At 46.0% G+C, this 72,089-nt stretch overlaps 2 protein-coding genes across 2 annotated transcripts; both read right to left on the bottom strand.

Moving 5' to 3' along the window:
• Positions 1-29,356: 29,356 nt before the first annotated feature.
• LOC141021016 (uncharacterized) lies at positions 29,357-31,379 on the bottom strand. Its single transcript, XM_073495947.1, has 5 exons — positions 31,294-31,379; positions 31,048-31,201; positions 30,926-31,010; positions 30,594-30,724; positions 29,357-29,844 (listed from the first exon to the last, which is right to left on the bottom strand). Exons 2-5 carry the CDS (start codon positions 31,165-31,167, stop codon positions 29,671-29,673), a joined length of 510 nt encoding a protein of 169 aa, XP_073352048.1. The 5' UTR covers positions 31,168-31,201; positions 31,294-31,379; the 3' UTR covers positions 29,357-29,670.
• A 6,184-nt stretch (positions 31,380-37,563) lies between these two features.
• On the bottom strand, positions 37,564-48,761 carry LOC141043024 (small ribosomal subunit protein eS26x-like). Its single transcript, XM_073511940.1, has 7 exons — positions 48,697-48,761; positions 47,674-47,788; positions 47,489-47,581; positions 47,360-47,389; positions 39,520-39,574; positions 39,179-39,315; positions 37,564-38,090 (listed from the first exon to the last, which is right to left on the bottom strand). The coding sequence occupies exons 1-7, from the start codon at positions 48,759-48,761 to the stop codon at positions 37,908-37,910; spliced, it is 678 nt and encodes a 225-aa protein (XP_073368041.1). The 3' UTR covers positions 37,564-37,907.
• Between the last annotated feature and the right edge of the window lie 23,328 nt (positions 48,762-72,089).

Genomic DNA, 72,089 nt, shown 5'->3' with positions numbered 1-72,089 from the left:
ATACCCAGCGTCGCACAGAAACGTGTCAGTGCTCCTTTGGCAAAGTTTGTGCCGTTGTCGGTGATGATACTGTGCGGCACGCCGTACCGAGTAGTGATGTCGGCAACGAACGTCACGACAGTCGGCCCGTTCAGCTTCTTGATCGGCTTTGCTTCGATCCACTTGGTAAATTTGTCCACGGCTGGATAGTACTTCGCTTAGATAATATACCGGCCTCTGGAGTAGCTGGGCTCGGCCTTCTTCCGGGCGCTGGACCACGACAACTGTACTGACCACTCGGCTAGTCGCGGCAATGTAGAGGAGCATGGGCTCCTTCTTAGTCGGCGCCGCCAGGACAGGTGGAGTAGTCAGCATCCTCTTCAACTCATGGAAGGCTTGGTTTGCTTGGTCATTCCACTCGAAATGAGTGGATTTCTTCATGATTCGTTACAGGGGGAGAGCCTTCTCTCCTAGCTGGCTGATAAAGCGGTTTAAGGAGGCCAGGCGCCTAGTGAACTTCTGCACGTCCCGCAACTTGGTGGGAATCTCCATTCTCTCAATGGCCTTAACCTTCACAGGGTTGCACTCAATGCCGCGTTCAGAGACCAGGAAGCCTAGAAGCTGGCCGGCTGGTACTCCGAACACGCATTTCTCGGGGTTGAGCTTGATCTGGAATCGGCGCAAGTTGGTAAATGTTTCTTTGAGGTCCTCCAGCAGGGTGCCGCACTTCTCTGTCTTCACCACAATATCGTCTATATAGACGTGGGCATTTCTGCCGAGTTGCTTGAGGAGGCATTTCTGCATGCAACGTTGAAAAGTGGCACCGGCATTTCTCAAACCGAATGTCATAGTCAGGTAACAGAAAGCTCCGAATGGCGTGATGAAGGCAGTCTTCAGGCGGTCTGCTGGGTCCAACTTGATCTGGTGGTATCCTGAGTAGGCATCCAAAAAACTCAACAGCTCGCATCTGGCCGTGGAGTCTATCACTTGATCAATCCGTGGCAAAGCAAACGGATCTTTGGGGCAGGCCTTGTTGAGGCTAGTGTAGTCTATACACATACACCACTTGTTGTTTTTCTTCAACACCAAGACTGGGTTGGCAAGCCACTCTCGGAAAAACACTTCCATAATAAATCCGGCGGCAAGGAGCCGGGCTATCTCTTCTCCTACGATTCTTCTCTTCTCTTCTGACAGTCTGCGGAGGGGCTGCTTGACCGGCTTCGCGTCGGCTCGGACGTGCAATTTGTGCTCGGCGAAATCCTTCGGAACACCCGGCATGTCCTTCGGGGACCATGCAAAGATGTCTCGATTCTCACGGAGGAAGTCGACGAGCTCGCCTTCCTATTTACTGTCCAGATTTGCACCAATGACTGCAAACCTTTCTGGGTTCTCCGGGTCCAGAGGTATCTTCTTCGTCTCCTTGGCCGGCTGGAAGGAGCCCTGCGCATCATAATCCTTGGGATTGAGGGACAAGGCCGGCTGCTTGCCGGCCATGGCCACAACTCGCTCCAGCATCTTCTTCTCTTCTGCCACTACGAGGGACTCGGCCAGCCGACTGCTGGCTGCAGCGCACTCGATGGACTTCTTGTAGTCGCCGGCTACAGTGATGATCCCCTTCGAGCTCGGCATCTTCATCTTCAGGTAGGCGTAGTGGGGCACAGCCATGAACTTGGCCAGAGCAGGTCGGCCAAGCAAGGCGTGGTAAGGGCTCTCCAGATCTACTACCTCGAACCAGATTGCTTCTCGGCGAAAGTGATCCTTGTCTTCGAAGAGAACATCGATCTTGATCTTGCTGATCGGGGAACAGGACAGGCCGGGTACGATGCCATGGAACACGGTCCGGCTTGGCATGAGCTGCTTTGCCTTGAGGTTCAACTTCTCCATGGTATCGCGGTACAGTATGTTGATACTGCTTCCGCCATCAATCAGAACGCGGGAGAACCGGGCAGCTCGCCTCTCCGTTGCGAGGGTGACATCCAATACTAATGCGTAGGAGCCAGGGGACGGCATCACCTCTGGGTGATCGGCCCGGCTCCAGTTGATAGGCTTCTCGGACCAATGCATGAACTCGGGGTTGCTGGAGGCGACTGCGTTGACCTCTTGGTGCTATCGGCGCCGGCTGCGTTTGTCTTCAACCTGGCTCGTGAAGACGACGTAGGCGGCGTGCTCTTCAGGGAACTCATCTTGAATGGCTCCGACTGTTGGTCGAGCAGCCGGCTGCTGGGGGATGGAGGCGGCGGGCCGGGAGGCGGAGGCGACACCAGCCCCTCGCCCTTGGAGATCCGTGTGAGCCAGTGGCACTTTCAGGTCTGCTCGTAGGAGAAGGCCGGCTGCCAAGCCGGTCTGCTGCCCTTCTTCTTGGGAGCGGGCCGTTCTTCGGGCTGCTCATCTTCGACTGTGGCCACCTGCCGACTGGTGGAAGGCGGCATAGGGGCCTTGCGCTTGTGGTCGATCTGGTAGGGGCGCCGATTGGAGTCGCCAGCCGGCGTCTTGGGAGCCGGAGCGAGCACCTTCCCAGAGGCGTCCACTCGGAGCTCGGTCTTCATCGAGGAGTTGGTCGTGGCGTACTTGTCCACAATGATCAGCAGCTCGTCGAGGGTAGCCGGCTCGTCGCAGAGGAGTCGGTGCTTGAGGAGGGTGCCCTCTCGGCACCTGGCGGTGAAGTATTCGACGGCCTGAACCTCGTGCAACCCCTCGCAGGAGTTGCGGAGCTCGGCCCACCGCGTGAGGTAGTCGTGGGTCAACTCGTTGGGCCCTTGGATGCATAGGGAGAGCTGGCGGGGCTTGGGAGGCCGCTTGTACGTGCTGGTGAAGTTGCGGACGAAGACTTCCGTGAAGTCCAGCCAGCTGTTGACGCTGCAGGGCTTGAGGCTGTTGAGCCAGGTGCGTGCCGTGCCTTGCAGCATGAGAGGGACATACTTCACGGCTACGCGCCTGTTGCCGTTCGCTATGCTGACAGCAGTAGAGTAGTCGATGAGCCAATCTTCCGGCTTCACAGAGCCGTTGTACTTGGGCGTGTCTCTGGGGAGCGAGAACCCTTTGGGGAAGGGCTCGTCGCGGATGCGGGGGCCGAAGCATCGCGGGCCGACATCGTCTTCTTCTTCTAGCGTCAGGGATCTAGCTAGGCGGTCGATCCGGTGGCGGGCGTCGTTCTCACCGACTCCTTCGCGGTGGCCTAGTCGGCCAGTAAGAGTCGGATGCGTGACAAGCGGCGGGGTGGGATATCTCTCCCCTCGAGGCGGGGGGGGAGGCGGATTTCCTTGGCGCTCCACTGCTCGAGGGCGGCCTTCCACGTCGCGCTCGATGGTGATCCGAGTCCGGCTGCGGCTAGCAGCCGGCTCCTTGTCTTTCCTGGCGCGGGTGCCGCTCGCAGTCGGCGACCGGGATGTCGCGGTGTGCTCTCGGCGTGGGGGAGGACTCTCAGCGCGGGCGCCGGCTTCATGCCGTTCTGCGGCCGCGTCAATCAGCTGCTGGATTCGCCTTGTCATGTAGGGGAGTTCATTAGCCCCCTGCCCATTTAGCTCTTGAGCGGCCGCCTGAGCGGCTCGCAGATTCTCGAGCGGGGTGGCGTAGACGGGGCGGTCTGCCCCCAGCATGCTGGCGATGGCCGCGCCGCGCTTCTTAACGAGGCTGGCTCGGCTCGGCCCGCCATGAGGCGGCGTGCCAAAGGCGGCGCGGTCGACTTCACGCTGGTGAGCCTCGGTGAGGCGTCTCATGGAGGCTATCTTCTGGCCTTCCGCGATGAGGGCGAGGCGGCGTGCCTCCAGGGTCTCGGCGTCGGCGTCGGCCGGGATGGGGACGGACAAGTCATGCATCGCCGCTTGCAGGGCGTCGTGGGCATTCTCGCCCGAGTCGGCGATGTGCCTGATGACCAGCACCTCAGTGACAGCGCTGCTGCCGCTGTCTGCTCGGGGGAGAGGGTCGTTGAAGACTACCACGTCGGAGGGGTAGGCGTCGAGCGATGCTGTGTCGGAGTCGACAAGCATTGGGTCGGTGGAGCCGACCGACTCCAAGTCTACAGCAAGCTCGCTAGAGACGTGAAGTTGGTCGAGGAGGCTGACGAGGCGACTCTCGGGGTAGTCCGTGCCTGCGTCAGACGCGGGCTCGTCGGAGATGTGAGCCTCGCCAAGAAGATCGGCGAGGCAGCTCGCTGCGCAGGCGTCGTCAACGCCTTGCAGCGCGTCGAGGCAAGCGCCATCGGGTGCAGCGGGCTGGCTGCACTCGCGGGGGAGGAAAAGGGTTCCCGTCCGGAACAGGTCTCCGGACGACGGTGCACCTGGCCCCATGGTGGGCGCCAAATGTCGAGCGGTAGGTGCGACATATGCCAGCGGGTGGCTTATCATTGTGGGAGCCAGTAAGACGTCGCCGGTGCCTGGAAATGGGATGAGGCGAAGACATGCACGCCGGCGAATCTTACCCAGGTTCGGGGCTCTGCGTGGAGATAACACCCCTAGTCCTGCTCTGCGGGGTCTCCGCATGATCACTAGATCAAGACAAGTAGCTACAAGTGCTCCTTGAGCTGTCGGGTTAGAGGGAGAAGAAGGGCAAGGCTAGCTCTCCTTTTCTCTCTATGTGGTGTGTGTAATTCTATGAGACCAACCCTTTGCATGGGTGTCCCGGGGGGTTTATATAGGCCTACCCCCCAGGGGTACAATGGTAATCCGGCTGGGCGCGGGTCCCAGCCATCAGTGTCTATGCTCGCCGGCTTCTCCGCCGGTCATTGGGGCCCGCCGACAGGTGGGTCCTGCCGGCTGCCGGCTTCTTGGTCGGCACGCCGGCCCCACCGCATGGGGGCTTTGTCGGCGGCTGGTTACTGTTGCCTCGCCTCTGGTGACGAGGGCTTTGTCGAGGTAAGCATGGCTACAGTGTCGCCGCCTTGCGAGCTCTCACTGTAGCCTTACCTCGTCTTGTCTCCTTAATAGGGCGCATGCTTCGAGGGAGGGAGGTAGCCGGCTGTTGGGAGCCGGCCACATCCTTGGCCGACTAGAGGAGGCCGGGCCGTCTCCAGATGCCTCCCTGGCAAAGGGGCCCGCCGCCCGTGGGCCGTTCTGGCACCTGTCGTGGGCGATGTCGGGGTCAACATGGCTACAGTGCCGCGCCGGACGGGGGATGGCTGGCCCGTACGGCGCCCTGTGGCCATGCCTGTTCCGGGATGCGGGCGTAGTGGGTTGTACTGCGGCCACGCCCCATCCCATCACCGTTATGTGGGTACAGTCTTAGTGGGTGCAGTCTTGGCCGGCTTCTGGGAGTCGGTCCTCTTGGGGCCGGCTTCCTGGAGTCGGCTATCTCGTATCTTTCTTGGGGGAGGTTTTCTCAGACTGGGTCGCCTTCTGGGAGTCGGCCCTGGGGATAGCCGGCCGGGGGAAGGCGGCCCTATGCTTTGTATGCTTGAAGGCTCGAATGGCCTGATAATTTTTCGAAGAGCCAGGGGGAGTCGGTTAGGCTACCCGTGGCCATTTACTCCGACAACGGGAGCATGTGCTTGTAGTTCAAATTTGAATTATTTAACAGGGCACTCATGTAGTTCTATGTTGCCTTCGTAAATAAACTCAAGGGGGACAACGTATATAGTTTCGCACTCAAAGGTGGCACGTTCCCTCTCAGAACCACGAGTCTTCTTGAGAGAAGCTTCGGTTTGCAAGAAGCTTATACCAAAATCTGTTCCTATTCGGCCAATTTTTTTACCACAACATGGTAGTACCATGACATGACATCCATGCCAAGTTTCATCATTTCCAGACGTGTTTTGGATTTACAAGAATTTTAAAACCAAGTTTCTCAATGTTCTCGGCCGAGCCACGATGCCTAGATGTTTTAATTTTATTCTCATTTCTTGCATGGGACCTAGAAATTCACCCGAGGACACAAATGTGATTTTTCAACCAACTTTGGTGCACGAGAGCATGTGCTTGTAGTTCAAATTTGACTTATGCACATTAAATGACCAGAAACTCAATTAATGTATAAAAAATGACAAACGAACCCGGAATAATTCCAAAATTTAACAGGGCACTAATGTAGTTCTATGTTGCCTTTGTTAAGAAACTCAAGGGGGGGCAGCATATATCGTTTCACACTCAAAGGTGGCACGTTCCCTCTTAGAACCATGAGCTTCCAAATCGGCCCAATTTTTTACCACAACATGTTAGTGCCATGACATGACACCATGCCAAGTTTCATGATTTCCAGGGGAGTTTTGAATTTACATGAATTTAAAATCAAAGTTTCTTGATGTTCTCGGCTGAGTCATGACGCCCAGATGTTTGAATTTCATTCTCATTTCTTCCATGGGACCTAGAAATTCAACCAAGGACACACATGTGATTTTTCAACCCACTTTGGTGCACCGGAGCATGTGCATGCAATTCATATTTATATTATGCACATTAAAAGTCCAGAAACTCAATTAATGTATAAAAGGCCAAATGAACCCGAAATAATTCCAAAATTTAACAGGGCACTCATATAGTTCTATGTTGCCTCTGTAAATAAAATCAGGGGGGAGGCAGCGTATATCATTTCGCGCACAAAGGTGACACGTTCCCTCTCGGAACCACGAGGCTTGTTGAGAGAATCTCCGGTTTTGCAAGAGGCTTATGCTAAAACTTGTCCCAATTCAGCCAAAAATTATACGTATGAAAACAGGGTTTTGATTATCCCAAACATCTCGCTACCTAGACCAATAATGTACTATGATTTGAATTCAACATAAAATGGATACAAATATTTGAATTGGAGAGCGTATGGTACATGTAGTTCATAGTGAAATATGATTACTGCTATATGTATGTTTTTTGTTATCAAGATAATATTTAAATTATTGTATAACTTGACAACAATCGTATTCAAATAAGGAAAATTGATTCAAATTTAGTCCATATGGTAGACGACCATATATATGTTCACATGGTGGAGTCAAATGTTCATATATGATGGAAGATCAAAATGTACGACTACATCAATTATAAACTGCAAGGTCACCTAACGATATATTCGAATTCAACATAACATGGATTCAAAAATTGAAATTCGAGATCATGGCATCTGTAATCATATAAAAAGGGACATTACTCTTTCTTTGGTGGGAATTGATTTGTTTTTTGTTGTTGTTGAGGGAAGTGCGAATCGATTTGGTACTGTGCAGGGTAATCTTGTTCGCCCGATTTTTTTACATTTTTCTTGTAGTTTTTTCAATGGCATCTATAGCAATATAGTAAAAGGGGACATGACTCTCTTGTGTCTTGTATGAATTGTTTTTTTACACGTTAAGTTTGTTCTGCCGAACAAGGAATCCGCACCTTGTTATCCCGAAATTTTCAAGCTCGAGTATCTTTTGTCTCACCTGCTTTGAAACTCCTGCTTCTTCAACCCGCGCCGCGCCTTGTTATCCCGAAATTTGGACGCGCGCGAGAACTCCCTCCTCATCCGAAATCGCTCCCGCAGCCCAGACACGCGAAATCCCCCTTCTACCCCTCAGCCGGAAATGAAGCTCCACGTCGCGGTGTCAAAACCGGTGGGGGTACGCTGGTAACTTACCCTACATTTCGGACAAGCGCGTCCCAAAGCTTGGCTCCCCCCTCCCCCTTCGCCCCCCCATTCGTACACCGAGGCCGCCAAAACCCGCGAAACCCCACGCTCCTCCGTCGGCCTCCTGACCGCCGCCCAGCCGGAGACTCTTCCCCGACTATGTCGTCCACCGCAACAGCTCGCCATCCCTCATCCACCGCACCGGATGAGGATCCGTTGTCGATCTCGTCGTCCCGCCGGATTAGCCGCCCCGTCCTCCACCTCCAAGGAGCTTCCCCAACGTTCACCTCGTCTATTGCGCCACCTCAATCCCCACAGCGCCATCTTGACCTGCCCCACCAGAACCGCAGCACCCTCGCCAATTCCTCCGATGAAGCCGAGGCCAACTCGGCGCCACCAAGGAGGTTCTGCACTCACCGCTGCATTTTATCTTTTATTCGATCTCACGGGGCTGCCGGTGCTTGATACCGAGCAGACATGGCGTGTCTCCATCGACGGCGCCGTCGCCGGCCACATCATCCACGGCGTCTCCCCCCCATGTCGTTGCTTCCTCGGCGGTGACTTCCCCAACGGCACTAGTTGCAGCTGCTCCGGCTCTCGCTCGCGTTGCGGCTCTGTTCTTGCTGTCGGTCGCGCTGCTGCACTGCTCCTGCTTTCGTTCGTGCTGCTGCTCTGCTCTTACTCTCGCTTGCGCTGCTGCTGCTGATGCACGACCTCTGGCAGCTACAGGAGTTGCTGCTTTAGCACTCGCTCGCGGTGCTACTGCACTACTTGCTCTCTGCTAGTGCGTTCCCTGCTCGAGCGTCTGCTGATTTAGATCACTGCTTCTCTGCTACTAGTGCTCGAATGCCCTAAACATCTATTGCAATGCTCTGTTACTAGTTCAATCAGTTTCGACAGTAAAATTCAGTTTCGACTGTGAAGTTCATTTTCTTCAGTTAAGTTCAGAGTGAACAGTACTTACAGCATCTGTCGGAGCGGCCGTGGCGCGGCTGATGCGTTTTACATCTAGCACTTTTTGGTGATGTATTTTACATCATCTATTGCAGATGATATTAGGGTCCCACTTCAGATTAACATTGTCTGTCTTGTCATGCTTCAACCTCGTCGCCGTACACCTTAGCGGAGCTGCTCCAACGATGGAACCGTCCATCACAGCGGAGCAGTACCCTCGGCGTCGTTTCAAGAGGCCTCGGATCTTCTTCCCCGCCTCCGACAGTCACACCAGCATCATCACCATCCTCCACGTCCAACCCAATGATGCTGAGGTCCACAAGGCTATGCCAAAGAGGTTGTACACTCGTCGCATCAGTTTGTTTCTCCATTCCTCTGTTCTTCCAATTCATGTGAGCCAAACACCCAGGTTGACTGAAATCCTATGTTTCCAAATGCTCTGTTTTGCACGTGCATTCCTATCCTATTCCTGTGTTTTTCCTGTCCCTGCGTTTATAGAATCCTCCAATTCTAAGGAGCCCTTACAGATTTACTTCATTTTCAGATAGGCGTCAAAGAAAACTCTGTGTGTTATGTCCTGCTCCTGCCGTGCTGTCATCCACCCCACCTGAGGTGCACCATCGACAGAAGCGTTCACTGCAGCAGAGATCCCCCTGCAGACTTCCATTCTCCGCCTTAGATCATCTTCCCCGTTGCCGGCAGCCACGCCAACTGCATTACCATCATCGACTGAGCAGATGAACCTAAGGACTACACAGTTCCGAAAGAGAGGTCGCAGTCTTTTGTGTTTGCTTACGTTATACATCGGTTATTATTACCTACTACTTTATCGTTCAATCTTGAGTTTTGAATTGCCCATGGGTCTCATATCGAGCCAGCAACGAATAGTATCTATCTACTATCTGGTTCATCTGGGGTCTTCTATGTGGTTCATGTTGGGTGGGCAACAAACAATAGATGATCCATTGTCTATCTTTTTAAACTGAAGCTATAATCTACCTGCTATCATTAGTTTTGGATCCATCCACTCGTTTGCTACCATCAGTCTTGATTTTTGCATGCACCCCTTAGGCCTTACAAAATCTAACTATTTTTTTTATTATGCATGTCAGATATTGTACACAATCGTACTGAACATGTAGAGAAAAAGAGAAGACCGTTGCGTGCGAATATAATGTCATGCAGACACCGCTCCATGGTGGGCGAAGTGCCCCCCCTCCTGCATTTCCAGATTGTATTCCAGAGGAAGATAACTGTTCAGATGGAGATTCAGAAGGAGCTGACCACGCCTGTTTACCACCAGAGGTGTTTGCTCTAACCTAGCATGCTGATGTTGGTCATATCATGCATATGGCGCCTTGCATTGCTTACATTATAGATCTTATATGTCATCAGCTTAGTTTAGATTTGCTTTGTGTGAATGCCACTTGTTTGGTTTCTATATCATACTCCCACCATTCCTAAATATTTGTCTTTTTAGAGATTTCAACAAGAGACTACATACGGAACAAAATGAGTGAATCTACACTCTAAAATATGTCTATATACATCTGTATGTGGTAGTCCATTTGAAATCTCTAAAAAGACAAATATTTAGGAACGGAGGGAGTATATGGGAATTATGCAATGCCATCCTCTTTAGCCAGGCATCATATACGTGAATCATGCAATGCCATCCTGTTTAGCCAGTCATCGTATATGTGAATTTTATTGTGCCATATTTTTTCCATCATGTATTCCATTTCTCAAGAATGTTTATACATTCATCTACTCTTCCTGTGCATCAGCCATTTGAGTCGGTCATGGGAAAATCTGGAGTGAAAACAAGGTCTTCTGAGTAGTCAGTGCTACCTATCGATGCAGATTTCTTGCTGGTTACAAATAGCTCCTCAGAGGAGGATTCAGAGAGAGATGATCAGTCGTATCCCCCCCCCCCGAGGTGCATGCTCTAACTTGGCTGGGTTCTATTGCTCATATCATGCATATGGTGTCTTGCATTGCCATGCCATCTGCTTAGATTAGTCATGCTTTGTGTGAATGCCTCCTGTTTGCTTTCTATATCAGATATGTGAATTATGCAATGCCATGTTTTTCAGCCAGTTATCATATATGTGAATTATCTCATGCCATCTTTTTTTTCATTACGTATTCCATTTGTCGACAATCTGTGTATATTGAACTACTCTTCATGTGTATCAGCCATTTGAGCCGGTTATGGAAAAATCTGGAGTGAAAACAAGGTCTTCAGAGCAGGCAATGGTACCTGTTGAAGCATATATCTCGATGGTTACAGGGAGCTCCTCAGAGGAGGATTCAGAGACAGATGACCAGTCCTATATCCCACCTGAGGTGTATGCTCTAAGTTGCAATGTTTATATTTCTCATATGATGCATATGGTGTCTTGCATTGCTTAGTTTAGACATCATATGCACAATATTGAATTCTATCTGCTTAGTTTAGAGATCATACATGCGAGTGCCAGCTGCTTAGTATATGAATCAATTATGTCAATTATATCATGCCATCCTGTATACTTAGACAACATGTATGTGAATTATTTCATCCCAACCTATTTTAGAAAGACATCATATAGTTTTGTCATGTCATCCTGTTTAGGTACTCATCATATGTTGAATTATGCCATTATATCCTGTTAAGTTATCCACCATATATCTGAAACTGTGTCATGCTATCCTGTTTAGTTAGGCATCATATATGTGAAATTGTGTCATGCTGTCCTGTTTGGTTAGACAACATATATGTGAATTACCACATCTGTCTATCATACAATGTCTGTACGTTCAATTTCTTTTCTTGTTTATCAGCCATTTGAATTGGAGGGGGTGATGGCAGTATCTAAGGGAGCAAAAACCCGTTCTTCACAAAAGACAGTGCTACCCGTCGATGCAGATAGAACCATGGTTGTACTGGCCCACAAACTAGCCCCACCACATATAATCGAGACTCTTCCAGATTGCACACTTACACCGTTGGGCAGAGAACCAGCTACAACCCATCTAACCGCAACCCCAGCGGATAGTAACCCACTTATAGTTGACAAAGCACCATGTCCACCACAGAGTACCCCCACACGAGCAGTTTGTAAATCTACTGCAGTGCCCAAAGCACAAAGACCACCACTGCTAACCCAAACTCCATGTTTAAAGCAGAAGAGCAGCTATTCTCAGGTCAGATTCCGTAGCTATGGTCCATACTCCTTTGCTGTTGCATCACTGTATTTACTCATACCAACTACTTTCGAATTTGAAGGATCCAATTGAAACTCCAATGGCGCAATAGGTATGTTTTAAACCTATTTCTTTAACTGGATTGCTGTTCTAACTTGTTGCTCTATGTTGATTTCAGTTTAAGTTGTATAAACAGTTATGTTCTCATGTGATGCACATTACAAGTGCTGCCAATGCTGTGTAGTTTCTCACACTTATATTCTGTCTATGCTGCTGTGTCTTAAAAATATATGAGTGGAACTGTGTCTCTATCTTGTAGGGAACATAAACTAGAATGATATGGACAATACAGTGACCATAGTACATAGATATATGTTTGTTTCATGTTGTTATCCTGTCCACCTTACTACTGAACCGGTTTACCAAAATGAGTTTCGTATACTACAAGCTAAACTTGTGATGTGTCTGCTTGTTTCTCTTGTAGTATGCAAACAGGATATTGGAGAAGAGCACCCCACTATGCAATGGTAGAGAAAGTAATGCAGATAAGGTTCAAGATAGTGAGACAACCCTGTTGGTCTCCAAGAAAGGTGATAAAAACGATCTTGTAGACAGTGAGAAAACCCCACAGTCCTGCGTTGATGTAGTGTTCGAGTTACTGGCCAGTACCGCTGGCACAAGCTCTTCAAACTCGCTGCCTGAATCACTTCGGCTTCTTCAGTCTCAGCTACAAGCTGAAAGGCATCAGTCGGCTGTGTTGCGGCAAGAAGCCGAAGGACTGAGGAAGTCCCTGCAAAATTCAGATGCGTACTTTCTTGTGCAACAGCAAGCGCTGGAGGATTTAAGCGTCAAACAAGAGAAAGTTAATAAGCTTGCTAAGCATCTTGCCAGCATTATGGGTACCCAGGATATTGTTTCTTGAACTCTTCTGAAGTGGTTTCAGTTTTGGACTTGTTTTGCTATGGCGTTTATATGCTGCTTTGTTCCCTATATTTGCACTGGTGGCGAACTTTGATGCCCAGTGGATGTAATATGTGTAATAGCCGTGATAGCCTAGCATAAGTTGCTTGCTTATTTATTTCCTTGTTGTCTTGTTTATTTGTTTGCTTGTAGTCAGTGCAGTTCTTTTTCCGCGGTTTGCTAGTGGCTGCAATAACCTATTTTTTAAAACTAGGCCACAATAACCATGGGCTAATATTTACTATAGTGACACTGGGCCTCCTACGGGCCGTAGAAACAGTGGGCCTTCTACGGGCCGTAGAAACAGTAGGCCTTCTACGGGCCGTAGAAACAATGGGCCTTCTACGGGCCGTAGAAACCATGGGCCTTCTACGGGCCGTATCATCAATGGGCCTTATATGGGCCGTATGATCGATTAGCCAAACATGGGCCAATAACAGGCCGCATTATGGCCGTAAACGGGCTAGAGTTGGAATTGTCCGTTCATGGGCCGACCATAACGGGCCATCGTTAATAGGCCGTGTTTGATGCGCTATGAAAACGGCCCAATGTATTAACGGACCACAAACGGGCCGACTGTAACCACGGGCTGAATTTGGCCCACAAGCAGAAAATGACAGTAACGGGCCGTAAGTAAACGAATGCTAGAAATGAGCCCAAGAATAAATGGGCTCTGAGAAGGCCGAAAGATAACATGGGTTGGAAACGGCCCAACGGAATAACGGGCCGTTAATGGGTATAAAGTGATACACTGTTCATTACGGGCCGTTAATGGGTATAAAGTGATACACTGTTCATTACGGGCCAGTTTCACCACGGGCCGTTAATGGGTGTAAAGTGATACATTGTTCATTACGGGCCAGTTTCACCACGGGCCGTTAATAGGCCAAGAGTTACATAGGGCCTCATATGGGCCGAAAGACGTCATGGTCCATACATGGGCCAGAAGTGAAAACGGGCTGGAATCATATTGGATGGCCCAGATGACGCTACTGGGCCTAATTCAGATAGGGCGTAACGGGCCTTGGGTTAGCGGGCTGTAAATGGGCTATATGCGAACAGGTCGTTAACAGGCTTTCCATGGGCCGGCCCGCCACCTTTAGACCAAGTCAAACGGGCCGGCATTTTCACAGGAATGGGCCTCTGTTGGGCCATGCCACGTGTCGACGTATCATAGGCGCCTTCCGTCCAATGAGTGGATGACATCTGTCCCAACGATGAGCCGACACGTGTTTCCTCCAGCCAATGATGATTTTACACGTGGAAAATCCCCATTGGTCAGGCCTGTTAACGGGTTATCGGATCCAAAACCCGACCCGATAGCTTAATGGCGTTCCGTTACGGTGGATGCCACGTGTCGGTCACCCTTGATGAAAGCACTTCTGTGACGCGCGATTTATCGTCATGGAAGTGGACACTTCCGTGATGATAATTTTGGCAATGTCATGGAACACTTCTACGACAGCACAGGTATGACTATCTTGATTCTGTCACAAATTTGTCATGGATGTACATGCATGACAGAAAACGCGACCTACTGTGACAAACACGTATCATCACGGAAGTGTATTTTTTTGTAGTGATTATCACTAGGTTCATGTTCATTACCAGTTTGTGTTTCAGCATCAGAAATAGAAATATCATTGGGATTCTTAGGTGTGTCAACAACAAGTTCACTAGGAGCATGCAAAGTTTTATCATTTTTCTTTTTCTTCTTCTTAGAAGAACTAGGTGCATCAACATTAGTTCTCTAAGAGTCTTGCTCAACTGTCTTAGGGTGACCCTCATGATACAAAGGTTCCTGAGTCATTCTACCCCCTCTAGTCACAACTCTAACAGCATTATCATTTTTCCTATTATTTAATTCATTGAGCAAATCATCTTGTGCTTTAAGCACTTGTTCTACTTGAGTGGTAACCATAGAAGCATGTTTACTAATGAGTTTAAGGTCACCTTTAACTCTTGACATATAATCACTCAAGTGTTCGATCATATAAGCATTAAGTTTCAATTGTCTATCAACATAAGCATTGAAGTTTTCTTGTTTAACAATAAAATTATCAAACTCATCTAAGCATTGGCTAGCAAACTTAGTAGTTGGGATTTCACCCTTATCAAATCTATAGAGAGAATTTACCTTTACTACCTGTGTCGGGTTATCAAGACCTTGTATTTCTTCAATAGGTGGTAAATTCTTAACATCTTCAGCTTTAATACCCTTTTCCTTCATAGATTTCTTTGACTCTTCCATATCTTCAGGACTGAGAAATAGAATACCCCTTTTCTTCGGAGTTGGCTTAGGAGTTGGTTCAGGAAGTGTCCAATCATTATCATTACTCAATATATTATTCAATAGCAATTCAGCTTGCTCAGCCGTTCTTTCCATGAAAACACAACCAACACAACTATCCAGGTGGTCTCTGGAAGCATCGGTTAGTCCATTATAAAAGATATCAAGTATTTCATTTTTCTTGAGAGGATGATCAGGCAAAGCATTAAGTAACCGGAGAAGCCTCCCCCAAGCTTGTGGGAGACTCTCTTCTTCAATTTGCACAAAATTACATATTTCCATTAAGGCAGCTTGTTTCTTATGAGCGGGGAAATATTTAGCAGAGAAGTAATAGATCATATCCTGGGGACTACGCACACAACCAGTAGCAAGAGAATTAAACCATGTTTTAGCATCACCCTTTAATGATAACGGAAATAACTTAAGGATATAGTAGTAACGAATTTTTTCCTCATTAGTGAATAGAGTGGCTATATCATTTAATTTAGTAAGATGTGCCACAACAGTCTCAGATTCATAGCCATAAAAAGGATCAGATTCAACCAAAGTAATTAACTCAGGATCGACAGAGAAATCATAATCCTTATCAGAAATACAGATAGGTGAAGTAGAAAAGGCAGGGTCATATTTCATTCTAGCAGTCAAAGACTTTTCTTTCAGCTTAACTAACAGTTTCTTAAGATCATATCTATCTTTGCAAGCAAAAAAGTCTCTAGCAGTTTCTTCATCCATAACATAACCCTCAGGCACATCAGGCAATTCATATCTAGGGGGAGAATCTTCATCATCACTTTCATCAATATTATCAGTTTCAATAATTTCATTCTCTCTAACCCTAGCAAGTTGTTCATCAAGAAATTCACCTAGTGGCACAGTATTATCAAGCATAGAAGTAGTTTCATCATAAGCATCATGTATAGCAGAAGTGGCATCATCAATAACATGCGACATATCAGAATCAATAGCAAGTGTAGGTGTCGCAAATTTACTCATAACAGAAGGTGAATCAAGTGCAGAGCTAGATGGCAGTTCCTTACCTCCCCTCGTAGTTGAGGGATAAATCTTGGTTTTTTTGTCTTTCAAGTTCCTCATAGTGATCAACAGATATAAATCCCAAGTGACTCAAAGAATAGAGCTATGCTCCCCGGCAACGGCGCCAGAAAATAGTCTTGATAACCCACAAGTATAGGGGATCGCAATAGTTTTCGAGGGTAGAGTATTCAACCCAAATTTATTGATTCGACACAAGGGGAGCCAAAGAATATTCTCAAGTATTAGCAGCTGAGTTGTCAATTCAACCACACCTGGAAGACTTAATATCTGCATCAAAATATTTAGTAGCAAAGTAGTATGGAAGTAACGGTAACGGTAGCAAAAGTAACAGTAATAGTTTTGTAGTAATTGTAACAGTGGCAACAGAAAAGTAACTAAGCAAAGACCAATATGTGAAAAGCTCGTAGGCATTGGATCAATGATGGATGATTATGTCGGATGCTATTCCGCATGGAACAGTTATAACATAGGGTGACACAGAACTAGCTCTAGTTCATCAATGTGATGTAGGCATGTATTCCGAATATAGTCATACGTGCTTATGGAAAAGAACTTGCATGGCATCTTTTGTCCTACCCTCCCGTGGCAGCGGGGTACTATTGGAAACTAAGGGATATTAAGGCCTCCTTATAATAGAGTACCGGACCAAAGCATTAACACTTAGTGAATACATGAACTCCTCAAACTACGATCATCATCGGGAGTGGTCCCGATTATTGTCACTTCGGGATTACCGGATCATAACACATAGTAGGTGACTATTTACTTGCAAGATAGGATCAAGAACTCACATATATTCATGAAAACATAATAGGTTCAGATCTGAAATCATGGCACTCGGGCCCTAGTGAAAAGCATTAAGCATAGCAAAGTCATAGCAACATCAATCTCAGAACATAATGGATACTAGGGATCAAACCCTAACAAAACTAACTCGATTACATGGTAAATCTCATCCAACCCATCACCGTCCAACAAGCCTATGATGGAATTACTCACGCACGGTGGTGAGCATCATGAAATTGGTGATGGAGGAAGGTTGATGATGATGATGGCGACGGATTCCCCTCTCCGGAGCCCCGAACGGACTCCATATCAGCCCTCCCGAGAGATATTAGGGCTTGGCGGCGGCTCCGTATTGTAAAACACGATGAATCCTTCTCTCTCATTTTTTTCTCCCCGAACGTGAATATATAGAGTTGGAGTTGAGGCCGGTGGAGCCTCAGGGGGCCCACGAGGCAGGGGCGCGGGCGCGCCCTCCACCCTCGTGGACAGGGTGTGGGTCCCCTGGTGTTGATTCTTTTGCTAGTATTTTTATTAATTCCAAAAATATTCTCCGTGAGGTTGCAGGTCATTCCAAGAACTTTTGTTTCTGCACAAAAATAACACCATGGCAATTCTGCTGAAAACAGCGTCAGTCCGGGTTAGTTCATTCAAATCATGCAAGTTAGAGTCCAAAACAAGGGCAAAAGTGTTTGGAAAAGTAGATACGTTGGAGACGTATCAGGTAGTACCGCTTACTGACCATCAGTAGTAGTACCACACTCCACCAGCGGTAGTACCGCTCAGCCACACACTCATGGCCTAGACACAAAAGGGCTTAGCTCAGAAAATAAAAAGAACCGACGAGAAGAGAGAGCAAACACAAAGGCAGAAAGACACCAGTGAGAGAACAAGAAACACAAACCTCTCCAAGAGAGGGCGGTGGCCGAGGCCACCTATGTTTGAGTCCAGAGGTATGGCACCGCGAAGATTTTAACCTTGGGCCCATGACCAAAATACATCTTAATTTGAAGCACAAGTACCATCAAAAATGGCTACTATGAAAGACTTGATCAATTTATGCATAATGGGGGGAGGGAGAGTTCATTCAGAGAACAACACTCCCCCTATGTCCATGTCTACACGTAAACAAGACATCACGATGAGTATGGTGGGGTGTGCAGAGATTCAGGCCACATTGCTCGAATCAATGATATTTAGCTCATGCCTTAACTCGCGAAATGTTGCTTCATCCAAGGGCTTCATGAAGATATCTGCAAGGTTATCATGAGTGTTGACATAGTTGATCTCGATCTCCCCTCGCCTAATGTGATCCCGGATGAAATGATACCGAATCTCAATATGCTTCGTCTTGAAGTGTTGCACCGGGTTGAGACAAATCTTGATGGCACTTTCATTGTCACACCAAAGAGGCACTTCGTCACAAATGACACCGTAATCCTTTAAAGTATGCCTCATCCATAGGAGTTGTGCACAACAACTACCGGCGGCCACATACTCCGCTTCGGTGGACGATAGAGACACACAACTTTGCTTCTTAGAAGACCAACTCACCAAAGAGAAACCACGAAATTGGCACCCTCCGGAAGTTTACTTCCTATCCACTTTGTCTCCCGCCCAATCCGAGTCCGAAAAGCCCACAAGGTTGAAGTTTGCTCCTCTTGGGTACATAAGCCAAAGTTTGGGGTATGAGCCAAATATCGAAAGATTTGCTTGACCGCCACAAAGTGGCTTTCCTTAGGTGCGGCTTGAAACCATGCACAAATTCCCACACTCAACATAATATCTGGTCTAGATGCACAAAGGTAAAGCAAGGAGCCAATCATGGAGCGATATACCTTTAGATCCACCGCTTTACCATTGGGATCTATGTCAAGTTGGCATTTGACGGGCATTGGAGTGGAAGCCGGCTTGACATCACTTAGCTTGAATCTTTTGAGCATGTCTTGAGTATGTTTGGCTTGATTGATGAAGGTTCCTTCTCTTCTTTGCTTGATTTCGAACCCGAGAAAGAACTTCAACTCTCCCATCATGGACATCTTGAATTTCGAGGTCATGAGAGCGGCAAATTCCTCATTGAAAGCTTTGTTAGGGGAACCAAAGATAATATCATCAACATATAGTTGGCATAAAAACAACTCCCCTTTGACCTTCTTAGTAAAAAGAGTGGGGTCGATTTTCCCAATTTCAAACGCATGATCTTGCAAAAAACTCGGTAAGGTGCTCATACCACGCACGTGGGGCTTGTTTAAGGGCATATAGTGCCTTATCGAGTTTTTACACATGATCGGGGAAATAGGGATCCTCGAACCCCGGGGGTTGTTTGACATACACCAACTCATTAATAGGACCATTAAGAAAAGCACTCTTCACATCCATTTGTTGCAACTTGAAGTTATGATGAGAGGCATAAGCAATCAACAAACGAATAGATTCAAGGCGGGCAATGGGAGCAATGGTTTCACCGTAGTCGATAACCTCGACTTGGGAGTAGCCTTGTGCTACCAACCGAGCCTTGTTGTGAACAATAATTCCATGAGCATCTTGCTTGTTCTTGAATATCCACTTGGTTCCAATGACATTATGGTTCCCCGTTGGCCTTGGCACCAATCTCCACACCTTGTTGTGTTCGAAGTTGTTGAGTTCTTCATGCATGGCATTAAGCCAATCCGGATCCTCGAGCGCCTCATAGACCTTCTGGGGTTCAACACAAGAAACAAACGCATGATGTTCACAATAGTTTGCTAATTTTCTACGAGTGCTTACCCCCTTTCTTAAGCTTCCAAGCACATTCGTCATAGGATGACCCTTGGTAGTGAGCTTGGATGCAATCTTGGCGGCACGACGCTCCAATTCCTCCTCAGGAGTGAGTTGAGGAGCGGTAACTTGATCATCTTGAGCGTCGTCTTGAGCTTGTTCTTGATCTTGAGCTTGCTCTTGATCTTGAACTTGCTCGGAGGTGAGAACTTGACCTTGGGCATCACTTGGCTGTTCACCACCAACTTGAGGTTGATCTTGCCCTTGATCTTGTTCATTTGGTTGAGGGCCTTCACTTTGTTCTTCGGAAGCGTGCGGGTCTTGGGTTGGTTATGGTTCCACTTGAGTGGAACATTGTCCTTCTCCTTCGGCCACAAGGGGTTCCTCAATGGGTAGGATAAGACCAACACCCATTCTTCTTATGGCCTGGGGAGGAATTTCCTCACCTACATCACAAGTACCACTTTGCTCCACTTGGGAGCCGTTATTCTCATCAAACTCCACGTTACGCGTCTCCTCAATAAGTCCCGTTGACTTACTGAGGACACGGTAAGTATGAGAGTTTGTAGCATAACCAACAAATATGCGCTCATGAGCTCTACCTTGAATTTATATAAATGAACACCTTTCTTGAGAATGAAACACTTACACCCGAACACCCAGAATTACTTGAGGTTGGGCTTGTTACTGGTAAGTATCACATATGGAGTCTTGTTCAAGACTTTGCGGAGATAGAGACGATTGGATGCATGATAAGCAGTGTCGATGGCTTCGGCCCAAAAGTTGTATGGAGACTTGAACTCCGCCATCATGGTTCTTGCCGCATCCATCAACGTCCTGTTCTTCCTCTCCGCTACACCATTTTGTTGAGGGGTGTATAGTGTGGAATATTGATGCTTGATCCCCTCATCACTAAGAAACTCATCCAAGGTGTAGTTCTTGAACTCGGTGCCGTTGTCACTTCTTATCGTCAAGATCTTTGCATTGTGTTGGTGTTGAGATTCATTTGCAAAGTCGATGAAGGTTTGTTGGGTCTCACTCTTCCTCTTGAAGAAATATACCCAAGTGTATCTTGAATAATCATCCACAATCACCAAGCAATACTTTCTACCCCCAAGACTATCAAAAGATGGAGGTCCAAAGAGATCCAAGTGAAGGAGCTCAAAGGGCCTCTTCGAGTAGATGATAGTCGTGGGAGGGTGCGCCTTCTCATGTAGCTTTCCTTCAATACAAGCACTGCAAGCACGATCTTTGGCAAAACTAACATTTGTTAGTCCACGTACATGATCCCCCTTGAGAAGACTTTGCAAAGATCTCATATTGACATGGGCTAAATGGCGATGCCAAAGCCATCCCACGTCAACTTTAGCCATTAGGCATGCCGCAGTCTTAGTGGGTCGCTCCGAAAAGTTGATCACATAGAGACCGTTCTCGACATGCCCAACAAAGGCCACTTTAAGAGTCTTGCTCCATAAGAGGGCCACGGTATCAATATCAAAGAAAGTGGCAAAACCCATGAGTGCAAGTTGACGAACGGAAAGTAAATTGTATGTAAGGGACTCAACAAGCATGACTTTCTCGATCGTGAGATCATGAGAGATGACAACCTTGCCAAGTCCCAATACCTTAGAAGATGAGGCATCACCCCACTCGACATTGGTGGGCATAGATGAAATCTTGTGCACGTCCACCACCAAGTCCTTGCTTCCGGTCATATGATTTGTGGCTCCACTATCGAGCAACCATGATCCCCCACCGGAAGCAAACACCTACAAGGGATCAATGCTTGGTTTTAGGTACCCATCTTGTAATGGGTCCTTTGAGGTTAGTAACAAGGGTCTTAGGAACCCAAATAGACCATTCAATGTACTCAAAAGGAGAACCAACAAATTTAGCATAAACATGCCCATCACTAGCACGACATAACACATAAGAAGGGTTAAAGTCGCCGGCTTTGTTGGAAGGGGTGGCATTGCCCTTCTTGGCACCACCACCCTTCACATTGTTCTTCTTCTCCTTAGAAGTACCCTCTCCCTCCTTCACAAAAGTTTGGTTGAGAGGAGGAGGTCGTTCGGCCTTGTCATTCTTCTTCTTGTTCTTGGACTTAGGTGCAAACCCAATTCCCTCCTTGGCCACAATTTCCATTTGATTGCTCAAAAGGTCATTGAGGTTCTTCTCCCCTTGTATACAAGACACAAGGCCTTTCTCAAGTTGCTCCTTCAACTTCGCATTCTCCTCCACAAGATGCACATGCTCACAACATGGGTTAGTAGCATTTGCGTTATCAATTAAAACCATATGAGGAAAGGTGGCTTTATCCTTGGTTAGCTTCACTTGGAGTTGATCATGAGACTCTTTAAGGTGGCTTTCTCCTTGTGAGTCTTGTCAAGTATGTCAAACTCCTCCTTGAGTCTAGAAAGATCAACCCCAAGTTTGGCCTTCTCGGAATTTAGCACACGAGATACAACAAGAGCATGATCAAGATCTTTCTTAATTTTAGCATGGTCATCATTGTGTGACTCCTCAAGAGCCACACGACGACCACACTCCTCCTCTAGCGCATTAGATAGATCCGATATCTCATCGGCATAGTCACGACTATGCCCCTCCATCTTAGAGATGGTTTCTTCGTGAGCCTCGATCATGTCATTGGCTTCACCAAGTTGTTCCAAAAGAGCAACAAAGTACTTCTTGGACTTACCCTTGAGCTTACTCATAAAAGACTCAAAATCATTTTCCTCCTCATTAGACCCCTCACTTTCATCAATGCAATCTGTCAAAGAAGGATTAGTAATGATGGTAGTTTTGATGTTGGAGGTTACCTTGTTGGTGGCTTTAGCCATGAGGCACTTGGCGGTGATGTTCTCATTGGGTGAGTCGAAGAGGGACATCTGTGGAGTCGTCGCAATGGCAACGGAGGCCATGGCAACGGACTCACCATCTTCTTCTTCATCATCATCCTCATTGTACTCTTCTTGTGCCACCAACCCCTTGGGAGGAGTCTTCTTGGTGAAGTTGTTCTTGTTGGGGAAGGACTTGGCCTTGTCTTCTCGGATGAGCTTGCCACCATTGTCTTCCCTCTTCTCATATGGGCACTCCGCAACAAAGTGGCTCACATTTCCACAATTATAGCAAGTTCTCACATGTTGCTTGCCCTTGGCGCCACTTGAGTTGTTCTTGTTGAAGTTGGGCCTTGAGTTCTTCTTGCTCCAAAATTGCCTTGAAGCGAGAGCCATGTGCTCATGATAAGCATATTTTGTATCTTCGGGGTTAATCTCCTCTCCTTCCTCTTCTTCCTCTTCTTCCACACTAGCCTTGGCCTTCAAGGCAAGGTTGGGCTTCTTTGCTCTTTGAGAACGCAACACCGCATTGTCGGCGGTCTTGTCTAAGATCCTCATTGCCACAAACTCATCCAACACTTCACTTGAGGACAAGGTGTGGAAGTCCGGCCTTTGACTGATGACGGAGGACATGGCCTTATGGTAAGGCATCATGGCCTTGAGAAACTTGCGCTTGATCCAATTGTCATCCATATCCTTGCTCCCATGATCTCGGAGTGAGACCGCAAGAGTGGTTAATCTGCGGTAAAGCTCACGAGGTTCTTCATCTTCATTCATTCCAAATTCATCGGCTTCATCTTGCACCATTTCATAGTTGGAGCATTCAATGCTTGCGCTCCTTGTAAATGGAAACAACATGGTGCCATGCTTCCTTTGCCACGGTGAAAGGTCGGAGATGCACAATATCTTCGGATGGAATTGCATATTGGATGATGAAGAGAGCATTCTCGTTGAATTGATGATCCACGGCTTCTCTAGGGGTGAAGTTGCTTGGGTCATGCGGATAGAAACCTTGCTCAATGATTCTCCAAAGATTAGTATTAACATGATTTAAATGACGTTTAAAGCGATAGACCCAAGAGTCAAAATCCTCATTTTTCACAATCTTAGGAGGAGGACCAACATGATTCAAATGAGTGGAGGGAACCGGTCCTCCATAAGTAAGTGGAGGTTCAACATGGGCAAAGATGCCACTTCCATTTCTACCACTAGAAAAGGGAACTTCGTCACTAGAAGCTTCCCCCTTGTCGGAGTTAGCATCCGTCACCTTGTTCGCGGAATCACCCACTTTCATTGGTGCGGTGGATAGTTTAAGGCCTTCTAAGAACTTGTTAAACATGTTTTCAACCTCGGTCGTCATGGAGGTTTTCAATGTGTCCAAAGCCACATTGAACTCCTCACGAGAGACCGCGGTTCCCCCATCGGCCGTAGCCGAGAACGGATTCACACCGGAGTGCTCCTCCCCACCGTCTACGGTGTCAACCATACTCTTCGTACGACAAAGTCCTTAATAAAGAGATGAGGCTCTGATACCAATTGAAAGGATCGATATAGTTGACTAGAGGGGGGGTGAATAGGCAACTAACATTTTTTAGCTTTTCTTTACCAATTTAAACTTTGCATCAAAATAGGTTGTCTAGATATGCAACTAGGTGAGCAACCTATATGATGCAACAACAACAAGCACACAAGATAGCAAGGGATACAACACAATATAAGCTTGCACACGTAAAGGTAAGAGATAACCAAGAGTGGAACCGGCGGAGACGAGGATGTGTTACCGAAGTTCCTTCCCTTTGAGAGGAAGTACGTCTCTGTTGGAGCGGTGTGGAGGCACAATGCTCCCCAAGAAGCCACTAGGGCCACCGTATTCTCCTCACGCCCTCACACAACGTGAGATGTCGTGATTCCACTATTGGTACCCTTGAAGGCGGCGACCGAACCTTTACAAACAAGGTTGGGGCTATCTCCACATCTCAATTGGAGGCTCCCAACGATACCACTAAGCTTCACCGCAATGGATGCTCAACCGTCTAGGATGCTCAAACACCCAAGAGTAACAAGACCCGCAAGGGATTAGTGGGGGGAATCAAATTTCTCTTGGTGGAAGTGTAGATCCAGGCCTTCTCAACCAATCCCTAAAGAATCAACAAGTTTGATTGGCTAGGGAGAGAGATCGGGTGAAAATGAGCTTTGGAGCAACAATGGAGCTTGGGGGAAAAGAGGTGAGTCAACTTGGAGAAGAAGACCTCCTTTTATAGAGGGGGAAATAATCCAACCGTTACCCCCCATTCAGCCCGCACAAAGCGGTACTATCGCTGGGGGCAGCGGTACTACTGCTGGGTGTCGCGGTACTACCGCTCCCCCACGCGGTACTACCGTGTAGACTGAGGGAGAGCAGAGGCGGAGCAAGAACCGAACCCAGGGCGGTACTAGCAGCGGTGGTAGGGGCGGTACTACCGCCTCTACTGCCGCTGCCAGTGCCGCAAAACCCGACACGAGAGATGACATTCTCGAGTCGATGCGGTAGAAGCTTAGCACAACAGTGGTACTACGGCTGAGAGCACCAGGCGGTACTACCGCTGGGGAGCGGTACTGCCGCTTGTGGCTCTCGAGCGGTACTACCGTTGGGGTCTGCGGTACTACCGCTGGGACGATAGCTCACACAGGAAGCAACGGAAGATCCTCCATCGAAGCGGGAAGGCTCAGTGGGTGCAAAGGAGATGTGTACGTGTTGATTCCACCCTAGCCTTTCCAATGCGGACCCCCTCGTGATAGTACGGTGACTCCTACGAAACAAGTCCAGCAAAACTGAAACAAAAGAGCTACACCGTCTTCGCTTAAAACTCCGAGGGGAAGGAATTGTCTGGTGCCAAAGAATGAATCTCTAAAATACTCAACGCACATGATTAGTCCGCAAAAGCATTGTCATCAATCACCAAAACTACTTAGAGAGAGACATGCCTTAACAGTTTGGTCGCCTGCATATACCTCAACTCGCATCCTCCCTGCAGTATAAATTGCACTAGCGTGAGCCTACATTTGAAAAAACGGTAAAACCAGGCGTTCCTGGTGGGTCTGGTTGAGGTGCGCTTTAAGTTCATGTGGTGCGGCTTATCGGTGCGAGCTAGCCAACCAAATAGTCCAAACGTATCCTGCCAGAGTCTGTTGAGCTTAATGCAGGTAGCCAAACATGTCATACGTGTTCTCAACATGAACAAATCCGCACCTCTCCCACCATAGGTACCAAGGCCCAATAGGCATCATCTTGTGGTAGTTCCTCTGGACAAGGAGAGAAGTCACCTGTTCCGGGAGGGAGCGCAAGTACTTTAGAACACGTCCAGTCAATATTGCATGCTCACCTTGCACGAAACTGTAAAAGAGAGAGAAAGAGAAAGGGAGCAACACTACTATTCCCTTTTAATATACACTAGTGCTTCAAAGTAGCAGTCACTAGTGCATAGATGCTTAAATGCAATTTTAATTAGTGGTACACTAGTTTAATTCGGAAATAGCGGTAACGTGGACATATTTCATACACCAAAAGTAATAGGTTACTGGTGGTGTGCTTGCATTCTCACATGCCACAAGTGTGTTGGACCAAGTATCTTGATCAAACATAAGTTAGTGGTGGCTTGTGAGATATGTGGCACGCCATTAATATTGTCCCTAGTGCCGGCGTGACATCTAACCGACATGCCATCGATAACTTCTGCCTTCTCTGCACACCACTGGTATGGTGCACCAATAATTGTGTTGGCATCCACTCTCTTGTTCCTCATGTAACTTCACTTCTTTCTCCCTTTTCTGTTCTTCTCTCCTTTTCACTTTTCCCAAGCTAGCTTCTCTCTTAGTTTTTTGTTCTTCATCTCCTAGCTTTGTGGCCGGTAATGAACCCATCGGAGCTTGGAGAATCGGCACGAGCCCCACACGCGAGCCCACATTGGCCGATAGTGTCAAAAGATTAGGCCTACACCGCCTTGGCCAGGCTCCCCTCCGCCCCTTTTGGCTTGGCCATGAGCTTCCCACCGTCGCCTATGTAGTCGGCCATGTCAGGTGAATCATCCCACTACAACAACGCATTTGTCCTATCCGGCGGTAAATTCTGCACCACCGACGTAAATGACACCCGAATCCGGTGAGGCCGCCCGTGCTCCTTTGCGGCTACCAATGCCCTCCTGATAGGAGAATTTCCTACACACCAAGGAGCCTACAATGAGGGTTCTTCATCTTCCCTGGACGTGGAAAGGTATGACGTCAGCAATTTGGCATAAAAATAAATCTCACGCTGCTCACATCATTATATATACACATGTGCAGAAAGAAGTCTCTTGCCACACCGGTCGCCCGGATGCCGACACACGTCGTAGGCTACCCCTTGTGCGCCCGTGCTATTATGTTGACATTTGTTACCTCGTGGGGTGCCTCCTCATATATAAGAGGCCAAGGGTACAACGTGTCCAACTCCGACACTATATGTATCCTACCCACTCTACAACACCAAGTCCAACTGTAACCTACCTTGTACACAATATTCGACACAACTCTAACAATTACATCAACAATAGTAAGATGTTGAGTAAGTAGATTCACCCCCCACCTTTTTGCATATACTCGTATGATTTAAGTTTAGTCACTAAGTGGGCCCTATGTTGTATATGATGCATGCATGACCCCCTCTCATCTTTCTCAGGTACATGAAGGCATGGAGAGAACAAATATGTGCCTTTTATTTTCTCTTTGACAATTTCAATTATTCATAGCTTTTAAACTATGATTTTGTTTTTGAATTTTGTATATATTGATAATCCTGGCGCGAAGACCTTTAGAACAAGATCAATCTTGAATAATTTTCAAGCATGTTTAGATTTCAATGTTTCAGTCCACTTATTTCACCCAAACTATTTTAGTGTGTGAAATCAATTTTTAAAATCTCAAACTTCAATCAGCACCTTCTTCAGTGAAATATGTTATGTGAAATCGGTGAATTCAAATTTCTGAAATTAGTGAAATTAGTTTTTTAATGAGTGAAATTATTTTTTCAAATGAGCAAAATTTATGTTTCAAAATAATTGAAATTGATTAATTAAAGAAGTGGAATTCTTTTTTCGAAGGAATGAAATCATTGTTTTGAAATGAATGAAATCATTGTTTTGAAATGAATGAAATCATTTTTTAAATAGTGATATCCATTTTTCAATTGGGTGTTTTTTATACGAGTGAAACCGTAAACATGTGTTTTGTTACTCATTTAGAAAAAAGGTGATTTCATTCATTCAAAAAAATGATTTTTTAAAAATATGTCGAACGGTTTATTTCAAATGTGTGAAACTGATTGTGTTAAAGTGTGAAATTGGTTAACTCAAACATATAAAATTGATATTTCTCATTTATACGAAGTAGATTCAGTGTGTTTGTGAAGCCGATTTGTGTTTCACTTTAACGCAATTTCTGAAATGCGTATTCTTAAATTGAACGATTATTACGATATCATTTTCTAGATAATTCATATACCTCTTTTGGAATGAAATGAAATTTGGTTTTTGGAAATGAGTGAAATTATTATTTGTTCACGAGTTAATTATTTTTCTGAAATATTTTTAAAAATTGAAATGAGTGGAATTTGGTTTTTTAATTTTGGAATAAGTGAAATAGTTTTTGCAGTCGAGTGAAATAATTTAAATCAAATTTTGAAATATGTGAAACTTGTTATTTCAATTATGTGAACTTGATTGTTTCAATGTGTGAAACTAGTTTCGTGAAATATAACTTGAATTTTACTATGAAAACTCTAAAATTTAAACTATTCAAAATATATCTAGGGTCGTTCTGGTTTTATAGGTCTTATCACTCCTAATTCAAATATATGAATAGTTTCTAATTTGGAAATTTGGTTCAAAAGTGATCAATCATTTAAAATGAGTGAAATCCGTTTTTTATGAGTAAATTCGGTTTTGAAAAATGAGTGTAATTTATTTATTGTAAACGCATCAAATCTATTATTTTGAATGATGATTTATTTAAATGAGTGAAATATTTGTTTGAAGTTAGTTAATTATTATTTTGAATTGAGTGAAATCATCTTTTTTAGATGCTTGAAATCTGTTATGAAATCGGTAAAATAAAATTTAGTGAAATGTATCCAATATTGGTATCTTTACTCCTATAAAAGACTTGGTTGGTGATGATGGTGTGTCTGTCATCTGTCATTTCTGACCATTAGATCTGCATCTAACGACTGTGATGTAAGTTGTGGCATTTTTGCAGCAATATCCCACTTCTCTATTCCAATGTACAGAAAATCCCTTAGTATCTTGAAACCAATTGCATTCCTCCCTTACCTCATCAAAATAGCCCAAGAATTATATTTTGAGTGAAACATAGTATATTTTTAGTGATATATGTATATCAAAACTTGACTGTTTTTTTTTCAAATTTGTGAATATGCATTATTCTACTTTGGTTCCATGGCAACGCACGGGCACATTGCTAATTATTGGTGCGAGTAATTCAAATATATAAAAATAGCACCGATCGGATTTATCGTTTAAAAGATATCAATCTCCAAAATTTTGGCTATGAAATTTAATAGTAGCTTTTTTTTGTGGGAGAGAAACTTGTGGAGCTTTTAATGCCACGGACTCCACCCATACAAATTGCAACAAAAGATACTTGACTAGATTTGGATTGGATGGGTAAGAGTCAGAGTAAAATGCACAACACCTTGACAATAGTACAACAAAAACAGTACAGGGCAGACAAGCTCCCACAGTATTTGCACCTGGTGATGAGCAGACAGGCTGCCCTACTAGGTGTATAACAATTTTGATGCCAAAAAAAAAGGTGGACAACAATTTGGATTGCATGAATAACTTAGATCACCAAAAACTAGAATCTGGCCAAATATTGCAGTGCATGGTAACTGAAACAGAAGTTGGGAAAAACAATGTAAGGAACACAAGCGATGAGGAAAATAGATAAAACCCAACAAGAGCAAACGGTGAGCGACGAATGAAAACACATATTTATAGATAGTGGATAGCCATGTTCAAATCCGATGCTCAAAATAGGTAGATCTCCTACATAAAGATCAACATTTGGTCTCTTAACAGAATCTTCTACGTAGTAGACTGAACAAAAGTAGAGAACTCATCCAGTACCTGGACTCTCATGAGTGTTTACCAGGAAAATGCCCAAAGAGAAACACATGGTTTACTCTAGGCGGTCAAAGTGCAACGAGTAAGAAACCATACGGCCATGTAAGCCTAGACAGAACAACATACTGGCAGCATGCTAGATATTACAATAGACTGATGAAAAGCAGAGCACTCTAGGAAGCTAATTCTGGGGCCAGTCGCCAGCGACGTTGGGAGCCGGAGCACCGGCACCGAAGCCACCGCCAGCACCACCGGCGCCGAAAGCACCGCCGGTACCACCAGAACCCCCGCCGACACCACCAGGACCCCCGCCGACGCCACCAGGACGAGGAGCTTGGCCCACAGGTCTTGGCCCCTGCAAAATGAAACTAAAGTATCAGCCACATGACACAAGAGCATTAGGCCAGATGGTAGAAATCACACAAATAATAATCCACACAAAGGTAGAGTATGTGGTATGGATCACACAACCATGTCTTCTTACAAGAATGAATTATTTGACTGTACATACCAAGCACATAGTTCGGCCATTCTAGTACCAGAGAGATCAAGATTGCATATATAGTATGATAGCTAAAGGATCATCGAAGCTCGTGTGTTTCAGACATCAATGCAACAGCGAGAGTACTAATTCAAATACAAGGAATAGCTAGACAACCAACCATTGACAGAAAACAACCTATACTTCAGCCTTCAAGTACAACATTGGTAGAAAAAAATTCACAAAAATTCAGACCCCTGTGAGGGAACACCAGTACACCACTAGCATGAAGAATTCACTGCATACAAACCCCTTATACAAGGGAGATATTACACGGCAAACACATGAAAAGTAAATACAACACTAACACTATCTTCACATAAACATTTCAATCCACACAGGAACATGTCCAGGCATGTCAGTTACTTCTCACCAAAATAAAACAACATGCTTGGCAAGTAATATTCAGCAGTTCACATTTCATGAAGAAGTAGATGGGTGATTGCCAAAAGGTTGGACCCTAAGCACATCCATGCGGATGTTTGCAAGGAAGATACAACTAACTACCAATTGAACATGGAAAACGAGAAAACTCGAACGAGTCAAAGACGAGGAGCACGTACCCGGCGGCGGACCTCTTCCGGAGGTGCGCGGTTCTTGCGGTCCTTACGGGAGCGGATACCGATCTTCTTCTTATGGATGGCGCAGCCTATGCACCAGCGCTCCTTGAGGTAAATCTTGGGCAGATGGTAGCCTGCAACGAAACACTTGTCAATTATGCCACAAACGCACCAAGAGTTCACGCATTTCTAACTCACAAGAGGATCAGAGAAGAGGTGCGGTACTGAAATTTCCATGTCGCAGCCTTGCAAGGCAGCAGTTTGATCCGCGACCACTGCTCCAACAGTCAAGAACAGAAAAGAAGAAGAAATCAAAGGAGGAACCAAAGCCGCACCGTCAAGGACGGACGCCTTCGTGAAGTAGCTGATGCCTTCCGGTGCCACGATGTTCTGCACCTTGTACCTCTTGATCGCCTTGTCCTGAACCACCACAAGAAACCCCGACATAATCAACGACCGGCGCGGCAGTTCGTGTATGAGGAGAGAGTTTTGGACGACAGCGGCATGATCCAACGTACCTTGGGGACGGTCTTGGCGCAGTTGTCGCAGCGGATGAACCTGACGTGGCCGCGGCCATGCTTGTTGCGGCCGCCGTTCCGGCGCTTGAAGGTCTGTGACAATCACACGCAGCGAGGGAAAGGGTTAGACCTGCATTGGGTCGCAAGCCGGAGTTGAGGTGAAAGCAGAGGCGACGGGCTCTTACCATGGCGGCGACGACGATGGCGCTCGGGCGAAATGTACGGCGCGTGGTCGGCGGCGGCGTCTCCGAGCTCCGAAGTCTCCGGGTCCTTGTAGGGTTCGATCTGCCCCAGCCAGCCGTCCTCGAGTATTTATATAGTGAGTGGCGGGACCAAATGGCATCCCAGCTGTTCGTTCCTGGATCGACGGTCGACGTTGCCAGCGGGCAGCAGATGGGTCTAGTTGAAGGCGTATTCACTGCCTTTCCGCTTTGGCACTCGTCAACCGCTTCCAAGTGCTTCACCTTCACGTAATGGCATGTGCTGCTGCCTGCTGGCACCTGAATTTTTTTTCTGCTGTCACTGGTTTCTCTGCGTTGGCACACATGGGCCTGAGAAATCAGCACACTTGGGCCTAAGGAGAGGCCGCAACCTCATTCCGGTTCGCCAGTGGGTTGAACTGTCGAATTTTCTCTAATATTTGTTCATGTGACAATGAAATATGATGCTCCAATCGTGTGCCAGAACTTAGTTTTGTGTTAGGAACTTCAAACATAATTTATTTTGTAAAGTAATCTACTTCAATCAAAATAATTAATGAAGTTGCACTATATGCTTGTTATTGCATATTACCAATGCAAGTTCTACTCAATATGTTGTAAATGTTGTCACCAGCTTGAGTTTTCTCCTTATTTTCTTTCTTTTTTTAGCATAATATCAACTAGAAGGTTGGGCGCACTTTGTTGCACCTTTGGTGTTGTTAGGTTTCTTAAAAATTAATATTCACTCTATTTTAAAACATAAGGTGTATTACTTTTCTGAAAAGTCAAACCTTTTAAGTTTGATTAAATTTATAGAAAAATATACGAGAATCCATAATATCAAATTGGTATGATTAGATTCATCATGAAGTAAATTTCCATACTCTTTTTATTTAATATTATGGATGTCAATATTTTTTACTCTAAACTTGGTCAAAGTTAAAAAAATTGACTTTCCAAAAAACTAATACCCCTTATATTTTTGAACTGATGGAATATTTTGTTTGGCGGGGTGGAGGAGATGATGGAGTGTGTTTTATTTTTATTTATAATGAGGTCATCTGATGGGCATTTCATTGTGTGGTTCTGTGTTATCCGCTAGCCAACATATATTAATTGTTAGGTTCTACGGTAGGGTACGTTGACTGCAAATTAAAATTTCCTAAACCAAGAACATGCTACGAGAGATAGGTGACGGATCGTTACCACTAGACGCGCAGTGCCGTGCAATGAAAGAAGAGTTGGGGCAACACGTCCGCGTGGTTCGTCTCCTCCTCGTCTGATCTCCCTCGAACAGCCGGTCGTCGGAACCCGCGTACTGGTTCGCCGGAGCGGCGCAAGTGCACCGCCTCTAACGGTATCCGCGCGTGGAGGAGGAACACTGTGCGGCGGACTGCTAGGTCCGATCACACAGTCGGCGACGAGTGGAAGTGGATACTTGCAACACATGCAAAGCCCTAGTGACGGCGCCGAAGCGATCAACCGCATGAGTGTGCCGCACCTCCACTATATCTAGGAGTTCGTCGCAGGCTCAACACTTGGGCCTCGCACGGACCCTAAAGCCTAAAATCTGTTCGGCCAGGATCCGAGTCTGAGTAGGATCACATCTGACTCGTGGAGTCAGATCGGGCCTCACAGGTTCCTTCCTTTAAGAGCGCGACCCCTTAGGTTCAAGTCGGCTTGGTCGCAGGTCGGATCACCTCCAACCTGCTCGGCTGGTAGCGGCCTCTTGCAAGGCATGCCGACCACCTAGTAGATAATGAAGCCGGTTAGCGAATCTGTACAACATGTCAAACTTCTGTTCACTTTGCCACACGATATAGGTTGTCGAGCTCAAGGCGAGTTTGTCATCCTTGTGCTAGCCCAACCTCTTTCTTGTTCTTGTGATGTCGATCACAAACCAGATTATCTCATAGTCGTTGTCGCATGGCCATGCTTATCTTGGTTGGATCACACGAGGGGCCCATAGTATATCTCTCCTGATTGGAGGGGCACATCCCATCTTGCTCGACCATGTCTCGCAGCATGGGTCTGGACAGGTCTGAAACCTACCTTTATAACTACATAGTCACGGATTAGCGTTTGGTTGGCCCAAAGCAAGTCTGTCACCATCCCGAGTACATGCGCCAGCTCAGGTCTTAGGACATAGAATGTATGTTGTACTAGAGGCTCACAGATGACACATCGCTGTGTCTCATACTTGGGTATGTCCGACTCGGACCATATCTCGACTCGGATCCGACTACATCGAATCCGACCAGATCCTTCCGAGTCAATATTATATGGATAGCATCAAATGCTCCATGGCTAGTGAGACCGAGCCATCCACCATGTCATATGCTAGTCTAGTCGGCTGCGCGTCCACACAGCCCTTTCAACTAGGGACCTTTTATGACAGTCATCATACAATGTATAGTCCCACAAACAAGTCACGTACTTACTGATACACATCATTGATAACGTCCAAGTACTATCTTTATTCATAAATACATGGGAAGTATCATCATACATGAATACCTCTAGGGCATATCTCCAACATTAATGTGGGAAAATTTCTGCATCGATAGCTGCATGTACTATATTGATGCTACAACATCACTTGGTGATGCGTTTTTTTCTAGGTGATGGAAGGTGGGGGAATTGATATGTTTTTATAGGCCGATTACTGCTGATTGATCTGAAAAATCATTGACATGGTCAAAACTGTAAAGCAAATCCAAAATTAAATACCTCAATTGAATGAAAGAAATTTCAAAATCAAGGAACATATAGGAATTAAAAGAATTGAATGGAAGAGCTCCTTGAGAATTGTTGACCTGGTCAAAATCGTTTGACCCAATTCTAAATTGAAGACCTCAATTAATTGTGGGGCCTTAAACAATAGGAAACATAGTGTATAGTATACAAGAATTGAATGAGAGAGCTTTGAGAAATTGTTGACCCGGTCAAAATCAGGTGACCCAATTCCAACTGGAGACCTCAATTAAATGTGGTTAGGAAGCATAGTGTATAGTATACAAGAATTAAATGGGAGAGCTTTGAGAAATTATTGACCCAGTCAAAATCGGGTGACCCAATATCAATTGGAGACCTCAATTGAATGTGAGCTCTTTAAAACTAGGGAGCATATTGTTATAGAGGATGCCCTTAATTCATTCTACCTTAAAAAATCACATCATTCTTTTATAGTGTCTTAGTTGTTATGGCTTAGTCGTTTTTTGGTCGTTGGATTTTCCCAATATTTGTGCATCGGACAACATATTTGATGTTGCAATCGTGTGCCACTACTTAGTTTGGTGTTAGGTACTTAAAATGAAATTTATTTTGTAAGCGGCCTACTTGAATCATAATAATTATTGAAGTTGCACTACTATAAGCTTATTATTGCATATTGTGGAACAATGCAAGTTATACGAAATCTGTTACAAAATTTGGTCATCATTTGCTTTGGTTTTCTTCATTTTCTTTCTTCTTTTTCGCGTAAACCAATCCCTTAATTCATCGTTCCTCTAAATAAGAATTTTTTATCTTTTAAATTTTGTCTTATGTCTTAAGGTTTTTTTGCGTGTAGTCTTATGCCTTTGTTATTCATGCTTAGCCTGCTTTTAACTATCGGATTTTTTCTTATATATGTGTATCTGACATCGTATTTAATGATGCAATTGTGTGGCACAACTTAATTTTGTGTGATGATCTTAAAATGAAATTTATTTTTATAATCAATCTACTTGAACGGAATTATTATTAAAGTTGCACCAGTTCACATGTCCTTGTGAATTACCAAATAGTGCAAGTTTGGCATAAATGTTTGCAATTTTCTAATATATTCTAATTCTTGCATATTGGAAAAGAGCTTGAAAATAAGTCTTTATAGTTCTTGATGTCAGGCTTAGTTGTCTAACATTATTATTTAAAAAAATATTATTGTTTCTTTTATTATTAAGACACTCTTGTCATTCATTATTCCATGCAATATTATTTCATGTTATAAAGAGTATAATTTCTATGCAAATTATGTTCATGTTTTTGTCATTATTTGTTTTTATGTTTTAAGGATAATACCAATGTCGCTAATTCAATTTTTTCTTAGAAAATATTATTTTCTGATTGTGTGTGCAAGCATACATGTAAAACTATAAATTTGTGTATAAATTATACTAGAGTTCAAAAATTGCACTATTGTATGCTTACTCTTTGCATATTATACAAATTATAATTTTCTTTGCTAATTTTGTGGTAGTTTTTGCCATATTTGTTTTTTATTTTCCTTCTTCTTTAGGGTAATACCGGTGCCACTGATTCATTCTTTCTTAGAAAACTACGTTTTTTGAATTTTTTGCCTTTTGTTTATTATTTTTTTACAAGAAGAAAATGATCAGGAAGAAGATGAATGATAGTCGTTGATTTTCAGTCTATTGGTCCAAATAAATTTGACGGAATGCCACCAAGTTTTCAGGCGCCTGATGGATAGTCGCCCGTTTATGTTTCTGAACACCACCTCTAGAATTCTTCTTCCTTAAATTTATTTTTTATTTTTATTCATGTTTTTTTTTTCATTTATTCGTTTGGGTAACATGACTCCATGAGTTCGTTCCTTAAACTGTGTTTTTGCCTTTGGTTGATTTTGAAATTGATTTTTTTTCTTTTGTTCATTTCTTAAATGTTTAGTTCACTATTTTGAATGGACATTTTTTCCTTGTCTAAATGTGTATGGTGCTTCAAATTTAATTCAACAATTAAATTTGCAATAATTTGTTTAACCAGGTCACTATGTTGATCTTAATTCCCCAGCTTACAGCGTGTGGTGTAAAATGTTTTTGAAATTTCATATGACCAATATCAATTTTTTTGAGAATGTATGACCAATATCATTTATTGGTTGATTATAATTATAAGGTTTAGCATGATGGTTGCTAAATACTATAGTAGAATGTGGGTAGTTATTCTTTCTTTTTTCCCTCTATCCATTTAAGCGGGAGAGGGCGAGGTGCGACACACCACAACGACACTTCCAAGGAGGGGACACAACAACCATGGGCGTCGTCGCCGCTGTGCTCAAATCTTGACATACTAGTTTCAACATGTATAAAAAAAATCTATGCAGTAACCATCCAAATCTAGCCATGGGAAAGAAAAACGGTGAAGGACATGGGCATACCTTAACACAGAGGAGAGCTGTTGATAACATGTTACAATACGACGTAGTCTGGGATCCCTGATCCACTATACCCTTTTTCCTTTCCTGGATTAGAAGGAGCCATGGGAAATTAGTAGAGGATCCCATCTCCCATGCCCATTCCGCAGGCACACGAAGGAAGACATACAAAAGGGACAATGAACATAGATGGAACCGGCTTTCTCTTTCTCTTATCCATAGGAAATGTTTTTTCTGTTGAGAAAATCCATAGGAAATGGGTACATAGGTGAGTGTGAAGTTTCAGCAATGGGCTCCATGGAGCCTTTTTTTAAATAATAAACTTACTTGAAAGTTTCAAAAGGATTCAGACAATTTTCTATGGAGACTTGTAAATGTTTATTACGGATCTTTAAAATTTCGTTCAAAAATATGGTGATTCATAAGCTGAGAAAAAAAAAATGTCAGCCCAACAAAAAAAACCAGTCCATTTTGATATACATATTTGTATTTTTGCATGCCACGTATGAAAATATATTATTACAAAATTTTCAGGTACATACTGTACTATATATGTATATGAGTATGCCTAATTTTTTTTCCTGATTCTTAGTGCACATAAACTGTATTTCAATACAGGCTCATGGAGCCCGTCCTCCATTAGCCTTTTTCGGTACATAGGTTCCTTATATAGGATATGAAATGACATTTGAGCTTCAGCCAACATCCCTTTAACTTCAGGAGTTACTTCGGTATAAGCCCACTAGTTATTAATTTTGTAACAAAGTATAAACCAAAGATTGAAAAATCGGAAGTTTTCCATAGTCCATCTTCAAAGCTGCTTGGGTAAATATGTATTGCACGGGTTAGAGTAAAATGCATAACACTATGACAATCTACTAAAAACAGTACACACATGGCGATGAGCAGACAAACTACCATAGTAGGTGCACAACAAATTGGATTGCATGAATAACAGTCACAAAACTAGAACCAGTCCAAATTTGACACTGCATGGTAACTGAAACAAAATCTTGGAAAAACACCAGAGCTATCCACTCATTCAAGGACACAAGCGATGAGAAAAACAGATAGAAACCAACAAGAACAAATGGCGGATGACAAGTGACAATATACATATATATTATAGATAGCAGATATCCATGTTCAAACTTCAAAACCGATGCTCAAAAATAGGTAGATCTCCTACATAAAGATCAACATTTGGTCTCTTAACTGAATCTTCTACGTAGTAGACTGAACAAAAGTAGAGAACTCATCCATTACCTGGACTCTCATGGGTGTTTACCAGGAAAATACCAAAAGAGCAACACATGGTTCACTATAGGCGGTCAAAGTGCAACGAGTAAGATACCATACGGCCATGTAAGACTAGACAGAACAACATACTGGCATCATGCTAGATATTACTAAAGACTGATCAAAAGCAGAGCACTCTAGGAAGCTAATTCTGGGGCCAACCGCCTGCGACGTTGGGAGCTGGAGCACCGGCGCCGAAGCCACCGCCAGCACCACCGCCAGGACCACCAGCGCCGAAACCACCATCAGCACCACCAGGACCACCGCCGACACCACCAGGACCCCTGCCGTCGCCACCAGGACGAGGAGCTTGGCCCTCAGGTCTTGGCTCCTGCAAAATGAAACTAATGTATCAGCCACATGGCTCAACAGCATTATGCCACAAGGTAGGAATCACACAAATAATCATTCACACAAAGGTAGAGTATGGAGTTAAATAATAATTCACACAGCCATGTCTTCTAATCTTCTTACAAGAATGAATTCTTTGACTGTACATAGCAAGCACGGTGTTCGGCCATTCTATAGTATTATTAGAGCGATTAAGATTGCATATATAGTATGATAGCTAAGGGATCATCGAAGCATGCCATTTGTGTGTTTCAAACTTTCAATGCATCAGGGAGAGTACTAATGCAAATACAAGAATAGCTAGACAGTCCAAGCTTTGACAGAAAACAATCTGCACTGGAGCCTTCAAGTACAACGCTGATAGAAAAAATTGAAAAGGCTAAATCTCCCAACAACTGCTTGTTTTCAGCGAAAATGTTTTACGGAACCATGGTTCAGCCGAACCTATGCTCGACACCATTGATTTCTAGACACTATTTATGAGGATCCGTGCATGGTTGATTAAAAAATGCAGTTGGCATGCATGTCTATTCATGAGGATCCATACATGGTTGATTAAAAAATGCAGTTGGCATGCATGTCACAGATCCACATGTAGTAGGATGTTAAATCGTACGGCATAGACCATAGGTTGGGCTGAACCATGGTCCTGAATCACGTCTCTTTCAGCCACGTCTCTCTTGTTTTCAGTACACCACTAGCATGAACAATTCAAATACAAGGCAAACACATGAATAGTAAATACAACACTAACAGTCTAACACTATCTTCATATAAACATTTCACAACCTTAAGGACCAATTCAACCTACACAGGTACTATGTGTTGTAAACGGGACATACATGCAGTGCAAGATATCGAGCCATGTCAGTTACTTCTCACTTAAATAAAACAACATGCTTGACAAGTAATATTCAGCAGTTCACATTTCATCAAGAAGTAGATGTGTGATTGCCAAAAGGTTGGACCCTAAGCACATCCATGCGGATGTTTGCAAGGAAGATACAACTAACTACCAATTGAACATGGAAAATGAGAAAACTCATACGAGTCAAGACAAGGAGCAAGTTCCCTGCGGCGGAATCTTTCCGGTGGTGCGCGGTTCTTGCGGTCCTTACGGGAGCGGACACCGATTTCCTTCTTATGGATGATGCAGCCTATGCACCAGCGCTCCTTGATGTAGATCTTGGGCAGATGGTAACCTGCAAGCAAAACAATTAGTCAATTATGCCACGAACGCACCAAGAGTTCACGCATTTTTCTAACTCACAAGAGGATCAGACAAGACGTGCGATACTAAAATTTCCAAGTTGCAGCCTTGCAAGGCAAAAGTATGATCGGCGATCACAGATCCAACAGTTAGAACCGGGAAGAAGAAGAAATCAAAGGAGGAACCCAGTCAGCACCTTCAAGGGCGCACGCCTCCGTGAAATCCCTGATGTTCTCCTTTGCCACGATGTTCTTCACCGTATTTTTTTTTCGAAAAGGGAAGACTCCCCGGCTTCTGCATCAGAACGATGCATACAGCCACATTTATAAATAAATAAAGTAGTTCAACAAGGTCTTGCAGTCTGCAAAAAAAGAAAGGCTGGCTCACAAAAAGCTAAAAAACAAAGAAGGCCCAAAAGCCACAACCGGCTGGCATAAGATAGATAGGTAAACTAATCGCCTATCCTATTACATGACCGCCATTCAAACCGGTTGAAGATATCCCGCGCTACCATCTCCCACCGGACAGATCCAGTAACCAAACGCTCCCTGGCCTCCGTCGGAGTGAGTAAGGACCACATACGGATTAGCGCAGTAGCCCGGAATAAAACCTGCAAAAAATGAATAGTTGTTGTTCTGTTAAAAGCCAAATCATTTCTGCAGTTCCAAATTGCCCATAACAACGCACATGCTCCTACGCGAATTTGTCTAGCTGTTTCGGACTCTATCCCAACAAGCCACATTCCAAATAACGACCCGACCGAATTCGGAGGAGTAATGTTAAAGGCAATTTGCACCGAGCGCCACAACACCCTCGCCAACGGGCAATCAAAGAAAAGGTGCTTGATAGTTTCATCTCGATCACAGAAACTACACCAAGTAGAGCCTGTCCGGTTGCGCTTAACCAAATTATCTTTCGTTAAGATGACTTGTTTATGTACAAACCACATAAACACTTTGATTTTCAGAGGAACCTTAACTTTCCAAACATGTTTGGAACTAGGAATAACACTAGAATTGATGACATCAATGTACATCGACTTGACTGTGAATTCACCAGATCTAGTAAGTTTCCAACACAACTGATCGGGCTGATGAGTGAGCTGAACCTCCATCAGTCTACTCACCAGATGAATCCAAGCTTCCCATCGGTCACCAACAAGCACCCTCCTAAACTGAATATTAAGGGGAGTGGGCTGCAAACTCGTTGCAACCAGAGCATCATGTCGCTGCACAATACGATACAGCGACGGATACTGAAGCGCCAACGGCGTTCCTCCCAGCCAAGTATCCTCCCAGAAGCGAGTGTTATTGCCATCACTGACAATAAACTTTGTTCTATTAAAGAAAGTAGCTTTGACTCTCATTAGCCCCTTCCAAAAGGGCGAATCAGTCGGTCTGACTGTCACCTGCGACAAAGTCTTAGAGTGCAGATACTTGTTACGAAGAATCTGCGCCCAAGTTGCCTCAGTCTCAGCTGCTAACTTATATAGCCACTTACTGAGAAGGCATCTGTTCTTGACTTCAAGATTCTCAACACCAAGACCCCCTTGGTCTTTTGGTCGGCATATGACATCCCATTTGGCTAAACGGTACTTTTTCTTAAGTTCATCACTCTGCCAGAAGAAACGGGACCGATAGAAGTCCAGCCTTTTCCTAACTCCAACTGGTACTTCAAAGAAGGACAAAAGAAACATAGGCATACTCGTGAGCACCGAATTAATGAGAATCAATCGGCCTCATACGACATGAGTTTGCCCTTCCAGCAGCTCAGTTTCTTCTCGAACCGATCCTCGATACACTTCCATTCGCTGTTTGTCAACTTACGATGGTGAATGGGGATACCTAGGTAAGTAAACGGAAGTGCTCCCAAATCGCAACCAAACAATTGCTTATATGCATCTTGTTCCTCTTTGGCTCTACCAAAACAGAACAACTCGCTTTTATGGAAGTTAATCTTCAGACCGGTCAATTGCTCGAAAAGGCACAACACCAGCTTCATATTTCTCGCTTTTGCCAAGTCGTGCTCCATAAAGATGATTGTATCATCAGCGTACTGCAGGATCGACACACCACCATCAACTAGATGAGGCACCAAGCCACCCACTTGCTCGGCCTCCTTTGCCCTACCTATCAAGATTGCCAACATGTCAACGACAATGTTGAACAGAATAGGAGACATTGGATCACCTTGTCTCAGGCCCTTGTGTGTCTGGAAATAATGGCCTATATCGTCATTCACTTTAATTCCAACACTCCCTTTTTGCGTGAAAGATTCAACTTGGCGTCGCCAAGCTTCATCAAAACCCTTCATGCGAAGTGCATGTTGAAGGAAAGGCCATTTGACTTTATTGTACGCTTTCTCGAAATCCACCTTAAAAACAACTCCATCAAGTTTTTTCGAGTGAATCTCATGGAGCGTTTCATGTAGGACCACAACCCCTTCGAGGATGTTCCTGTCCGGCATGAAAGCAGTTTGAGCAGGCTGCACCACAGTATGCGCAATCTGCATGAGCCTATTCGTCCCGACCTTGGTAAAAATTTCGAAACTAACATTAAGAAGACAGATAGGCCGGAATTGCTCAATCCTCACTGCCTCTGTCTTCTTGGGAAGAAGGGTTATCGTTCCAAAATTCAGCTGAAAAAGGTGAAGCTGGCCAGAGAATAAATCATTGAACAACGGCAATAGATCTCCTTTAATAATATGCCAACACTTCTTGTAGAACTCTACCGGGAAACCATCCGGGCCAGGAGCCTTATTATTCTTCATCTGAGAAATGGCCTCATACACCTCTTTCTCAGAAAAAGGAGCAGCTAAAATATCATTCTCAACAGCCGTAAGTTGAGGCACATCCTCAATCCTAGACTCATCCAGCGACACACAGTTATCCTCTGGAGGCCCAAACAGCTGCTTGTAATACTCAGTAATATATAGCTTTAAGTTTTCCTGACCAAGAATCGTTCCCTCATCCTGTTCAAGCTGAAAGATCCTCTTCTTTCTATGCTTACCATTGGCGGTCATGTGAAAAAATTGTGTGTTCGCGTCCCCCTGGACAACTCTTCTGACCTTGGCCCGAAGCGCCCACTTTAATTCTTCCTCACGAAGGAGCTCTTTCAGCCTCATCTCCGCGTCTAGCTTGGCATGAAGCTCCGAGGCTGGCAGGATCATGGTTTCGGCTTTTACATCAAGGGACTGAATAAGGGTAAGGAGCTGTTCCTTCTCAATCTTATAAATCCCGCTGAGATGCTTAGCCCACCCACGTAGGAAACTTCTCAAATGCCTAATTTTATTCTGCCAGCGCTCAAGCGCAGTCTTACCTCCTGCATCCTTAGCCCATTCTCTGGCTACGAGATCCAAGAAACCTTCTCTCTCAAAACAAGCAAGCTCGAAAGAAAAAACATTTTTATTTCCCAAATGTGTGGCCTCCCCAGAGTCAAGGAATAAAGGCGTGTGATCAGAAATACCACGTGTAAGTGCCTGGACTGTTACATATGGGAATTTATGCTCCCATTCGACGCTAGCCAGGACTCGATCCAGCTTTTCAAACGTCGGATTTGGCATGGCGTTAGCCCAGGTAAACTTTCTGCCCGAAAGCTCTATCTCACGCAGATCCAGGCTTTCAATGATAGTGTTAAACATGAACGACCATCTGCCGTCAAAATTATCATTATTCTTCTCATCACGCCTTCTGATGATATTGAAATCACCCCCACGAGGATAGGAAGTTGTTCAGAACCGCAAATCCTAACCATATCAGCCAAGAAATCCGGTTTAAGCTCGGGCTGTGCGGCACCATATACCGCCACCAAAGCCCAGTTAAACCCATCGGTCTTCGACCGCACCCTAAACTTTACAGCGAAATCTCCCATGACCACGCTTCGGACTTCTAACGAATCACATCTAACTCCGAGTAAGATCCCACCCGATCTTCCTCTCGGTGGTAGACAATGCCAGTCAAAATCAATACCTCCCGATAAAGTATTGAGAAATTGTGTCGAAAAGTTGGCTCTACCAGTTTCCGACAAAGCGATAAAGTCCAACTTATGCTCAATAGAAGCCTCAGCAAGAGACCTTCTTTTAGCCAAGTCTTTCAGACCTCTGCTATTCCAAAAGATTCCTTTCATATCTCGTCATGGAATTTTTTAGCCGTTCGTATCCGAGCGCTCGTACGCACTGCGGAATCTGGGTAAATCTTCCGCTTCCATTTGCGTTTAGGAATATGTAAACCCTCCAGCTGGTCCGCACAACCAGTCTCAGAGGTGCGCACTTCCACATTGTCCACTCGCTCATCCTCCTCCTCAGGCTCAGGAGACGGATGAGCAAGATCCGCGCACAAATTATCGAGCACCCTGACCCCAAAGCATCGATATCGGAGTTATTCATGGGTTTAACCGCAGCTAAGTTACGAATCATCTCAAGCGCCCGTTCGGCCTCTAAATCCAGCATATCATTAACCGAGGTTGAAATTTCACTATCATTACTACCTAGTGAAATTCCTAGCTGATTTGCATTATTGATAATCTCATCATTGGAAAAATGCAAAATAGAATTAGAGGTATTGACCGACATACCAGTAGTGACCTCCACGTCACGAAGCTTGGCCGCCCTCATGGCGCACCGCTGCTGAATGTCGTCCACTTCCGGATGGTCCTGGAGACGGCTACTCAACCGTCGCCCCTCAGAGACCGGATCCGGAATACCACCGAACGCAATCACCTCCTCCCGAGTAGCTCTACTCGAGTGAACCAAGCCGGGGGAGGGTGGAACCTGGACCTCCTGCCCAAGCTCCCCATCCACCCCGGCCCAACAGCCAGCCGGAGGCACCGGCGCCGTAGGCGGGCAGGCCCCCCTGGGCGCCTCGAGAGAAGAGGACCCCGAGGCCACCTGCCCCGAGCCCCCTCCGGAAAGCAACGCCGGCCCGGCGATAGGGGAGGTAGGTGCCGGGGCTAGCAGCCTTGGCCCCCCTCCCGAAGAGTCAATCTCCACCGTCGGGAACTCGACCTCCGCAAGCCCTGATGAGGGCGCCGAGGCCACCTGCCCCAAGCCCCCATCAGCAGATGACGCCGCCGGCTGCAACTGTGGTATCGCGACCGTAGGGGAGGGATCCGAAATCACCATCTCCATACCCCCTCCTGCGAGAACGACCTCCTCCGCCTCATCCCTGACCGAGATTGGCGACGCCCCAAGAAGAGGAACCACAGACTCCTCAAACTCCAAGACCGGTAGCGAGTGCTCGAACACCTCATCAGACTCCACCCGTTCACTCCAAAGTCTCGGGGGTGCAGATGCCGGCTCGAAAGACCCGAATCTGAGAGTAGCCGTAGGCACCGTCCCATCCGCAGACGCCTGAGAGTCAGCACCCGGCGCAGTGGACAACTCTCGTCCACTGTCAGCAGCTGGTGCCTTCTTAAGTGCCGAACTATCATCACCCTCGTGCATATCAGTATCAGTCCCGTTGGCCGCCTCGGCGAACAGACTCTCATCCTCGAACTCAATGACTAGGTTATAGATGTGGCCTCGATATGCCCACTTAACCACCTCAAGCACGTACTCGATATTCAGCACACGGACCAGTAGACGGGCAATCCCGTGGGCTCTGGTAAAGTCCATATCCACTCGCTCTGGTCTGCCCACCATGATACCCAAACTGGCCACGACCCGGGCATCCTGCATCGGCTTGGAGGGAGCCCCAGAGAACCGCAGCCAAACCCGAGTCAGAGGCTTGCCCGTAGGCTCAATCCTCTTCCACTCGTGAAACTCAAGCACACCATCAGTACCCGGCACCTTGCACATCCCGAAACTCAGAAGTCTCTGAATATCCTCAACTGACGGGAACCCAACCCGAAACAGTTTGTCCTCGATACTAACAAGCTCCCACTGGAAATCACCAGGAGCTAACTCCTTGAGCCTCTGAACAATCTGTGCCTCCGAGACCTCTCCTCTGGTAATTTTGACTAACCCAGTCGTCAAACTCAAGGTCTCGTCAGGAACCTCCATCTCCGTTGGAGATTCAAAGAACGTAAGTTCAGCACAGTACACTCCATACATCATGAGTGATGGTGCCTGATCTCTCAAAAATGGTCAGTCCCCCGAATCATGTGCCGGTTTGCCACAAGTGCCACACAGCTCAGCCACACACTCAGCAATGAAATGTCCCTTGCCACCACACCTATAGCACATCATTTTTTCTTTCTTACGCGCCCACTTGGACGCCCTTTCAGACTCAGCCCTGTCAGTCGCCTCTGCTATCGTGTCAACCCGGACTCTTTTCCGGGAATCTCAGCAAAGGCAAGCGCCGAGACCACCTCCATAGCTTGTCCTGATAGAACCTGCTCCTCAACGGTCCCGTCAACCACCATCTGGTCAACAACAGTCGGCGGTGGCTGTCGTGTGCGGCACCGGCCACCTCGACCCCCACGGCCACCACGATGACCGCGGAACCCACCCCGCTGTCGGTAGCCCGGGCCAGACGCCCCCTCAACAAAGCCTCCTGGGGGCCCCATGAACGGTCGCTCCGCCGTGCCATCGCTCTGCCAAGCATAGCCCCGACCACCGCCCGTCGACGAGGACCCACGGTGCTTACCAAATCCATACGCATCGAAACCATCATCACCCCACTGCCCCCGGGGCGCGGCAGGAACTTGAGGCGGCAGCGGTAGCTGCGCCTGCACCGTCCCGACCCTATTCTGCTGGGGCTTAGCGACGAGGTGAGGCGGTGGGGCCGGCCTCGGCTGCTGCCCGGTCGAGAGCCCCGGCGCAGTCGGCCTTGACACCATGCCACCACGGCCCGCCGCGTTCATCCCGGCCGCTGCCGGCGCCGGATGACGGAAACCCACAGGAGCAGGGGCCGGCGGTCGAGGACCAGGCAAAACTCCACCACGGCCCGTAGCCGAACCAACCGCCGCCACACCTCGACCAGCAGGCAGAACCGATGGAGGTAGCCTTCCATGGCCAGTCCCAGGGTTGAACGACGGCACTGCCCCGCGGCCACTACCCGCGGGCAACGGCAGCGCAACCCCATTCCCGAAAGCTGGCGGCGGCATGGCGCCACGGCCAGCGCTAGTGCCCTGCGGCGGCTCGGCCTGGACGCGGCCGGTCCCGGACTTCTTCCCCGGCGGCAAGGCACCTCCGCGGCCCGCCATCGCCGCAAGCGGGGGAATACGCCGCGCCCGTCCACTCCCTGCCGATCGAAGGTTCGGACTCCGGCGTCGTAAAACCCTAACCGGCGAAGGCGTGGAACGGAACGACGATCGAACTGGCAAACCTACGTCGCCCACAGAAGCAATCATGACCGGATCCACCTGGGCCGCATACCCAGGCGATTCCGGCCCGACCAGCCCACCCGCAACGCACCGATCCGCTCCCAGGAGAAGCTGGTTTGGCACCGGGTTAGCCTGGGCCTCATACCCAGTTAACCCCGGCCCAACCTGACTCAGCCCAAGAGCACTTTCATTCGGCCTCTCTCGGCCAATTAGCAAATTCAAACGTCGCTGGCGATCGGCAGCGACCCCGAAGCCCGAAAATCCGGGCGAGACAACCGCATGCGCCGCCGGCAGCGATCTGGCCGCCGTCCGGCGATCCTTCTTCTTCTTCCGCTTAACAACGATCCACGACTCCGGCCGAACTAGATCAAAGACAGTGAGATTAGGAAGACTAACCTTCGGTAGAGGGCCCTTCCAAGGCTTGACCGCCGCCGACGACAATCTCCGATAAATTAGACGGCGTACCATCTCCCTTTTGTCGCCCGCGTGTAGCCCGATCCTTGCCGGATCATGGAGAGGCAACACCTCGCCGATGGAAGACGCGACCTCCTCTTCCGTGTATCCGGCATTGAACCAGTCGTTGACGTGGTCGGAGGGAGTCGGCGTCGGCGGTGATGGCGGAGCATCGTCCGCATCCCCTTCCGCGTCCTCCTCGTCAGCGTCCGCAAGCGCCCAAAACCTGCCACCTACCCGCCGTCCCTCGCCGGAGAGGAGAGGCGGCGCGCGTGCGGTCGCCCCACCCGTCGGCATCCCAGGCTAGGATGAACATCCAACACGCCACGTATACCTCTTGATCACCTTGTCCTGAACCATGAAAAGAAATCCCGCCATAATCAACGGACTGATGCGGCGGTTCGTGCACGAGGAGAGAGTTTTGGACTACAGCGGCATGATCCAACTTACCTTGGGGACGCACTTGCCGCAGTTGACGCAGCGGACGAACCTGACGTGGCCGCGGCCATGCTTGTTGCGGCCGCCGTTCCGGCGCTTGAAGGTCTGTGACAATCACACGCAGCGAGGGAAAGGGTTAGACCTGCATTGGATGGCATGCCGGAGTTGAGGTGAAAGCACGGGCGATGGGCTCTTACCATGGCGGCGGCGGCGACGCTCGGGCGAAGGCGCGAAATGTACGGCGCGTGGTCGGCGGCGGCGTCTCCGAGCTCCGAAGTCTCCGGGTCCTTGTAAGGGTTTCGGTCCAGCCAGCTGTGGTCTTTATATAGTCAGTGGCGGGACCAAATGGCATCGGAGCTGTTCGTTGCTGGATCGACGGTCCACGTTGCTAGCGGGCAGCAGGTGGGTCTAATCGAAGGCGTATTTACTGCCTTTCCGCTTTGGCACTCGTCAACCGCTTCAAACTGCGCTTGGAGTAATGGATACGGGATTTATACCAAACCTGTTTCCACTAATCACGTTTAGGATTCTAACCACCTAAAACTATGTTTGGTTGGTCCACCAAATCTCGGGATAAGGAAAACTTGGTTTCCCATAAACCAGAAAAATGAGTATTTGGAAAAACCACTAATCGTCGTTTTTCTACAAACCAGCTTAGTTTATTGTTCGTTTCAATCGGAGACTGTAGCTTCGATGAGACCTACGCTGAGTGGGTAGCGTGTAAGTACGTGTACTATGGCAAGGAAAGCCCCGTTCAGGTGCCGTGGTTGCTGCTCCTCGGTGAGGATAACATCGGCGCCGTGGTTGCAAATCCAGCACGCTGGTGCCGCCGGCGAGCCCACAATTCTTACTGTCACTGAAGCAGCAGCTGAGGCAGGCCATGGCCTGACCTCTTCAAGGAGAAGCTACTCGAGCTCTGTCCCATGCTTACGCCGTTCTACAGCCTCGATAACACTAACACCTACCTCGCCGGAGCCGGCCTCTGGCGCGCTCTTTTGCGTCGTGTAGATCAGTTGATGAAACGATCGGCGTGCGACACACACATATATGAAATCGCATCACAGGCCAATGGAGTGCAGCACGGTGGGGTTGATGGCAGTGATGGGGCCGCCGAAGACGAGGTTGTGGCCGCCGACGAACCCGGCGTCCCGGCCTGGTCGGACGCGCGGCTTCCGTCACGTCGACCGCGCGGCTTCGGTCACGTCGACCGCGCGTAGCACCTTTCCACGCACCGTGTCTCCGTCTCCTCGGCGCTCAAGGCCACCACGACGCAGCTCGGTGGCATGGCGCATGAGGTCCCGTGGCCGCGCGCACCAGGCCCAGCAGGGCAGCATCGGCCAGCAATTTGATGGACATGGCGTGGTCGAGCGTCCAGCTCCGTGTCCGTGAAAGGCCCGTCGGAAGCACCACGAACTGTGATGTGGGGGCGCGGTGCCTCCCCTCTTGCCTCTCATGTGAACGGCTTGGAATCGTTCTCTCAAGGTTGAGGATGACCCGAAAGAGACGCCAAACAAAGTATTCTATAAACCAGCTTTATCAAAATAACAACTTAAAACTGGTTTTCCTAAAAATACTCTTAAAACTAGTTTTACTAAAACTTGTTCCAAATAGTAGTTATCCAAACAACCACTTATTCCATGGAGGGACCTATGGCATCCAAGCTGTTCGCTCGTTGATCGACGGTCCACGTTGTGACCGGGCTGCAGATGAGGTCTAATCGAAGGCGTATTCACTGCCTTTCCGCTTTGGCACTCGTCAACCGCTTGTTTCACGTAATGGCGGTAGACACTCCCTCTTATTTATTTTTTGCGGGGAAGACACTCACTCTTATTAGCAGGACTCGTTTCCCTTTACTAGCTTGTAAACATGGTTAACTCGTTAGGGCATCTTCAACATTGATCCTTAAACTGCCGCCTTCATTCGGACCAGGCAGTCCGGACGTGATTTGTTATCTAACATGGTACCTTATCGGTCCACGGACCGATCAGGACGTTCATTTCCCAACAAATCGGAGGCAAACCAAGGGGGCTTTGTGGGTATTCCGAGTGCTGCCACGCACACGTTCACCACTTTGGACCCACCCAAACCATCTCTCTCCTTCGTGCCTTTTCTCGTGCGAAGTAGTTGCCATGCATTTATGTCGGTCAGGGCCACTCCTAAGCGCCAGCGCCACATTCATGCTGGCCCAGAGCGGACGCGGCCTCTCACTGGAGCCGTCTGTGCCACGTGTCCTGGTGTACGCATCATCTCTCCGCATGCAAACACTGCCGTCCATCCACCTGCTGGCATTAAACAAGCATGGTTGTCGAGAAATCAACTCCGTTGTCCGGCATGCAAACGCCACCCGTCCGTCCGCCTGCCCAACATTTGAGAGCTTGCCACTTGGCCTGGCCAACGCCCGAATACAGGTTGGCTTGCCGACTAGCTCTCCCGAGGGCAATGATGCCGACACGACGATGGACGAGGCGGTGCCACTGCCCTCCCGGTCGATGTCGGCATCACCTTGGAGTAGGCTGATACGTCCCCAACGCTATATTTACATCATTTTTTATGTTTTTAGCCTAATATTTATTTATACTAACCTATTAATTCAGTGTCAAAGGCGAGAACCAAAAGTCGAGAACACATAAATGCTTTTGGCACCTGGAGCAGCAAGAGGATTTCTCGATATGCTTGGCTTAGTTGATTGCATGCATTGTCAATGGAAGAACTACCGGTAGGTTTGAGTGGGAAATACCACGGTCACACCAAAGGTGCCACCATCATACTTGAATTAATGGCATTAAAAGACTTGTAAAATTTTCAGGCTTTCTTGGCAAGCCATGGTCCTACTCACAACGACATCATTGTACTTCAACGATCACCTCATGTAAGAGACTTTGTGATGGGGATGTTAGGGCGTGCTACTACACCAGTAGCGTGAACGACTACACCATGGGGTACTAATGCACTATCTTAACGGTGGTATGTATTCTTGGTGGACAGGTCTATGAATATTATTCCCAATTCCTAACGTAACAAAAGATGTCTGATACGTCTCAAAAGTATACTTTTTCTATGTTTATGCTCTTTATACCCTTATTACATAGTTTTGGCACTTTTTATATAATTTTATTGGGCTAACCTGTTAATTTAGTGCCTAGTGCGAGTTGTTGTTTTTGGACTTCGCATAAATAATATTTTTCAAAGATCAAAAAAATAAATTAAAACTATGTCGTGAAAATTGCCAAAGAGCCGCCGGGGGGAGCTCCTAGGCTCCCACACAACCTAGGGTTGGGCCATGACCCCCTATGGCAGATCTCCACCGCCTATTGGTTCTTCTGCCTTTATATACATGAGAAAAGCCCATAAATATTTACCGAGGAAATTTTCTGTCACCACCACCACACATTCGGAGGCGATCCAATCCGGTGGCCATTTCCGTACTCTGTCGGAGGGGGGCTTCGCCGCCGAAGCTATCTTCATCAATCTCATTGCTCTGATGACCATGTGTGACTAGTCCTCCTAGGACTATGGGTCCATAAAAGTAGCTACGTGGTATCGTCTCTCCCTTATCCTTCAATACAAAGATCACATGAGTTGTGTAAACCCTTTGCCCATGTTGAACCACCCCTTACTTATGGAGGACCGGTTCCCTCCACTCATTTGAATCATGTTGGTCATCCTCCTAAGTTTGTGAAAAATGAGGATTTTGCCTCTTGGGTCTACCGTTTTAAACGTCATTTAAATCATAGTTCTACTAATCTTTGGAGAATTATTGAGCAAGGCTTCTACCTGCATGACCCAAGCAACCTCAGTCCTAGAGAAGCCGCGGATCATCAATTCAACGAGTCCACTCTCTTCATTATCCAAGATACAACTTCACCTGAAGATATTGCGCATCGCCGACCCTTCACTGTGGCCAAGAAAGCATGGCAACATGTTGTTTCCATTTACAAGGGAAGTGCAAGCATTCAACGCTCCAACTATGAAGTGGTGCAAGATGAAGCCGATGAGTTTGCAATGAATGAAGATGAAGAACCTCGTGAGATTTACCGGAGATTAACCACTCTCGTGGTCTCACTCCGAGATCATGGGAGCAAAGATACGGATGACAATTGGATCAAGTGCAAGTTTCTCAAGGCCATGATCCTTACCATAAGGCCATGTCCTCCGTCATCCGTCAAAGGCCGGACTTTCACGCGTTGTCCTCAAGTGAAGTATTGGATGAGTTTGTTGCAATGAGGATCTTGGACAAGACCGCCGACAATGCGGTGTTGCGTTCGCAACGAGCAAAGAATCCCAACCTTGCTTTGAAGGCCAAGGCTAGTGTGGAAGAAGAGGGTGAAGAGGAAGAAGAGGAGTGTTGCCCCGAAGATACCAAGTATGCTTATCATGAGCACATGGCTCTTGCTTCACGATAATTTTGGAGCAAGAAGAACTCAAGGCCCAACTTCAACAAGAACAACTCAAGTGGAGCCCGGGTCAATCAACGTGTGAGGACATGCTATAATTGTGGCAATGTGAGCCATTTTGTTGCGGAGTGCCCATACAAGAAGAGGGAAGACAATGGTGGCAAGCTTATCCGAAAAGACAAGGCCAAGTCCTTCCCCAACAAGAACAACTTCACTAAGAAGACTCCTCCCAAGGGGTTGGTGGCACAAGAAGAGTACATTGAGGATGATGATGATGAAGACGGTGAGACGGTTGCCATGGCCTCCGTTGCCATTGCAACAACTCCACGGGTGTCCCTCTTCGACTCACCCAACAAGAACATCACCGCCAAGTGCCTCATGGCCAAAGCCACCAACAAGGTAACCCCCAACATCAAAACCACCATCACTACTAATCCCTCCTTGACGGATTGCATTGATGAATGTGAGGGGTCGAAGGAGGAAGAAAATGAATTTGAGTCTTTTATGAGTAAGCTCAAGGGGAAACCCAAGAAGCACTTCGTTGCTCTCTTGGAACAACTTGGTGAAGCCAATGACATGATCGAGGCTCATGAAGAAACCATCTCTAAGAAGGAGGTGCATAGTCGTGACTATGCCGATGAGATATCGGATCTCTCTAATGCGCTTGAGGAAGAGCGTGGTCATCGTTTGGCTCTTGAGGAGTCACACAACGATGATCATGCTAAATTAAAGAAAGATCTTGATCATGCTCTTGTTGTATCTCGTGTGCTCAATTCCAAGAAGGCCAAACTTGGGGTTGATCTTGCTAGACTCAAGGAGGAGTTTGATATACTTGACAAGGCTCACAAGGCCTTGAAGGGTGCTCATGCTGGCCTCAAAGAGTCTCATGATCAACCCCAAGTGAAGCTAGCCAAGGAGAAAGCCACATTTCCTCATGTGGTTTTAATTGATAATGCAAATGCTACTAACCCGTGTTGTGAGCATGTGCATCTTGTGGAGGAGAATGCAAAGTTGAAGGAGCAACTTGAGAAAGGCCTTGTGTCTTGCATACAAGGTGAGAAGAACCTCAACGACCTTTTGAGGAATCAAAAGGAAGTTGTGGGCAAGGAGGGAATTGGGTTTGAACCCAAGTCCAAGAACAAGAAGAAGAATGAAAAGGCCAAACGACCTCCTCTCAAGCAAACTTTTGTGAAGGAGGGAGAGGGTTCTCCTAAGGAGAAGAAGAACAATGTGAAGGGTGGTGGTGTCAAGAAGGGCAATGCCACCCCTTCCAATAAAGCCGGTGACTTTAACCCTTCTTATGTGTTATGCCGTGCTAGTGATGGGCATGTTTATGCCAAATTTGTTGGTTCTCCTTATGAGTACATTAAATGGTCTATTTGGGTTCTTAAGACCCTTGTTACTAACATCAAAGGACCCATTACAAAATGGGTACCTAAAACTAAGCATTGATCTCTTATAGGTTTTGCTTCAGGTGGGGGATCATGGTTGCTCGATAGTGGAGCCACAAATCATATGACCGGAAGCAAGGACCTGGTGGTGGACGTGCACAAGATTTCATCTATGCCCACCAATGTCGAGTGGGGTGATGCCTCGTCTTCTAAGGTATTGGGTCTTGGCAAGGTTGTCATTTCTCATGATCTCACGATCGAGAAAGTCATGCTTGTTGAGTCCCTTGCATACAATTTACTTTCCGTTTGTCAACTTGCACTCATGGGCCTTGCCACTTTCTTTGATATTGATACCATGGCCCTCTTGTGGAGCAAGACTCTTAAAGTAGCCTTTGTTGGGCATGTCGAGAATGGTCTTTATGTGATTAACTTTTCGGAGCGACCCACTAAGACCGCGACATGCCTAATGGCTAAAGTTGATGTGGGATGGCTTTAGCATCACCGTTTTTCCCATGTCAATATGAGATCTTTGCAAAGTCTTCTCAAGTGGGACCATGTCCATGGACTAACAAATGTTAGTTTTTCCAAAGATCGTGCTTGTAGTGCTTGTATCGAAGGAAAGCTACATGAGAAGGCTCACCCTCCCACGACTATCATCTACTCGAAGAGGCCCTTGGAGCTCCTTCACTTGGATCTCTTTGGACCTCCATCCTTTGATAGTCTTGGGGGTAGAAAGTATTGGTTGGTGATTGTGGATGATTATTGAAGAAACACTTGGGTATATTTCTTCAAGAGGAAGAGTGAGACCCAACAAACCGTCATCGACTTTGCAAATGAAGCTCAACGTCAACACAATGCAAAGATCTTGACGATAAGAAGTGACAATGGCACCGACTTCAAGAACTACACCTTGGATGAGTTTCTTAGTGATGAGGGGATCAAGCATCAATATTCCGCACCTTACACCCCTCAACAAAATGGTGTAGCAGAGAGGAAGAACCGGACATTGATGGATGCGGCAAGGACCATGATGGCGGAGTTCAAGTCTCCATACAACTTTTGGGCCGAAGCCATCAACAACGCTTGTCATGCATCCAATTGGCTCTATCTCTGCAAAGGCTTGAACAAGACTCCATATGAGATACTCACCGGCAACAAGCCCAACCTCAATACTTCCGGGTGTTCGGGTGTAAGTGTTTTATTCTCAAGAAAGATGTTCGTTTGTCTAAATTTGAGGCTAGAGCTCATGAGGGCATATTTGTTGGTTATGCTACAAACTCTCATGCTTACCGTGTCCTCAACAAGTCCACTGGACTCATTGAGGAAATGTGTAACGTGGAGTTTGATGAGAATAACGGCTCCCAAGTGGAGCAAAGTGGTACTTGGGATGTAGGTGATGAAATTCCTCCCCAAGCCATAAGAAGAATGGGTGTTGGTCATATCCTACCCATTGAGGAACCCCTTGTGGCCGAAGGAGAAGGACAATGTTCCACCCAAGTGGAACCATCACCAACCCAACACCCACATGCTTCCGAAGAACAAAGTTAAGGCCCTCAACCAAATGAACAAGACCAAGGGCAAGATCAACCTCAAGATGGTGGTGGACCACCAAGTGATGCCCAAGGTCAAGTTCTCACCACCGAGCAAGTTCAAGATCAAGAGCAAGCTCAAGATCAAGAACAAGCTCAAGACGACGCTCAAGATGATCAAGTTACCGCTCCTCAACTCTCTCCTGAGGAGGAATTGGAGCGTCATGCCGCCAAGATTACATCCAAGCTCACTACCAAATATCATCTCATGACGAATGTGCTTGTAAGCTTAAGAAAGGGGGTAAGCACTTGTAGACAATTAGCAAACTATTGTGAACATTACTGTTTGTTTCTTGTGTTGAACCCCAAAAGGTCTATGAGGCGCTCGAAGATCCAGATTGGCTTAATGCCATGCATGAAGAACTCAACAACTTCGAGCACAACAAGGTGTGGAGATTGGTGCCAAGGCCAACGGGGAACCATAATGTCATTGGAACCAAGTGGATATTCAAGAACAAGCAAAATGCTCATGGGATTATCGTTCGCAACAAGGCTCGTTTGGTTGCACAAGGCTACTCCCAAGTCTAGGGTATCGACTATGATGAAACCTTTGCTCCCGTTGCTCGCCTTGAATCTATTCGTTTGTTGATTGCCTATGCATCTCATCATAACTTCAAGTTGCAACAAATGGATGTGAAGAGTGCTTTTTTTAATGGTCCTATTAATGAGTTGGTGTATGTCAAACAACCCCTGTGGTTTGAGGATCCCGAGTTCCCCAATCATGTGTACTAACTTGATAAGGGACTCTATGGCCTTAAACAAGCCCCACGTGCATGGTATGAGCACCTTACTGAGTTTTTGCAAGAACGTGGGTTTGAAATTGGGAAAATCGACCCCACTCTTTTTACTAAGAAGGTCAAAGGGGAGTTGTTTGTATGCCAACTATACGTTGATGATATTATCTTTGGTTTCCCTAACAAAGCTTTCAATGAGGAATTTGCCGCTCTTATGACCTCGAAGTTCAAGATGTCCATGATGGGAGAGTTGAAGTTTTTCTCGGGTTCGAAATCAAGCAAAGAAGAGAAGGAACCTTCATCAACCAAGCCAAATACACTCAAGACATGCTCAAGAGATTCAAGCTAAGTGATGTCAAGCCGGCTTCCACTCCAATGCCCGTCAAATGCCAACTTGACATAGATCCCAATGGTAAAGCGGTGGATCAAAAGGTATATCGCTCCATGATTGGCTCCTTGCTTTACCTTTGTGCATCTAGACCAGATATCATGTTGAGTGTGGGAATTTTTGCACGGTTTCAAGCCGCACCTAAGGAAAGCCACTATGTGGCGGTAAAGCGAATCTTTCGATATTTAGCTCATACCCCAAACTTTGGCTTATGGTACCCAAGAGGAGCTAACTTTAACCTTGTGGGCTTTTCAGACTCAGATTGGGCAGGAGACAAAGTGGATTGGAAGTCAACTTCCGGAGGGTGCCAATTTCTTGGTTGCTCTTTGATGAGTTGGTCTTCTAAGAAGCAAAGTTGTGTGTCTCTCTCGTCCACCGAAGCGGAGTATGTGGCCGCCGGCAGTTGTTGTGCTCAACTTCTTTGGATGAGGCAGACTTTAAAGGATTACGGTGTCATTTGTGACAAAGTGCCTCTTTGGTGTGACAATGAGAGTGCCATCAAGATCTCTCTGAACCCGGTGCAACACTTCAAGACGAAGCATATTGAGATTCGGTATCACTTCATCCGGGATCACATTAGGCGAGGGGAGATCGAGCTCAACTATGTCAACACTCATGATAACCTTGCAGATATCTTCACGAAGCCCTTGGATGAAGCAAGATTTCGCGAGTTAAGGCATGAACTAAATATCATTGATTCGAGCAATGAGGCTTGAACCCTTGCACACCCCACCATACTCATCTTGATGTCTTGTTTAGGTGTAGGCATGGACATAAGGGGAATGTTGTTCTCTCAATGAACTCTCCCTCCCCCATTATGCATAAATTGATCAACTCTTTCACATTAGCCATTTTTATGGTACTTGTGCTTCAAAGACGAGTTTTGGTCATGGGCCCAAGGATAATTCTTCGCGGTGCCATACCAATTTACTCAAACATAGGTGGCTCTGACCACCGCCCTCTCCTTTTGAGAGGTTTTGCTTCGTGTTTCGTTCTCGTTGTCTTTTTCCTTCTTTTGAGCCGTGTTTGTGTTTGAGTTGCCTCGTTTGTGTGCTCTTTTGCTGTCCGGTTACTTGTAGGTTGCATTGCAAAGGCCGTGTTTTTCTGTTTTTGTCGAAACATGCACTTTCTTGGGTTTACGGTACTACCGTGGCAAGCCACGGTACTACCGCTGAAGATGGGTTGCCCTGTGCATGCACAGCTGCATCCCAAGCACGGTACTACCACTTCCATCGCGGCAGTAATTTTTTACTGCCGTTGGAAGAGCGGTACTACCGCGATGACACGCGGTACTACCACGCTGACACGAGCGCGTGGGGGTTAAGAGCGGGAAGGGGGAGTTCCAACTCCCCCATACCCATTCATCTCTTTTCCCCACTTCGTCTCTCTCTCTCCTGCCCAAGAACAGCGTCGGAGGACCTCGCCGGATCTCCGTCTCCGGCCGCTCTCCTCGCATTCCGACCGGTGGGATCGATCCCCACCTCGCCCTCTTGCCATGGACCCCGGTATCTCCCCTGGTCCCTCTCTCTTTGCCCCTTTGTTGTGCTTCTAGGTCTTGGGGAGATGCATGTGTAGTTCTTGTGATTTTCGGCTAAATCTTTGCAAGAGGAGATTGTAGGAGAGTCCTAGTGCAGTAGATATGCTATTTGGTGTGATGCAACAATGTAGTTTTGATCAACGGTAGTACCGACCTATTTTTGCAGATGTTTCTAGATTCGTAGATGCCGTTCTTGCGAGATGTGGTTCCGTGCGGTACTACCGCTCCTTCGGGAGTGGTACTACCGCTCGCTCTTACGAGAACCGCCCCATGCGGTACTTCCGCTACGCTGGAGCGGTACTACCGCCTGATGACCCACAAGTATAGGGGATCAATTGTAGCTCTTTTCGATAAGTAAGAGTGTCGAACCCAACGAGGAGCAGAAGGAAATGACAAGTAGTTTTCAGTAAGGTAATGTCTGCAAGCGCTGAAATTGTAAGCAGCGGAGTAGTTTGATAGCAAGATAAATTGTAACGAGCAAGTAACGATAGTAGTAACAAATATGCGGCAAGGTAGCCCAATCCTTTTGAGACAAAGGACAAGCCAAATGGTCTCTTATGATAAGCAAAGCGTTCTTGAGGGTACACGGGAATTTCATCTAGTCACTTTCATCATTTTGGTTTAATTCGTGTTCGCTACTTTGATAATTTGATATGTGGGTGGACCGGTGCTTAGGTGATGTGCTTACTTGAACAAACCTCCTACTTATGATTAACCACCCCCCCTGCAAGCATCCGCAACTACGAGAAAAGTATTAAGAATAAATTCTAACCATCGCATTAAACTTTTGGATCCAATCGGTCCCTTACGGAATAGCGCATAAACTGGGGTTTAAGCTTCTGTCACTCTCGCAACCCATCATCTAATTGCTACTCCACAATGCATTCTCTTAGGCCCAAATATGGTGAAGTGTCATGTAGTCGACTTTCACATGACACCACTAAGGGAATCACAACATACATACTATCAAAATATTGAACACATATCAAATTCACATGATTACTTGCAACATGATTTCTCCCGTGGCCTCAACAAAAGTAACTACTCACAAATGATAAACATGCTCATGATCAAAGGAGTATTATAGAGCATAATGGATCTGAACATATAATCTTCCACCAAATAAACCATATAGTAATCAAGTACAAGATGTAATCAACACTACTAGTCACCCACAAGCACCAATCCATTGTTTCGGTAACAAGATTGAACACAATAGATGAACTAGGGTTTGAGATGAGATGGTGCTGTTGAATATGTTGATGGAGATTGCCTACTCCAAGATGGGAGAGTTGTTGGTGATGATAATGACAATGATTTCCCCCTCCGGGAGGGTAGTTCCCCTGGCGGAATCGCTCCATCGGAGGGCAAAAGTGCTCCTACCCAAGTTCCGCCTCGAGACGGCGGCGCTCCATCCCGAAAGTCATCCCTTATATTTTATAGGTAAAAATGACATATATACCAGAAGATGGGCACCGGAGGTGGGCCTGGGTGAGCACAACCCACCAGGGCACGCCTGGGCTCCCTGGAGCACCCAGGTGGGTTGTGCCCACCTGGTGGGCCCCCTTTGGTAGTTATTTGCTCCAATAATTCTTAATATTCCATAAAAAATCTCCGTGAAGTTTCAGCTTGTTTGGAGTTGTGCAGAATAGGTGGCCTGACGTAGCTTTTCCAGGTCCAGATTTCCAACTGCCGGAATTCTCCCTCTTTGTGTGTACCTTGCAAATTATGAGAGAAAAGGCATTAGAATTACTCAAAAAAGCAGTATTATGGATAAAAACATTATAAATAACAGTAAGAAAACATGATGCAAAATGGACGTATGAACTCCCCCAAGCTTAAACCTCGCTTGTCCTTAAGCGAAAACCGAAATCGAAAAACATGTCCACATGCTTTGAGAGAGAGGTCTCGATAAAAACAAAATACGGACATAGAAGCATCATGTTGATTATCATAACAGCAACTAATTTAAATATAAGACTTTTATCATAGAACTTTCATCATACACTTATCATGAATAAGTAACAGTTCATCACACAATCGAAGTATAAAGCAAAAACTCTATTAGAAACCAACAAACTATGTTCTCTATCAACTTTGCAACTACAATTCATCATCTTTTCAGGAAGGGTCATGTGTCAGAGCCTTTATGCAAGTCCACATACTCAACCATCATATAGTCTTCTATGATTGCTAACACTCACCGTGTACACATGAGCAAAACGTTTCAACCGAACACATAGAAAGATATGGGCTTATAGTTTCGCCTCCCAACATATTCACCTCAAGGGGTGGTGTCAACAATAATAACTCATGCTATCTATATTCAACTGGACATATGTGCCTAGATCTTTCCTCACCACATGATGCTTGCCCAAGGAGAAAAATAAAAAGGAATAGAAGGAAAACTTTGACTCTTTGCATAAAAGTAAATACATAAAAGTAAAAGATAGGCCCTTCACAGAGGGAAGCAGAGGTTGCCATGCGCTTATTTGTTTGTATGCTCAATCCCTTAGTGCAAAAGAACGTCACGTTGCATTGCCCCTTGTGATAGCGACCTTTATTATGCAGTCTGTCGCTTTTATTCTTCACCATCACAAGTTCGTGCAACGCTCAATTTTCTCTTACACTAAATGATCTCACACATTTAGAAGCAATTTTTATTGCCTTTTTGCACCGATGACAACTTACTGAGGGATCTTGCTCAATCCCTAGGTAGGTATGGTGGACACTTGAAAATAATATTTGTGTTTAAGGGTTTTTGGATGCACAAGTAGTATCTCTACTTAGTGCCGAATTTTTGGCTAGCAAAGATAGGGGGCAAGCATCACATGTTAAAGAATCTATGACAATATGACTTCTATGTGAATATAAACAAATATAAACCATTACGTTGTCTTCCTTGTCCAACGTCAACAATTTTGGCATATAATATTTTGATGAGGGCTCACAATCACAAAAGATTTCTAGGATAGTATATTTATATGTGAATCTTCTCTTCCCTTATTAATTCTTTCATGAGTTGCATCATTGACTAATGCTATGTTTGTCAATCTCTAATAAAAATTTCTACTTATACTTTTCCTTATGTGGTGCTGTCACCTACCATAGGATAGGGATGGCAATGGGTACCCATTACCCGCATACCCTGCGGGTAAAAACCTTATTAGGGTAAGGGTATGGGACAAAAATGTACCCATGGGTAATTAAATGGGAAAATATCATACCCATCGGGTAGGGAGGGTATGGGTACGGGATTGTATAACCCATACCCGCGTACCCATGTACCCATCTAAAATGTTGACAACTGGGTTTCCTTTAATATCCTAATTTATTAATTTCCCCTCCTAATCGCGCTAGGTAAAAACTCTAATGTGCAGCCAAATTATCTCTATAATTTATCATAATTTTGTGAACTTAAAGTGTATGCCTATGTGTTGTTATTTATGATTATGTATTGTTTTTTAATATTTTTATGTTTCACTTTATAGGCAAGTATTTTTGCTTATGAGAATGCGTTGTTGTACATTGTTGTTTAAAATGTGTTGTTGTTAATAATTTATGATTATATGTTGTCTTTTACAACTATTTTCTACTCGATTAATGTGTTGTAAGCGCGGGTATTTTTACCCATGGGTACCCATATACCCTGTCTGGTGACGGGTATGGGAAAAATTGTACCCTTGACGGGTATGGGTATGGGTGATAGGTAAGTTCAGGGTGGACAGGTAAGGGTATGGGGTGGCTCCACCCGTACCCATACCCTGCGGGTGCCATCCCTACCATAGGATTAGTATATGATCTTATTGATTTATTTCCTTTATTTTATTTATTTACTTTCTCTTTTTCCTTTCTTATTTCTTTGCTTTATTTGCAACATGAAAGTAAATAAAGCAAAAACTCAAACTAAACTTTATTATATAACTTGCACACGATTACAAGGATAGATCACTAAGCAAACTATCAAAGAAGAAATGATCGAACTAAACTTTTATTCATCTAAAGAAAAAGGTCGAACTAAGATAAGTAAAAGCAAAAAGATAGTGGGATGATACGATACCGGGGCACCTCCCCCAAGCATGGCGGAAGCTAAGGGGAGTGCCCATACCTGATACTCAATTCTCCTTTGGTGGTGAAGAAGGTGATGTTGGTGATGAAGAAGAGAACTTGTCCTCGGATTTCCATGGCAGTGGTCCACAATCATAAGAGGAGGAGTGAGTCTCACGGGTCCTGCAACTAGCAGTCAAGCTCATACCTTTAAATCTCGCCTCATATTCAAAGACTTGGTTTTGAAGATCATAGATCTGGTGTAGCGACCCGACCTCAAACGGTCTAGTCTCTGTGCTTCAGTGTCATCCCTGGATCGGTAATGCTGACACACACAGTACTCGAAGGATTTATAAAAGATTAGCAATCACACACTTATTACATCGAATGTCTCAAAAGAGAACTTATTACAATAAATATGGCTTAAGGCCATCTAATACGACAACAGCGGAAGGCTTGGAAGATAAAGTGAGTCCATCAACTCCAACGGCATAGCTGAGCTGCACGGCAACGACCTAACATACCTTACTCCTCGTCTGAAAAGTCTGCAACATAATACGTTGCAGCCCGAAAATAGGTCAGCACATGGAATATGCTGGCAATATAACACAGTAGAGCAAGAACAGAATAATGCTATCACTACATGCATATTTGGCTGGTGGAAAGCTCTATGGTTATAGTTTTTGCGAAAAGCCAATTTTTCCCTACAACAAAGGAATATATTTTATTTAACTATCGTGGTAGTTGAAACATCATTGAGAAGGTTCCTCCAACTCAATCCCAATTAAAGTAATTGTCAACCCAACAATATTAATTTAGAGTGATGAGATACTTAGGATACTCCAAGTACTAGATACTCAAGATTGTCCATAACCGGGGACACGACTAACCATGATTAGATTGTACACTCTGTAGAGGTTTGCACACTTTTCCCCACAAGACTCTATCTCCTCTGTTGGATTTCTCGCACTACATGGTGTTTGAGAAACGGATGACCGAGACACAGTATTTCAGAAACATTAACTCTTTACTCCGGGCAGACCATACCAAACCTACATCCCTCTACCTGCTGATCCACCTCTTCAAGAGCTCATGCAACTTACTCAACTATGCTAGAGCCCATAATAGCTTGTTGCTGCACACGGAAGTTTCTAGCATTAAAATATCTCAGTTCCCTTTCAGCCTGGGTGGCGGACCTTAGGATGATCACACGGGTACTCTAGGATATCCTAGGACAACACTAGATTCTCCAGGTCCCGACAAGCAATCCACCCAGATGTGTATTAAAGTTGCCACCTTAAGTTGAACCATTAATTAATCATCTCACATCTGTCATGGATTTCACTCACCCAATCCACGTCTACGAGCATAGCATAGCAATATAAGCAATACATAGAAGTAACTCCCAAGGGTTTGAATATAACAGGGCAATAGGTTCTACCTCATCAACTACTTCCCAACCCACATGTAATCACATCCTAATCATGCAATGTTTGACGATTGGAGCTAATGCATAAAAACTGGGTATTAAAGGGGTATGATCAATGTGTTACTTGCCTTACTGACGATTCGCAAAACCTAGGGACTCATAGTAGCACGCTTCACACTCCGGGAATTCTATCGCAAACAAACAATAGCATACATAAGCAATCAAGCAAATAAGCACGGGTAAAACTCAAATAAGAAGAACTAACCAGAAAGTTCAACTTAAGAACTCCGGTTTGCAAAAAGAATCAAATCAAAGGGAGCAACGAAACGCAAACTGTGAAAGAAACAAGATCCGTTTACTAATCTGAACTAAAGTCAAATTTTACAGTACCAAAATCTTGTTCAAGTTGATTAAACAGAAAGAGGCTTTCGAGACGAAGATCTAGGCGCTTGAATCGCCTGATTCTGATAAACGAGCGAAAAGATAAACTGAAATGAAAATCGGATCAGAAATCGCGATAGAAAATAATCGCGGAAAATCCAAGAAAAAGAAAAACTGATGAACAGGCTAACGAACGAACGTTCGCTGTCTGCGGCTAACGAGAGAACACCGTTCTTTAAAACGAACGTACAGACGAACGTCCGCTAAATAAACTAAACCGAGAAAACCGGCGAACCGATAAAAAACGAACTAGGGTTTTAAAAAACGGATCAGTTTTAGAATAAAACCGAACGGCGGCGGCGGCGGCGTATACCTCCGGTGAGGCGGGGCTGTGGCGGTGGGGTGCGTGGGGCGGCGGCAGGCGGCAACGGAAAGCGGCGGCGCGCGGCAAAGGGCGGCGGCGTGCAGGCGGCGGGGCGGGGCGAGGCAGGAGGAGGGATTGGTGGTGGTGGGGGTCGGGGGCGGTGTATTTAAAGGAGGGGGGCTTGCTTGGGGGAGGGGGCAAGGCAGCGCGGGGAGGAGTCCCGGCCGGACTTGGGGTCCGGCGGCGGCACTGGCGCGGTCTCCTGGAGGGAGACGGCGGCGCGGGGCTAGCGGGCCGGCTCGGCTGGGCTTCGGCCCAGTCGGGCGCTGAGATTTTTTTTTAAATAATTTCGCCGGAACTAAAATAAATCCTAGAAAATAAAATAAAAATCTAGAAATGCCAAAACAAAATTTCACCTTCTAAATAAAATATTTAGAACGAGATGAACATTTTCTTGGCCCTAAAATGCAATTTTGAAAAACGTGCAATTTTTCTAATGCAAATAAAATAGCAATAAAATCCGAATAAAATCAAGTATTTGATTTTAATATTTTTCCTCCAATAGTTCAATTATTTTGGAGAAGTCATATTATCTCCTCTCATATATTTTAATATGAAATATTTTTGGAGAGAAAAATAATTAAAGTCAAAATCCTCGTTTCAATATTTGATAAAATTCAAATATGAAAACAATGAAATCCCCAACTCTCTCCGAGGGTCCTTGAGTTGCTTAGGATTTCGAGGATCGCGAAACAAAATGCAATAAAATATGATATGCATGGATGATCTATGTATAACATTCCAAATTGAAATTTGGGATGTTACAAACCTACCCCCCTTAGGATGAATCTCGCCCTCGAGATTCGGGTTGGCTAGAAAATAGGTGTGGGTGGTCCTTGCGAAGATCATCCTCTCGTTCCCAGGTGGCTTCATCCTCAGTATGGTGGCTCCACTGAACTTTGCAAAACTTGATAACCTTGCTGCGGGTGACTCAGCTGGCAAATTCAAGAATCCTGACTGGCTTCTCCTCATAGGTCAGATCACTATCCAACTGAATCGCCTCCAAGGGTACTGTATCTCTTAACGGTATATCGGCCATCTCAGCATGACACTTCTTCAGCCGTGAAACATGAAATACATCATGAACTCCTGACAGTCCTTCAGGTAACTCCAACTTGTAGGCAACTTCTCCCATACGTTCCAAAACACGATATGGTCCTACAAATCTTGGGGCTAACTTTCCCTTAACTCCAAAACGTTTCACTCCTCGCAAGGGTGACACTCGCAGATATGCTCTTTCTCCAATTTCATAGGTTACCTCCTTGTGTTTCGAATCTGCATAACTCTTCTGCCTGGACTGAGCTACCTTCAGTCTATCTCGGATCAACTTAACTTTCTCTTCAGACTCCTTGATCAAGTCTCGTCCAAACAACTTCCAGTCTCCAACTTCATCCCACATTAACGGTGTTCTGCACCTTCGTCCATACAGGGCTTCGAACGGTGCCATCTTCAAACTGGCTTGGTAGCTATTGTTGTATGAGAACTCTGCGTAGGGCAAATTTTCATCCCAACTAGATCCATAATCCAGCGCACAAGCCCTCAACATGTCTTCCAGAATCTGGTTGACTCTCTCGTTCTGTCCATCTGTCTACGGGTGAAATGTTGTAGTGAACTCCAATCTCGTTCCCAAAGTCTGGTGCAGTTGATGCCAAAACTTTGAGGTAAACTGTGTTCCTCTATCTGATACGATGGTCCTCGGAACTCCATGCAGACATACGATCCTGGTCATATATATCTTGGCCAACTTCGCACTTGTATAGATGATTTTCACTGGGATAAAGTGAGCCACTTTGGTCAAGCGATCAACTACTACCCATATAGAATCATATCCTGATTTGGTCCTGGGCAATCCGGTGATAAAATCCATGCCAAGTTTATCCCACTTCCATTCGGGTATCGGCATAGGCTGTAACAATCCTGCTGGCTTTTGATGTTCTGCCTTCACTCTCTGACATACATCACATACGGCTACATACTCGGCAATATCCTTCTTCATACCAGTCCACCAGAACCGTTCCTTCAAATCCAAATACATCTTGGTGTTTCCGGGGGTGTATCGAGTATGGTGAGTCATGAGCCTCCTGAAGTATTAACTTCCTGATCTCTGTGTTATTGGGCACATAAACACGGTCCTCAAACCATATGGTGTCATGCTCATCCTCACGAAAACCTTTTGCCTTTCCTTTGCTCATTCTCTCTTTTATCTCGGCAATTTCTTTGTCATCCTTTTGAGCTTCTCGAATCTTTCCTAACAATGTAGAATGAACCTCCATTGTTGCAACAAAACCTCTAGGAACAATCTCCAATCGAAGTTCCCTGAGATCCTCTGCTAACTCCTTTGGGAATCCCGTGCTCACTAGGGTGTTAGCATAACTCTTCCGACTCAAAGCGTCTGCTACGACATTGGCCTTGCCTGGATGATAGTGCAGGTTCATGTCATAATCCTTTATAAGTTCCAACCATCACCTCTGCCTAAGGTTCAGCTCCTTCTGTGTGAAAATGTACTTCAAACTCTTATGATTCGTGTACACATCACAACGGTTTCCAATAAGGTAATGCCTCCAAGTCTTCAACGCATGCACTACGGCTGCTAACTCCAAATCATGCATGGCATAATTCAATTCATGCAGTTTTAGTTGTTGTGAGGTATACAAAACAACTCTTCCGTCCTGCATAAGCACACTTCCAAGTCCTAGGCGAGAGGCGTCGCAATACACTTGGAAATCCTTGCGTATATCTGGCAGAATCAGCACTGGGGCTGTAGTCAAACGTTTCTTTAACTCCTGAAAGCTTGCCTCACATTCTTCCATCCATTTAAATTTGGTATCCTTCTTCAATAACTCCGTCATTGGCTTTGCAATCTTGGAAAAATTCTCAATGAATCTTCGGTAGTATCCCGCGAGTCCAAGGAAACTGCGGATCTCGCTAACTGAAGTGGGTGCCAACCATTCAGTGACTGACTGAACCTTGGTGGGGTCTACCGCTATACCTTCTCCTGATATAACATGTCCAAGGAATCCGACTTCCTTCAACCAAAACTCGCATTTGTTGAACTTGGCATACAACTGGTGTTCCCTGAGTTTCTCGAGAACTAAACGCAAATGCTCTTTGTGCTCCTCCTCATTCTTCGAGTATACCTTTATATCATCAATGAACACCACAACAAACTTATCCAAATATTCCATGAACACTTTGTTCATCATGCTCATGAAGTAGGAAGGGGCGTTAGTTAGTCCAAATGACATGACCGTATATTCATACAACCCGTACCGTGTGGTGAATGCTGTCTTTGGTATATCCTTCTCTCGAATCTTCAGCTGGTGATATCCTGATCGCAGATCGATATTTGAAAACACCTTAGCTCCTTGCAGTTGGTCAAACAAATCATTGATCATCGGCAGTGGGTATTTGTTCTTGATCGTCACCTCATTTAACGCATGATAATCAACAACCATTCTTAGAGACTTATCCTTCTTCTCAACCAAAAGTACTAGGGCTCCCCATGGTGATGAACTCCGTCGAATGTAACCTTTCTCTAATAACTCCTTGATCTGCTTCTTAATCTCCTCCACATTTGCGGGCATCCGATAGGGTCTCTTTGATATTGGCCCGGTACCTGGCAATAGCTCTATCAAAAACTCGATGTCTCGATCTGGTGGCATGCCTGGTAACTCCTCTGGAAAAGCATCCGGGTAATCCTTCACTACAGGCACTTCCTCCTGAACAACTCCCGTGAGGGTATTTACTTGGCTCCTCCTAGGCGCATGCCTAGATACATACTTAATCCTTTTTCCCTCCGGGGTGGTGAGATAAATCGACTTACTAGCACAGTCAATGCTTCCTCCATAATTTGACATCCAGTCCATGCCTAATATCACATCCAATCCTTGTGACTCCAAAATTATTAGGTCTGACGGGAAAACGTGGCTACCAATGGTTAAGGGTATCTGGTCGCACCATCAGCTAGCCATATACTCTGCTCCAGGTGAACTCACTAACAGAGGGGTCCTAAGGGTTTGGGTTGGTAGTTTAAACTTATCCACGAATCCCCTTGATATGTATGAATGCGATGCACTGGTATAAAAAAGAACAAGGGCGGTAAAAGACTTAACCAAGAACTTACCTATAACCACGTCTGGCTGCTCTTCAACCTCCTCCACGTTAACGTGGTTCACTTGTCCTTTGTTGAATGGATTGGGCTTCTTCCCAGCGCTCCCATTACCATTTCCATTCTTCTCCTCAGGGCACTCAGTGGCATAGTGTCCAGTCTTCCCGCACTTAAAGCAAGTAATGTGACTTAGATCTCTCTTGGCGGGTGTGGCTGGATTGGAGCGGTTCTGATTGTTGTTTGTTCCGTTCCCATTCCCATTCTTAGAACCATTGTGGTTATGCGAACTTCCTCCGGTGTGGTTATGACCTCCTTGGTTATGAACAAGTCCTCCCGAGTTCGGGGTTAGGCGAGGTTTCTGCTGAGCTCCTGAGTTATACCTCCCTTGCCCATACTTCCTCTTACAGCTCTCAATTTGCTGCTGCTTCCCTTCAATCATAAGAGCCTTATCTACCAACTCCTGGTAGTTGTTGAATGTTGCTACCATCAACTGCATGCTCATCTCATCATTCAGCCCTTCCATAAATTTCTCCTCCTTCGCGGCATCTGTGGCCACATCATCAGGGGCATAGCGAGATAACTTGCTAAACTCATCCACGTACTGAGCTACAGTATGGTTCCCCTGGCATAAGTTGTGAAACTCACGCTTCTTCATATTCATAGCTCCAGTTGAGACATGGGCCGTGCGGAAAGCTTGCTGAAACTGATCCCAAGTGACGTTGGCTATGGGGAAAGTGGCCGTATAATTCTCCCACCATGAGGCTGCTGGTCCATCCAATTGATGTGCGGCAAAGCACACTTTCTCAGCATCTGTGCAACCTGCGGTGGTCAACTCTCTTCCAATACGGCGTAGCCAATCATCAGCAACTATAGGCTCGGTGCTACTGGAAAACACCGGCGGCTGCAACCTCAGAAAGCGAGCTAAGTTATCAACTGGAGGCGGGTTGTTGTTGTTGTTGTTGTTGTTGTTGTTGTTGTTTCCTTGGTTCTGGACTAACAAGTGCATCAAGGCATTCTGCTGCTGGATCAACTGAGTGAGCTCCGGCGGGAAGGCGAATCCGGTGTCACGTCTCGGAGGCATCTGGCGGGTTTAGAGGGAAGAGATTAGAATAGAAAAGGGGTCTAGTGAGGAAGCACTACCCACATGCACATGAGACAAACACAATCATTTCACTCAATCAATCAAGCAAGGGCATACAAATAGTCTAGAACTATCGTAAAAGTGCTCAACTACTACTATATACATGGGGGAATTCTACTATTCATTTGGTGGTCATCTAGAAATTTTGATCGGTAGAGGACTCCATGATGTCTGCTCCAGCTTCGTCTTCAAAGTCGTCATCACTGGGGTTGGAGTCGGTGTCGTCGATGATGATGTAGTTCTCCGGGCAAGTGGAATCGTCGTCCTCTCCTCCCGGCGCGGGATCTCCCATGAATACTCCGATCTTCTTTATCAGGTCGTAATTCTTCTCCAATAGTGTTGCAATTTCCTCCTCATATCCATCGCGTGTAGACTTGAGTTCTTCCTCCAGCTCGATGATCCTTGTCTTCGCCTTCTTCAAATCTATCATGTCTGCGCACATCTGATTCTCCTAGCGTCGAATGTGCTGGTTTAACTCCTGGATGAAAGCTGCAATAGATCTGTCCTTCTTGGTGCTGATCATCTCCCATTGCTCATCTCGGCGCCCACATATCTGATAGATAGTGTCCTTAAGATCCTTGTTGTAGACTTCTCCAATACGTCCCATGGTAATGTGGGCTGACATGCTCTTGCCTAGACTCCAGGTGGGTGCTTTAAAATAAAATTCTATGGGCTTAGTGGTTGGCGAGAACGTCCTTCCTGGAACTTGAACTTGAATCATCCAACGCTCCTCTTCTGGTAAAGTGGCGTTGTAAGTCCCGGTGAAGCTTGGTATTCCGATGTTCAGGTACCTAGTGACTTCCTTCAAATGTCGTCCAAAGGGGGTGTCTTCATCCGGTTGTGCAAAATTATTCTTCAAATCCGCCATCCTAAAGTGTAAAAAATGGAGAGGAGTCAGAAATGAGTAGAGAAGAGTGACTTATGGCTTATCTTAGTGGCCGTGTCCTACACTCAGCGTGTGCTCTGATACCATCTTGTAGCGACCCGACCTCAGACGGTCAAGTCTCTGTGCTTCAGTGTCATCCCTGGATCGGTAATGCTGACACACACAGTACTCGAAGGATTGATAACAGAGTAGCAATCACACACTTATTACATCAAATGTCTCAAAACAGAACTTATTACAATAAATATGGCTTAAGGCCATCTAATACGATAACAACTGAAGGCTTGGAATATAAAGTGAGTCCATCAACTCCAACGGCATAGCTGAGCTGCACGGCAACGACCTAACGTACCTTACTCCTCGTCTGAAAAGTCTGCAACATAATACGTTGCAGCCCGAAAACGGGTCAACACATGGAATATGCTGGCAATATAACATAGTAGAGCAAGAACAGAATAATGCTATCACTACATGCATATTTGGCTGGTGGAAAGCTCTATGGTATAGTTTTTGCGAAAAGCCAATTTTTTCCTACAACAAAGGAATAGATTTTATTTAACTATCATGGTAGTTGAAACATCATTGAGAAGGTTCCTCCAACTCAATCCCAATTAAAGTAATTATCAACCCAACAATATTAATTTAGAGTGATGAGATACTTAGGATACTCCAAGTACTAGATACTCAAGATTGTCCATAACCGGGGACACGGCTAACCATGATTAGATTGTACACTCTGCAGAGGTTTGCGCACTTTTCCCCACAAGACTCTATCTCCTCCGTTGGATTTCTCGCACTACATGGTGTTTGAGAAACGGATGACCGAGACACAGTCTTTCAGAAACATTAACTCTTTACTCCGGGCAGACCATACCAAACCTACATCCCTCTACCTGCTGATCCACCTCTTCAAGAGCTCATGCAACTTACTCAACTTTGCTAGAGCCCATAATATCTTGTGGCCGCACACGAAAGTTTCTAGCATGAAAATATCTCAGTTCCCTTTGAGCCTGGGTGGCGGACCTTAGGATGATCACACGGGTACTCCGGGATATCCTAGGACAACACTGGATTCTCCAGGTGCCCGATAAGCAATCCACCCAGATGTGTATTAAAGTTGCCACCTTAAGTTGAACCATTAATTAATCATCTCACATCTGTCATGGATTTCACTCACCCAATCCACGTCTACGAGCATAGCATAGCAATATAAGCAATACGTAGAAGTAACTCCCAAGGGTTTGAATATAATAGGGCAATAGGTTCTACCTCATCAACTACTTCCCAACCCACATGTTAATCACATCCTAATCATGCAATGTTTGAGGATTGGAGCTAATGCATAAAAATTGGGTATGCAAGGGGTATGATCAATGTGTTACTTGCCTTACTGACGATCCGCAAAACCTAGGGACTCGTAGTAGCACGCTTCGCACTCCGGGAATTCTATCACAAACAAACAGTAGCATACATAAGCAATCAAGCAAAGAAGCACGGGTAAAACTCAAATAAGATGAACTAACCAGAAAGTTCAACTTAAGAACTCCGGTTTGCAAAAAGAATCAACTCAAATGGAGCAACGAAACTCAATCTGCGAAAGAAACAAGATCCGTTTACTAATCTGAACTAAAGTCAAATTTACAGTACCAAAATCTTGTTCAAGTTGATTAAACAGAAACAGGGTTTCGAGACGAAGAACTAGGCGCTTGAATCGCCTCATTCCGATAAACAAGCGAAAAGATAAACTGAAACGAAAATCGGATCAGAAATCGCGATCGAAAATAATCGCGGAAAATCCGAGAAAAAGAAAAACTGATGAACAGGCTAACGAACGAACGTCGCTGTCTGCGGCTAACGAGTGAACACCGTTCGTTAAAACGAACGTACGGACGAACGTCTAAATAAACTAAACTGAGAAAACCGGCGAACCGATAAAAAAACGAACTAGGGTTTTCAAAAAAAAAAATCGGATCGGTTTTAGAATAAAACCGAATGGCGGCGGCGGCGTATACCTCCGGCGAGGCGGGGCTGCGGCAGCGGGGTGCGCGGGGCGGCGACAGGCGGCAACGGCGAGCGGCGGCGCGGCGCGGCTAGGCGGCGGCGTGCAGGCGGCGGGGCGGGGCGAGGCAGGCGGCGGGATTGGTGGTGGTGGGGGGTGCGGGGC

This window comes from Aegilops tauschii, chromosome 3, assembly GCF_002575655.3.
Source record: "Aegilops tauschii subsp. strangulata cultivar AL8/78 chromosome 3, Aet v6.0, whole genome shotgun sequence".
Lineage (NCBI taxonomy): Eukaryota > Viridiplantae > Streptophyta > Magnoliopsida > Poales > Poaceae > Aegilops > Aegilops tauschii.
The sequence above is the reverse complement of the archived record's forward strand: the minus strand, read 5'-3'. Positions and strand labels throughout refer to the sequence as shown.

Excerpts from the sequence above, each read along its gene's own strand:
- LOC141021016 (XM_073495947.1), bottom strand. The coding sequence starts at position 31,167 with ATGGCCGCGGCCACGTCAGGTTCATCCGCTGCGACAACTGCGCCAAGA. Across the intron at positions 31,011-31,047 it reads ATACACGAACTGCCGCGCCG|GACAAGGCGATCAAGAGGTA; the intron begins GTCGTTGATTAT and ends GTGGTGGTTCAG. Across the intron at positions 30,725-30,925 it reads GAAGGCGTCCGTCCTTGACG|GCTACCATCTGCCCAAGATT; the intron begins GTGCGGCTTTGG and ends GTTTCGTTGCAG.
- LOC141043024 (XM_073511940.1), bottom strand. The coding sequence starts at position 48,761 with ATGCCACCGAGCTGCGTCGTGGTGGCCTTGAGCGCCGAGGAGACGGAG. Across the intron at positions 47,390-47,488 it reads GCGGCAAGTGCGTCCCCAAG|GACAAGGTGATCAAGAGGTA; the intron begins GTAAGTTGGATC and ends TTCATGGTTCAG. Across the intron at positions 39,575-47,359 it reads TCAAGAGGTATACGTGGCGT|AACATCGTGGCAAAGGAGAA; the intron begins GTTGGATGTTCA and ends AATACGGTGAAG.